Consider the following 67,436-nt stretch of genomic DNA (forward strand, 5'->3'; position numbering starts at 1 on the left):
CGCCAGCTCGCTCTTTCCAACTGCTCGACCATGTGAATCTGATGAGTAATCTGAAAAGAAATAATCTCGTTACGTTGTTCAGTGGCACGTTACAGTAGCTTTTACGAAATTCCTGCGAGCACCTCGCAGGAGGAGAGAGGATCCCTCACGTGGTCTGAACGCGGTTTTATTAGAAATCTTGGAATCTTGAAACTCTGCGCCTTCTTGTCGCCCTTTTTCTCCTTCGTCTTCTTCCTCTTCATTTTCTTCTACGATGCTGACTGGCGCTGAGAAGTTCGAAAGAGCCATCGACCCCAGTCATCCCATAAAAGTTTGCCCATAAAAGTGTGCGGAACAATGAAATCGTTGCCTCGGCGGTCACTCGGCGTCGACTTCGGAAAGAGTGTGTGCCTCAAACGCCAGCCTCGATCGCGATGGCAAAAATTTGCCTGCCCACGAGCGTGCGTGTGTACGCAAGCAGATATCTCGTCCCGTCGTGGAATCGTGTAAAGAGGGAGGGGACGAGAGGGAAGGCAAAAAGGGTGAAATTGCGCAATATACAGCGCGGGAAAGTCCGCGGAAATCGTTGCGAGCGAGTCGATCAAATTTGCCATCCGCCATCGAGTGTTCCTACTCGCATATCGCGCAGCTCTTCGGAACGGTGTAACAACGTCTGTTACTGAACGCGCTGCGTCTCCTCGTCGAGCCAATAATAATGATGTTACACGCCAATTACTTTCACGCTAATAAAACATCGCTGCGTAACGCGTAGCGCTTCTCGACTCTCGCGCCGTAGGATAAAACTTTCGCACGATTCGTTGAGACTGCACGGATTACCGTCGCTGCTGCCGTTGCCTCGATTAATTTTCATAATTTTCATTATTAATCAAAGTCAAGTTGACTTTATTACTGTCTTATTAGTTCACCGGATAATTACGTTGGAAGGTCGAGGAGGAACGGGGGGGAAGATTCGACAACGCGCGCGCGAACGGATTCCCGATTCGAGGCTCACGAGTGTACGCGACTTTCCAAGCGGCAAATTCCCGTTAATCCTTCTCGGGTCGCAGGACGACCTTCCTCGAGAGGTATGTAATCCGTCGGCGACATTCGCGGCCGCTTTGACCGCGACGGTGTAATATGCGCAGCACGCCTTCGCATACACACGGCGTGTCTCTTTACGGCGGAGGTGGATGACGTCGGGCGGGAAGACTATAGAGGATAGTCGATGTTGTCTTGTCCTACGAAAGAACGCGGTATGCCTTTACGGTAACGAGGAACGTAGAGCCGGAGGTGGACCGGGAGCCGGGTCGGGGCTCCCCCAAGCTTATCGAGGAAACACCGAATGGAGCGCGTTATCACGTCGGACGAAAAATGAAAAGGAGCTTATTCGATTCTTACGACGACGGCCGAGGCCAATGGGGCAATCCTCCTCGAGAAGCCACGACGGAGAGAGAAGAGTGCTGAGAAAGAAAGAGAAAGAAACGGAGGGAAAAGAGTGTTTATTACCCAGTCTTGGGGCGTATCCCCTCGAGGCAAAAAATTTTAGCACACACTCGTACGAGAGAAGCTGGATAATTACGGCAAAATATCAAAGTAGATAATAAAAGAGGAAAAATCTGAAAGAAAGTAAAAATATATATAAAAAACAATAAAAAGATGAGAGAAACAGAGCAGGTGCGGAATAAGACAAGTTAAAGCGAAAGCGGGAAAACGACATTCCCGACACGGCGGAGATCACAAAATGACAGCGAATTGTAAAATAAAAATAATGTAAAAATATTGTAAAATAAAACTGAGAAGAGAAGAACTTCGTGCATTGCGAGAAAAAAGATATCGGAGATGTGTTTTTCCGTTTTCGGTTACTGGCGATTATCCTCGCGAGGTGCAGAGCAGGCGGCTTAAAGGCAATCATACAATCGCTTAGCGAAAGAATCGGGCGGAAAGAGATAAAAAGCCGAGAGAGATTTGTCCGTTCTGCCGGCTGCATTGCGCGCGAATAGCGATTTTCCGTGTCGCGCGGCGACCCGATGCGAGCAAATCCGAGCGCAATTGACAGCAATATTTATGCGCTCATATCCCACGGTCGAAAACACACACCGAACCTGCCCAACTGAATTCTGGATTAAAACTGATTCCGCATTAACAATTAAACGTCCAATGGCAGAGAGAGAGAGAGAGAGAGGGGGGCCCGAAATGTTTAACGCGATCGCTCTCTGTATGTGCATTTCAAATACGCCTGTAATTAAATGCATTAAAATTGATCGGGGAATTAATCGGCAAAGCGCCCGCTCGTGGTCGGGCTGCGCGACTTTGCGCGAAAGGAAATTGCGCAATCACCCGCCGGTGTCTCTCCGTTGCTCTTAGCGTTATCAAAGAAAGAAAAACTTTATTCGTACACGCCGCGTGTGGTACACAGCACGAGTCGAGCGCGCCGCGTTGCAGCGTCGCCGCACACAAAAGAGACATCACGACAATGATGTATACGATACAATGAAGATTTGTACATCGAGGCGACAGCCGGATACACATCAGTTTGTGTAAACAATACACGTGCGCACGTCGCGTTCGCCTACGCGTCTGGCGTTTTTGCGGTTTACGATATGAATAAAATGTCGTAGAAAAATGTGTGTGTCGCGCGGCCAACCGTGGCACCGCCACGTGTCGATATCGAGGTACATCATCGGTGCAGCTCTAAGTTTGCCTTACGTCCTAAGCTCCTACGTATTCTCCGGATTCCCACGGGCCGATCTCCGCCGGGAGGCTCCGCGCGATTTCCGTATATCTTCCGTCTCTCGTATTTTCCGCGCGCTCATCGGAAATGGATGCCGTCCGTTTGCGCGGTGAAGAAGGTCCCGGTTACTTTCGCGTTTCCGTCGTCCGGGACTTACGGCGGCGAGATAGATACAGAGAAAGAGTGAAGAGAGAGAGAGAGAAAGAGAGAGAGAGAGAGAGAGAGAGAGAAGGAGAGGGAGAGGGCGCGAGATTATCTGTGTCCGAACGTTCGTCTCTCGCCGAGTTCGTGTGTCGATACTTTATGTTGTATAAAAAATTGAGGTAGTCGTGGTCTCGGAAACGAAGAGTGAGGGGAAGAGAGAAAGGGAGAGGTCGTATTTATAGCAGCAAATTTCGATCGCTCACCGGCCGGAGCCGCGAAGATCGTCAATTATCCCCGTGAGAAGCGCGAGTGGAAAGTGTCGAGCGTGCGACACTATTGATAGAGTTAATTACTCGTACCGTGCAAAATTTGCTCATTTACTTAGGAACCATGTGCCGTTAGCGCGCACGAAGATAAACGGCTTGCTTCCGGGAGGGCGAGCTCCGAAGGGGATCGAGCACTAGGGATGCTTCTTATCTGACGATGATTTCTCCGATTCCGCGTTCTCGTCGAGCTGCCGTCCGAACTTTCGCTACAAAAATTACCCCTCATGTCGCGACGCAGAGATCGTGGAGAGCAAATATTTACTATCAAAATTCATCCGCCGAAGGCGCGCGCACACACACACACACACACACACACACACACACATACATTCCGATCACACACTGAAAGATTTCTCGTCGTGATGAGAGCGCGGAAAAATGTTACGGTAATCTTTCTCTCGTGTCTTGACGTGATTCGACAGAGAATGAAAGAGAGAAAGAGAGAAAGAGCCGGCGATCTATCCGGTGAGACGCTGCTCGTTGACGAAAGGGAGAAGAGAAAACAGAAATCCCGTGCGCGGAGCTCTCTCGAGTCGCAGGATGTCGTTCGCAAACACGAAGCGGCTACGGTACGGCGATTATCATTCCCCGATTGGAAAATCATCGCTCTTCGCTCCGAGAAACGTCCTTGCTGCGCGCGCGCGCGCGCGCTCACCATCCTATGGTCCCATTGCAGAGATCCTTGTAGACCGACGCGGCTATGACGCCGTGCCTCTGGCTACGGCTGTCCAGGAACCTCGACTTGTCGCACGTGGACGACTTCCGCTGGACGACGCAGCCGACGTCGACGCTGCGCCTCTGCTGCAACCCGCTGCCTCCTTGACCGCGTACGGCACGACGACCGCCGATCGTGTCAACGACGTCCGTGACGGGGCACGAGGTGCGGTCGAGGTTGCCTCTGCTATCGGTGACTTGGCAGCCGGCTCGGTCCCGCAGCCGTGAGTGCCGCTGCGCCGGCAACGGCATCGTCTGGTTCAGGTAATCGCGGATAGCCTGCTGGTGTTGGCTGACGTACGGCGACTCCGGGTTGCTGAGGTAGCCGCCGTTCATGGTCCTGACGAAGTGTCGTGTGACGTTGTTGGCCAACGTCGAGCCCGACGCGGCCATTGCTGACCGCTGCTTGAGGCTCTTGGGCTCGTCACCGACCTTGGCCGGCTTGCTCGGCATCGTCCTAGGCCGCTCGTCGCCGCGGCAATTCGCGGACGTCGAAACGAACGGCCGCGACGGCTGAACGAGAAATTGCTGCTGATGATGATGGTAATGCTGTTGCTGCTGGCAAGCTTTTCGGAGCTTGACGCGAGGTGCCGGTGCCGCTAATTGGTTCGATCTGCCTCCGGCGCCGTGCTGAAATTGAAACATCCAGCGGAGACATAAAGCGCGGTGAAATCATGATCGTGACACGTATATGGGGAGAGAGAAAGAGAGAGAGAGAGAGAGAGAGAGAGAGAGAGAGAGAGAGAGAGAAGGAGAGAAAGGTGTGTGCGTCGATTACGATCTTGACGTATGGCAATTAGCGGGTTTACTTGTGACAAGAATGTAAAAGCGGACGAGCGGATAATACAGGTTCTATGCGAAATAATAACGCCAATTCAGCGGGAAATTTGAGCTCACGCTCGCGAGCGTCATCAGTGACATTCATCGGACGGCCGCTCATCTTTCCACCAAAAACGCGCCACGGCCGCTTACTTAGACTACTTGCGTGCTTCGATATTTCCAGGGACGCGTGCGCAATTAAGAACGATTAAGCGGGATAACAATTGTGAAGCGGAATACGATATTTCGTCGTGATGAAAATATTCGCGCGCCGAGAGAAAAGAGGTCCATAAAGTAAGAATGATTTATGTGGCGAGTGATGTTCAATCATATCGATACACGTTTTTTCTGACAGGAAGAATATCTTTTCTCTCGATGCATCGAAAAGTTCGCACGACTTGCGGGTAAGTGTCCGCTACCTGCAGCTACAATTGCACGGTGAAGCAATTATACTTGGAGAAAATTCAGCTCCAACAATATAAGTGCCATTACGGTACAGGCTGACGATAAGTCTTTATACATCGCTGCAACTATTTTTCATCAGGAAACAACAAAGAGGCATAGCTCGCGTCGAAAGAGTCACCGTGATTCAGGGATCAATCTTTCCTTTTCCTCAATATAGGGCACGTCCAGGAATCATGAGGAATCAATCGAGCGAAATTTTTATCAATTTCAACGGCATGTATCCGTCGATGTCGCGTATCTACCCGCTTGGATAATGCGAATGTGATTTTTTACGTAAACGCACTCGCTCGCGCGCGCGCGCGAGGAAAAGTGTTGGCGTCGGATATGAAACGCGTCTACTAAGAGTCAGTCCGAGAGTAAGCCATAAGTATAACAAACTGGCACCCTCCCCCCCCCATCTATGCGTGCAAAAGCCGAGATATTTGCGTTTGATCCCGCGGTGATATCCGCGACCTCCGCGGAAGGGGCTGCGGTGTTTTCGCGTCGTCATTGAGGATTAACTCGACGACGGTAAAACCGCGAACGCTCGTCCATTCATCCGCGCGCGTTAAAAACCGCGAGTCACCCGTCGGGAAGAGCACTGCTGGCGCAGGAGGTGCGGACTAATAGTTTCCTCATGAGCGAGTGGTCAAGCGCGCTGTGAAACGACGTGCATAAATCGGGGATGCGTGCGCGTACACTACGCTCAGGTGTGCGTGTTTGTGTGTGTGCATGTGTGAGAGAGAGAGAGAGAGAGAGCGAGAGAGAGAGAGAGAGAGAGAATTGCACGGATGAGTGGTTACAGTACCTAAACGCAAATCCCACGCGACACGTAGCCTGCAATAACAGAATCCACCGTTTACCTTCCTACATAATGCGAGCCGCGACAAGGAAAGCGGCCGGCAAACTGGCCGCCGGCACACCGGCCGAAGAGGGAGAGAATTAAAGCGGAAAACAGCGTTACGCTCACCATTGCCATCTGATCCGATTGTATGGACCGTTGAGACCTCGACATCTGAAGTTGATGCTGCTGCTGCTGCTGCTGCTGCTGCTGCTGCTGTTGCTGTTGCTGGTTAAGGTAGTAACAGCTTTTTACCACCGCTGTGGGAGGCAAACTCCCCAGACTGCCGTTCGTCAAATTGCAGGCGTACTGCGTCGCTGCGTTTTTCACTATTGATCGGTATTTCACAAATGCGAGTATTGCTAATTATTAGGATCGACGACGGTGGAGTGTGGTTTTTTCTTTTTTTTTTTTTCGATAATGCAGGTGCGTCGGAAAATACGTAGAACTTGCTCTTAATTAATAGATCGCCGTGTTAAATCGCGCTAAGAAGGCACGGGAAGTAAATTAAAACAGATTGTTTGGCGGATTGATTTGGCGTGTCGCTTTCAATTAAACGGCTACTGATGCGCCGGAGAACTTCGTTAAGCGTAAATTGCCGCGACGCTGGCACGAATAATATGCTGCTCGGAGAGGAGACGATGAAGATTCGAGTTATATTAAAAGGAGAGCGCGCGCGCGTCACCCAAGAACTTCGCATACCGACTACACTCGCGTATGACGCGACCGTGTATTGCGCGAAATTACACGGGAGTAGGCGTTCGTTCCCCGAGATCGGTCCTGAGAATCGGGGCGACCCGTGTTTTTAGATTCCTAGCCGGAGAACGCTGTTTGCTTTAGCGGGGGCTTTCGAATCGCGTGGGCACTTGGAATAAGAAAACACATTACCGCCGTGAGCGGACTTTATTCGAGGTTCAATCGGGAGAGCGCCCCGAGCCGGCCGGGAGCTAAATAGTTGGTTGATTCGAGCGAGAACTCACGAGTGAAAAAGACATTGTTGTTGCGAAGTCCTTACCGTTCTGGGGTTTCGTTAGGATTTCTTGCGCCGGCGCCTCCGCCGAAGCGTTAATCACTCGCGCTTTCGTTACGCGCACGGTACCGTCGCCCTGAGGCAGCTTGATCGTCTTCTTATTTGACAATGAGGGGCACACTGTGAACAAAAGAAGAATAGCAGGGAAGGAACAATCGATTCGGATCAACAATCTGACGTGTGTTAAGAGAAAAGAATATCTAAAAAATAAGAAATTTATTTAACGAGTACCGATGGCATGTTTGCTCATACTGATATATATTTAGATCTTCACCCTGGGAGATTTTTCTCCACGTAAAAGCGATTCTTTATTTGATTAAAAAGAAAATAAAGTTCAGATCTGATTAGATATAGGAATTTAAAGAATTCTACAATTTCATCGGCATCAAAAGAGCAGCGAGACTGGAAAATATACGTATAATATAATTTATAGCAGGCGTATGATATATTTTTTCACCTACTCATCTAACTGCATTATACAAGTGATTCCGGTAATCCGAATAATTAAGCAAATCGTCTAACAAATATAATTGATAATGCCTTGGATTAACGCCCCTCGGTGGAGGGGAATCGAAAGAAGGTGAAATTTTGCCGAGGAAACTCGAGCAATTGATTCGCCATATACAACCCTGAAATTACGTTTAACTCGGTTCGGATTACTTTGACATGATCCTGTTTCGTAGCGAATTTATCGAGTAGAGTTAATGGCGAACGGCTACTTCGCTACTATCCGGCTTGATTGACTCGCATCACGCAGGCGAATAATTCGCATTCGTCCAACAGGCGTATATCTTACCGGCGGTCGCGTCACCTTGGCCGATCACCAGATTACCCTTACCGCCGGCGGTCTCCTTCCTGATGCTCTCGGACAGTCGTCGCAGCCTGGACCTTGACCTGCGAGACAATCGTTGACTCGACAAGAATTGTTATCGCACATTATACACGCGTCCGGACCCCGATAATTATCCTCCTGAATATTTCCGTCGTGTTTGAAAGTAACGCCCGAAAAGCCCGAGCAGAAACCCCTTGGGTGAATTATAATAATGCACACGCGCGTGCTCGCCGTGTATTACTCGCTACCGGGGAATGCGAAATGAAATCCTCTACGAGTTTGAAATTTGAATATAAAGTTGCTGTCGCCGACACTCGGTTGTCTCATATTACGGAAATGCATGAAACGCGCGTTTTGCCGGCGCACACGCGGCCCTTATTATGTGATATGAAATAATAATCGCGTGCGCGCGAATAAATATGCTCACATGTTTTTGTGCTTGCGATGCTTATCGTCCATCATCGCGTAAAGCTTATTTCTGTATTCGTCGACCGAGAGTTGCACGTCATCGCTCAGCAACGGCACAACGCTGGAGCCTCTCTCCGGCTCGTTTCCCCGCCGGTGAAATCTGTCGAAACGAGAATTCTTCTAATTAAATATCTACCCGCCGCTCCCGGCCATTAAAGCGCCGCGTAAGCTTGTCCCTCCGTCCTGTTAAACGGACAGGCGAACACTCCGAACGTAGAATTCCCAGCGGGAAAAGTCCTCTCCGGCGAATACAGGTTCAAAAGATACGGCTGTGAATATCCAAAGAGTCAAACGCAACACCTCGGCCGACTGCCGAGATTTGCTCCGCGATCCTGCGCGGGTTGACCTCAATCGGCTCCGTATAAGGACAATATCAATTTTCGGCTCCTAACGAACCGTATGACGCAACGCGTCGTGTAATCAAGGTTTCTCAAGGTCCTCGTAAAAGCGAAATTTTACCCCGCTTATTAGAAATAAGCCAATCAAGCTGTTAAATGAATAAAAACAAAAAGCGCTTGACAATTCACAGAAGTCTGACCTGTAATTTCCCATCCGAAAAATATCCACCCGTTCGTGGAAGGCGTCGCTAGGCCACCGTGTTAAGATTATCTTCAGGTTACACTTTTCCAGTTCCTCGCGCGGCGCGACATATCCGATATATACTCGAACGAAATTTCCAGTCGGCTTGTGCCGAGCCGCCGCGCCACGTCGCGCGGCGCGCTATCGGAAATCGATAGATTCCGCGTGCGACTGTCACACGCAAATGATCGGCCAATAAAGGATAATAAAAAGTCGGCGAATTTTTAACCCCGAGTCTGCCGCGACTCCGCCGTCGGCTCGTAACAAATGCAAATGCAAACGAAGCGCGATCGCACAGGTGCGGTGCGCGCGCGCGCGCGCAATGTGCGACGTGATGAGGATAACGAATACGGGATAGCGGTTTTTCACGGCGCGAAATCAAGAATAAAGAAGGCATCGACATTTCACATTTTTGGAAAAACGACGATTGGTCGAGCGCTCGGCGGACGATAAATCGCGAACATCCGCGTCGCGTCGCGTCGGCGCGACCGCAATTCCGCGAGGAGCGATATCGGGTCGCGAGGAGTTCGCGGACGACGAAACCCGGGCGATTCCTCGTCGCCGATGGCACTCAAGCGTCACGAAAGGAATTTCCGAGCGCATCGTCCTCGTTATGGCTAATTATGATAAATGCGACTCACTCGGCGACGTAGGAGTGCCGCAGCGCCTCGACGGCGGTGAGCCGCTGCGTTGGGTTGAAGACTATTAAATTGCTGATAAGATCCAAGGCTTTCTCCGACACTTCCGGCAACAAATCCTTCAGCGCCCGTCTCGGTCCGTTGGGCGTCTTCTCCAGCAGATTGGTTCCGTAGCCGGCGCTAACCGATATTAGATCTGAAAGAGCAAACGTTCGGGAAGAGCATTTTCTCGCTCGCCCGATCGCGTCCTTTCTCTTCCCGCGCGCTTTCCTTCTTCTGTTCTCCCTCCTCTCTACTACTCGGAACGTACTCGGCATAAGTGACGTTACCTTCGTCTGTCGGCGCAGGTAGAGTCGCCATTATCCTCTCGACTTGGTTTATCGTCGATGAACCGGGGAAGAGTGGCTTCCCGAGCAGCATTTCGCCGAGAATACAGCCTAAGGACCACATATCTATCCCCTTTGTGTACCTGAGAACATTCGCATTGTCGCGGGTAGAATACGACTCCGGCGATTGCCCGAGCTCCATCGCGAATGAAAAGTAATCGATTCAGGAGACTAGTCCCCCAAGTGGCTATGTCGCAATTGGCGCGCTTGAGGAGCACACAAAGACACACACACACACACACACACACACACACACACACACGGAGAATCGAGATATCAAACGGGCACACCGAGGCACGTGTCTCATTCTTGTTACAGTTGCGCGTTATCGAGCGGTAATTTAATCGCGCCGTACTAATTAACGATAATTAGCAACCAGGACGGCATCTACAAAAATCGGTTCGATCTGTGAGCAGATTGGCAATCGAGATTATGAAACGTGTTATACTTATTAACAACTGCAAAACTGATTGACAAATGATGAAAGTGATTACAGAGTGAGTCCACGCGTAAAGCTTGACGACCAGACTGCCTGAGAGATTCTAAGAGAATTTTGCACTAGGATATTTTTTTACACGGACAAATTCCCTTGTATCTTGTAGTGATCATGTGAATGTTTTTAATAACGCATAAAACATCGAAGTTAAATCCCTCTGACATCTGCGAGACTGTCAGGAGGATCAAAATTGATCACGATTTTCCGGATATAAAATTGTTGAGCCTTACGTGAATGGTCCTGTATGAGCCGCGTCGTACTAATTAATAACTACGATAATACCTACCATAACGCATAAAGTGATTGTTGGACCGCACCGCACTAATTAATTATCGAGATAAAGTCGATAAATATGAATTTATTTTACGAGCGGACCGGCGAGATTGTAATCGCGCACGCTGCGAATCGTCGCGATTATGAAACTGTGATTTTCACCCCGGTGATTATTCGAGGTGAATTCAAACTGTAATGTTTTCCCGCGGCTTACAAACCCAGAGCATTTTTGTCGATATTGGTGCCGTTAAGTGAAGCAGATTCCCCTCCCTCCCTCTCTCTCTCTCTCTCTCTCTCTCTCTCTCTCTCTCTATCTCTCTCCCTCCTCTTTCTCTGCCACCAGACCACTTTGGACCTAACTCAGTTATGCGTCATCTTATTATCCTCGACAGCCTTGTAAATTACATAGCAAGATTAGCAACTTCTTAGTTGAGAAGTTCCGGCAACTCCGAGGGTTTACGCTGCTGTGCCCACGTTTGGCTTAAACTGCGTTAAGATTGCGAGCAACAAACTGAAAGCTGAGAGCTCATGTACCACTAAGCCGCGGTTGTCCACATGTCTGTCAAATAGTTCAGCTGTGCAATCCCTTCAAACTCGGAATTATTGAATTTCAATTAACTCTCCCAACGTGCCGCGCGAGTCGACACCCCGCGACTCACTGATTTCGACCGGTTAAATGATGACAAAAAAATTAACAAACTCCTCGAGTTGTTTCAAAAGTCGTCGTTCACTCTGGAGAAGATGAACTTTGTTTCGTTTTTTTTCTTTCCATTCCGCAGAACAGAGATAACGCGATTACTTAAAGTGAGAATTTCACGATGGTGTTTGCTCTTTCTCCCTCTCTCTCTCTCTCTCTCTCTCTCTCTCTTTTCTTCTTTTACTCGAGGGGAGAGATCCGAGCGCGAGAGATCATGAAAGTGCTGGGGAAAACAAATAAACAGGCCCGGCTCCGGCGCGCGGCGAGAGCACGCGCGAGGGAACGCGCAAGCCAAATAAACTTGTACCTCTTTGAAGCTATGAGAATCTCCGGCGCGCGGTACCAGCGAGTGGCGACATAGTCCGTCAGGGTCGGATCGCTCCCAGTCTCGCCGTCACCCTCGCCGATCTGCGTTACCGAACGTGCCAGGCCGAAGTCCGCGATTTTGCAGTGGCATTGCGCATTCAGGAGCACATTGGACGGCTGCAATCACGAGATAACGCGAATAGATCTCCACGCAATACATAAACGATACACGATGCACGTGTCACCGCCCCGCGACGACAACACGAGGCACGACGTCGAACGTGCGGAACCTCGTGCGAGCGAGTATGAAAATTAAAGACAGTCATTTCTCTCATCCGCGAGAACGAGAAACGAGAGGCGCCTTTGGCGGTTACGCGTCGGAGAACGCACGTGGAGTTCTCTCCAAGGACGATTTCTCTCCGCACCAGCCGGGAAAATCATTCATTTCTCAACTCGCCACAAATTTCACTCACATTCTCGGCGCCAACCGTATCCTCGTGTCGCTCTGATGAGAGAAACAGAGAGAGAGAGAGAGAGAGAGAGAGAGAGAGAGAGAGAGAGAGAGAGAGAGAGAGGGAGGGAGAGAGAGAGAGAGGGAGAGGGAGGGAGAGGGAGGGGGGAGAGAGAGAGGGAGAGAGAGAGAGAGAGGGAGAGAGGGAGAGAGAGAGAGAGAGGGAGAGAGGGAGAGAGAGAGAGAGAGGGAGAGAGAGAGGGGGAGGGAGAGAGGGAGAGAGGAAGAGAGAGAGAAAGAGAGGGGGAGAGTGAGAGAGAGGGAGGGGGAGAGAGAGGGAGAGAGGGAGGGGGAGAGAGAGGGAGAGAGAGAGGGGGAGAGAGGAAGAGGGAGATAGAGGGGTGAGGGGAGAGGGAGGGAGAGAGAGGGGGAGAGGGAGGGGGAGAGAGAGAGAGAGAGAGAGAAAGAGAGAGAGAGAGAGAGAGCGATTATCATTGCGAGCCAAGGACGCTCCGCTCGGAGGAAGCGGAACTTCGGATTCTCGAAATCAAATTTGATTTGTAAGGAGCGGAAATTCGGAGAAAATGCATTCGCTTCGTCCTTCATCGTCGTTCATCGTCGCTAACTCAACCAGACTCTCTCCTGCGCGCGCCGAGAGAGCGCTTACTACTTTTGTAGTAACGGCTTTCTCAGTCATTTTCCATACTTATTATTCCAATAATTTCCAATAATTGTTCACTAATTAGTATTGCTCTACGATACGCTTCGTATCGTTATTTCACCGTGCCGCTGTATTTCGATTCCAAACGCCAGTTTCCGTTTCCTCGCAGCGCGGGGCTTCCGAAACTCGCGGAGCGGGAAAGGGACTTTTTTTTCGTCGCGGTCTTCGCGCGGAACTTACCTTGAGGTCCCGGTGAATAACATTGCCCGAGTGTATGTACTTGATCGCTTTAAAAAGTTGGTACATGATGAAGACCTTGTGGATGTCCTTGAGGATGTTGCCGCGCTTGATGACGTTGTGCAGGTCGGTTTCTGCGGAAAACACGAGTCGAGGGCGGTTTTTCAGGAGCGACGCAGTGAGAATCGATGGCCTCGCGTGCGCGAGTCGTTCCTCCCGGAAATCGGAGCGAAACTCACCCATGTACTCAAAGACCAGATAAATGTCCCGGTCGTTGTTCGCCTTGTGCAGCCCGATCAGCCGGATGATGTTCTCGTGATTGGCGAACGACAGCAGGAACATGATCTCGCGAAACGTGCGCTGCGCGTCCGTCTGATTCCGGAACGCGTCGAAGATCTTCTTCACCGCCACCGTGTCCTGCCGTTTCTTCTCGATCGCCTTCCATACTATACCGTAAGCCTGACGTATACGGATCGAATTTGAGCTCTCATCGAAAGATTTGGTGAGTCAAAGCAGCAAATAATATGTCAAGTAACATTGCGCAGCCGAAAGTGCGATGAGTCGGCTTTACGATCGTCCGGATGAGCGAAGTTCCAATCGAGTTTATTCGAACGAAATCTTGACGGATTCAAATCTCGCTCCGCGCGGACAAGACATTCGCGAAACACCAATTTCGGCGATAAAATGTCAGGAGGCAATCTACTCGTCGGGATAAACACTAAGCAGAAATTGAGTCCGTTTAAATTTACTCGACTCGATTTGTCTCGACGGATTTTTCTCTCCCTTTCACGGATGAGAGATCTCACGCAGAAGAAGAGTGACGAAAAAGTATATACATATGCAAATCTTGTCTCATCAGATTTCACAATCGCGACTCGCGACTCCTCGATCCTCGGATGTCGTCGTCGACGTCTCCAAGTAGAACAAGTCCGTCAGCGCACGCCACGTGCGTCGCCCACAATATCGGCTAAGTGCTCTTACATAAATCCCCTCTGTGCATGCTCGTTGCACGTGATGTCGCGACATTAGCCCCACGAGTCGCGAGTCTCACCGTGCTGCACAGGAGAGGAGGGGGGGTGGATATCGACGGAGGGTAGGGCGCTTTTTATCCGCACGATCGAAATCGTCTCGGCCGAGCATTGATCACGCCAGAAAGTACAAGCGCGAGCGATGCGCACGATGAATATTGCATTATCTCAATTTACATCGCACGCTCGTTACAATGTAGATGAGAGACAGAGAGAGAGAGAGGGAGAGGGAGAGGGAGAGAGACCGTCTCGCAAAGACGCCTATTATTAGATCGCCCGTGCCAATAGAAGACTGAGCCAAAAATCGGCTCGTGACGATGCGACGCGTCGATCCATTCGTCATTGTTGCGATAGCGACGGCTTTTCACCGTATCGTTATTGATTGTCCCCGGCAACTTAAGCTCTCCTAACAAGATAGATTAGTCATGACGATTATTGATATATCGCGCGAGTTCGGAAACTTCGGACAGAAACCACGTTAGAACGCGCGGTACAACGCGCGAAGCCCTTTATCGCCAAATTTTAATATCACCAGATTTTTTAGTCGCGTTATGCGCGACTCTCGATAATTCTTTTAGCAAAACGCGGGAACGTCTTCGCAAATGCGAGGATTTCAATGTTTATTTCTGGAAATCTTTAAGGATCTCGACTCGAATCCTGATGATCTTCCAAGATGGAAATTCTTATCCTCTATCGCCCCCCATTGTCTACGTGTGTCTTCAGAAAAGCATGAAAACATTTTCAAAGACGTAAAGACTTAAAGATTAGAAGATTAAAACTTTTATTTCTAGAGATCTTGAAAGATCGAAACTTTTATCTTTAAAAAGTCGAAGAATCGAAGATTTCAAAGATTGCCGATGCATTGGCTACACGTATTTCAACGTTTCTTTCTCGAGACAACAACGGTCACGTCTTTAAAAAAGAAAGTGAAAACAAAGCTCTCATTTTTAGAGAACTTCAAGGAAGAGAGAGCCGGAAATTTTACGCTGAAGGATCTTTAAGGTCTGCGAAATAAAATGCAGAAATAAAATGAAATAATAAGAGACTCAAGAGATATTGACCGCAAAGAGACCGCAAGCGATAAGATAAGATTTTTCATAACATTTTCGGAAAGCAGAAAAAAAGCTTCTCAACAAGAACGCGAGGGCCGGAAGACGCGGTGGCACGAAATCACATGTTGCTGCTTTCAATTCATGAAAAATCCAGACCCGGGTCTGAAATATTCATACGTCACGCGGCCGCGTGTGTCGCCCCGTAATTGCATATTTAAAACGTAACGTGTCCGCGCGAGGAACCCCTTAAAAGCCCTGGGAAAGCCTCGCGCTGTATCGACATGCGCGAACCTTCCTTCCTTCTCTCACACCTAGCCCGACCACCACCTCTCACTGCCACCGATACAAAAGAAAGACGCGCAGATCCGATTTATTATCATCACGCAGGACCCGCGAATTTCCTCGGGCGAGTCGCAGGGAGACCGCAAGGGGTGAGCGGCGAACGAGCGGATGAACGAACGGAGGGCGAGTTACCCCTTTGCCGAGACGTCGCACGATGTCGTACTGTTTGCTGATGTGCTGGTCAATCTCGGAGACCTTCTCGGCGGCCTTCTTCTCCGACATCGTCGCGACAGCGGCGGCGGCGGCGGCGGCGGCGGCGGCGGCGGAGACGGCCGGAACTCGGGAGATCCGCCGAGGATCCGGTGCCGGCAACACCAAGGAGAGCGGCTCTCAGACGGGCACGGAAGGTGCGAGTCGTCGCGGCGCAATCACATCCTCGCTCATCTCCGCCAAGCGAGCCGCGACGCGAGCAGCTTTTTTTCATGCGGCCTTTCACACGAATGCGCACTTGTGTGTTTACGGAATTGACGGCAGTTGCCGAGGCGACCGTGTCCACATCGCCGCCGCCACCGCCGCCGCCGCGTCGGCGACGGCGGCGGCCACGGCTACCAACGACGACGTCGCGCGACATCGCGGAGCGGCGGAGGCGAAGCGTACGCCCCGGTCACCCGGTAGAAGCGCGAAGCACCTGCGCGTCCCGCGCGCTCGCAGCGAAACGCGTCGCGCGAATAATGCGTCTCGCAAAAGTTTTGCAGTAGCCGAGGATATTTGTTTTACTTGGAGCGTTTTACTTCTCTCCCCTTCTTCCCTCTTTCTCTCTCTCTCTCTCTCTCTCTCTCTCTCTCTCTCTCTCTCTCTCTCTCTCTCTGTCTCTCTCTCTCTCTCTCTCTTCCACACGGTTCCTAGACGGCGGAGCAGCGTGTAATGATATTGACGTTTCGTTTCGACGCTTGTAACCGCATGAATAATTGCCATTTTGTCATTATTGTTCGAACGTGCATTTTACCCTGCCGCGAAAGTATAACGTAACGCTCGGTAAATAAAGAAACTCGCGCGAGTGAATAACAATGAGCTCCACTCTGTACATTTATGGAAATAAAGCGCACTTAATTGTTTTATTCTCCGTACGTGTGTTACTTTATTTCAGCGTTATTGTCGGCCGGTCCGTTGATACCGCATATTGCCGAAATTGATCTCTCCCTTCACTCCCTTCGTCTGATCAATTCCGTGTATGATTAGACTTGTTCTTTTCAACTGCGTTTCGAGCGGAGGAGAGACGCGCGAAGGTACCGCAAGTTTTTGCAGTAATAAGTTTAAATACAAGAATACAAAGAAGAACGAGAGCACGCGGAAAAGAGTGCTAAGCAATAAGGTACTATAATTTTCGTGAACGAAAAATGAAAAGAAAAGAAATGGAAAATAAAAAGTCGTTTATTTTCAATTTTATGCGTAGAAAGATTTCAACAATATCCAGTTAACAATAGTTTGAACAAAAATAATGCTAGTAAAATGGTTCAGAAAATATTTTGCAGCTTAAAATCTCTAGTTTTTAAATATATCACTGAATATGTCATTTACTCAATTTTACGCCATCGCATAAATATAATTTCGGAACTTGTCAGAAGCGAAATATTTTCATAAAGTTTATCGCATTAAATAGCACAAATGAGAGATCCTACGACGTTTATATTGTTTAAAAGCATAAAGCCTTTTAATATACGAACTCGCAGATTACAGTATGATTTTTACCGAGTTATTTAACGTTGGAGCAAAAACTAACCTTTCGCGTTCAACCGCTTGTAAAAAGTAAACAGATCGATGTGTGACGCTTCTGGAAAAATGAATAGGAAGCTTAAGGTTTTCTCTTTCAAATTTATCCGTCATATTTTCATACAAATAAATTTGCAATGCAAAAACTAAATCGAAAAATAATACCTGAAAAGAGAACTATCGTTACTTCTCATGATTTGATTGAATATATCTTAGTGAAAAATAACAATATAATTATTTCTGTAACATAGCTGAAAATTAGAGACTTTAGACTGTTAAGTACTTTTCGATCCATCTCATTATTATTATTTTTGTCCAAGTTATAGCCAGTTGAATTTTGCCTATTTTACAAGATCGATTCGATTTCGAGAATGATTCTTTAATTTTCATGTGTTACTCAAAAGTATTTTTGATTCGCTCTTAAATTATACTATTTGAAACTGAAAAGGCTCTTAACCCATTTTTAAGTCACACTAATTGAAGATAAAGAGATCTCCTAAATTTTGAATGCTGTTGTTGTACAGTAAAACTGACTAATAATAATAACAAAAATTATAATAATAAAAATGAATATTTGTCCAAAATTTCATTGAGTTACATTACAAGCTCGATTTCTCCTTAAAGATAGTGGCGGCTCGTAGCGGAGACTTTGGAACTAGTAAAAGTAAAAAGTCCACTAAAGGATCTAAAACAGCATCACCGACGGTTAACCGAAGATTAACGGTCTTTATTAAGACTCAAACCCTGTTTAGCTAGGACTCAAACCTTCCGCATAAAGTTCTTCGTGCAATAACTAGATGGCGCCAGGTACACTGTTTGCCAAACTTTTTACGAAACTAGAGCGGAAAGAATATTATTTTACAAATGTAGTTCAAAAGTTTCCGCTACGAGGCGCCACCGTTTTTAATGAAAAATCGACGAAGTAGTATGAAAGGACAAGCGTCAGACGCACTTTCATTTTGAACTTTATCTTTAAGTCTTACGACACAGCTGCAGGTTATAAGACCTTATTTTCAAATAGTACGATCTCTACGCTCTAATCTCTTGCGTGATTCATTATGTCGTATGATTTGAATGCGCATAATTAAATATCGGGAGCGCGTTAAAAATAAAGTCGTCCGCTTAGCTCATATTCTAATTTTACGTATTTATTACGTATACAATTTAATTCCGATTTAATTTAAAGTCAACACGACTAGTTTGATAGCTCCTATCAAACTGTTAATACGTTGTATTGACGAAGAATGTTTGCATAAGATATTAATATTTACCTCTTGTGCAAGAATAACATCGCGATATCGAGGGACGACTTACACGTAATTCGAAAATCGACGATCTCTCGCGTCGAAAAGAAAGTTCTCATTGCAAACGCGCAGATCAATTAAGACAAAGGTAAAGATAACTGTCACAGGTAACGATAGCTCAATCGATGCCTAATTCCCAGGTCTACGAACATACGCCAGTTTCGCGCTCGTCGGAGGCTCCTGGTCCCCTTAATGAAGGAAGGGTCGTTCCTATTCGACAAACATTCTTACGCATAATTGCCCCGGTCGGCAGACATAACACGACTTTTCGTTTCTTGCAAGTACGAAGTCTGATGTTGTCTTAAGGACGGACAACGCGATCCGCACATAATCATCAGTCAAGAGTTCCGAAAGCGGTGCGAAAAAGTATCGTTCTCGATTGCGGACGCGGTAACGCCGATTCTCCACCCTCACAAGGACTCCCGCTGTTTCATCCCAGCTCTTCTCGATGCTGTTACGTGATTCCGTAAAAAGTCACCATAATACTCGTTACGTGATTCGGTAAGGATAAAAGTATTTTCGGCGTGACAGGCAACGTCCCGGTGTTCGATCCTTCAATTTTCCCGAAACCCCTCGAGTTGTGCGAGTTCAACGCTATACGCGAGACTCGCAACGCGAGCTGGTATATACGTTTACGTTTACAAATGTAACGCGAATGTAGCGCAGGTGTAAACGCGTACAATATGAAGTGTAAAGCGTGGGAAACTAAAGTAATTCGGATTTCCTCGTGGTCGTCGCTCTGCAAAGCGGGCTGACTGAGACGATCCGGCCGGAGACGCGTCGAGTGAGCTTTCGCGCAATCCAGCGGTTATTTATAAGAAAGATGTTTGCCGGCGCGGGATCGGCGAACGATTTAATTCGTCTCTGATGCGCAAATTAGCGCAAATATTGTCCGACCGATCACGCGGATTTTTACGCCTGATAGATTCCGTCTTCTCCTCGGCTGGAAGGCAAACCTGGGTAACGAGTTGATCAAACAAATCCATCGTCCGTTGCGGCCCACCATGGCTGTTTTCGGCAAGCGGAATGACGATTACGCACCGGTGTGTGTCTGTCGGTAACAATTGCGTCTCCATGTAATTTCGACCGAACGCGTGAACACATGTGTGTTATTTCGAGGCACATGATCGCCGATTCAATGACGCGCGTACAGGCAAGAGAAATTCGAAGAAACGACACGACGGGTCAGGTTGGAAAAATCACGACTTCGCCTTGAGACTTTTCACAGATCTTTCTGTCCCTTCTTTCTCCGTTGACATCCTCATCCGATGGCAAGATCGGAAAATCCAGAAGTAATTAAAATGAGAAAATACACAGATAGTCTCCGGGGTAAATAAGGATATTAACGAAGCATCGAGAGAGCCGTATAAAATAGGTATAAAATAGGAATGAGAAAGCAATAATTAGGGAACGCAGATAACAAAAGAATGTTATCTAAACTGTGATTGCCTAAGGCCTTCTCGAAATAGAAGTCTCCGTTGCGCTCCGTTTAACTCAATTAATCCAACTAATATTGACTAAATTGATATTGAATTAATGTGATATGTGTTGACTCTCTCTCTCTCTCTCTCTCTCTCTCTCTCTCTCTCTCTCTGTATTTATTGTCCCTTACATTTTAAATTATATAAAAGATAGGACGATCGAAGAGATCCCATTCGATTTACTGAAAGCAAACAGATCTTCCGTCGCGGTCAGTTCTGAGACGGAAGCAAAATAATGGCGCAATTAATGAATTCAGCATCTAGCGACGGCGATGCAAACACAGAGTAAGCACAGTTTATTTCAACGACACTGCGTGCGAGTTGCGACACAATATTGGATCAAATCTTTTTACAAATGCGACGCGCACGCTGCCCTCCCCCCCACCCTCACGACGCCAGCGAATGGCAATTAACGAGGGATCCGTGGAACTTCGTCATGAGCCTTATAATAGCTGATAATTATGCCATCGACGTGTTTCCCGCGTGATTCTCGCGAAACGCGCTAATCGATCGTAATCGAGATCGAGCGGAGGAGGGAGGAGGGTACGATCGACACGAGGGGGAAAGATGAAAAAAAGTGGGGACTCGCTTAGGTTTTTCGATTCGCGCACTCGCGATCGCGCCCGGGCGCATGATTTAATATTTAAAGCGTCGTGGCTGCCGTCGATGCGTGGATTTCGCCACGAGCGAACGAACGAACGACCGAGGGCTCAAACGTTCAACTGCCGCAATCGGCAGTCGGGGCTTCCTGCGGCCGTACGCGAAGAAGACAGACCGAGACACACGAAGTTCGTCGTTAGCGCCGAAGCCTGGAGAGAAGAACTCGAGCAAGATGGACGGCAGAATTTCCATCATCTCCATCGCGACAGGTCAGTCCTCTCGCACTTCTTGTGTCCTCTCTGCGTCTAGATTAGGCGGAAGATCGCGTTTTTGAGCACGCCTACTTTTCCTTACGTCGCTCGTGCGCAATATATAAGTTTGTTAATTTTTTTGTCCTCTTCTGGCCTTCTCAGCCATCCTTCCGGTAGAATGCTCATTAAATTCGATGTAGAGTTAATTGGCCGGGAGAGCACGTCTTTGCGCATTTCTCCTTTGTGTGTTACCTGCATGTAATACTTTGTTAATTTTTCTAGTTCCTTGCTTCGCCGCTTTTGAGCCATTTTTCGACGGGATCCTCGTTAATTCGAAGTTTTATTTTATTCGTCAACTTTCGAGAGTATCTTCCGGAAATCAGAAATTCCATAAAAATCCCTACAGGCAAAAAAGAGTATTCCACTTGTAAAATGACTTTTCCCATAGTCTTATATTCTAAGCGAAGTCTCTTGCAACAAGAGGATTCTCCTCTTTCGATAAAGCGATTAAAGTAAACCATTCATCTAAAATTTATTATTAGATATTATTAGATATCAGATATTATTATATTTTCCTCTTATTTCAAGAAGATTTCCTCTTGTATCAATGAATTTCCTCATAGAGGAACTTGAACTTGTCGCCGTTTTTCCTCTTCCACTAATCGGAATGAAATCTACTCACACCGAGATTTTCTGTGTATATGACGATCGTCGCCGTTATCCTTTGTTTTATGGAGAACGTCGAGAAACATAGAGCAAAATAAAAAAGAAGAGAAATCATTATTCAGTGTATGTGGTTTCGTCATGAACGAAGTGCAAAAATTTTTAGAGAAAATCGACTGAAAAACATACTGGCCTGTATTTCAGCGTAAATACTATATCCATTTATGGATAATATATCCATTTATCGTATCGCGTTGCACACTCCATTAAATGCCATTTAGAATATTTAAAATTACAAATTTATATTTTTCCCTTCTTTTTCAGCAGAAATGAAAAAAAAGCTTAACTAGAATTTTTTCTACAGTTTTATAATAATTTTCTCTTTTTTCCCTATAAAGGAACGTATACGTAACTAATAAGAATAAGTACAGTAATAATGAATAATAACCCTCTTAAAAAAATATTAAATAATCTATGTATAAAAGGAAACATATATTAAAATCAATAAGATTTGCATCATACATATAACATATAATTGCTCTAACTTTAAGAATAATATGTTTGTAATATTTCCCCCTTAATTTTAGAAAAATTCTCTCGAGGCCATATATAAGAGTAAAATCCTCTAAAATTTAGATGATTCCGCTTGTTCTGAAATTACTTTTTTTGGATGTATAGATCTCTACAGGAAGGATTCATAAATTAAAAAGGATAGATAAAGGATAATAATTGCAAAAACTAAAGATGAACAGCGGAGAAATATTGTATTGTGCATGAAAATACCACGAAGGGTAATTATATAAATTACAGTTAAATTTATAGAATCCGATGCGTCGCAATTGTTCTTCGTTAAACTTCGAAACCGTAAAAACTCTCGCAATTGAAATTAATTTCGAAGCGCGTGGATGGGAGGGGGGAGGGAGGGAGGGAAGGAGGGAGAAAGGGCCGAAGTTAAGTCCGGTTTTCATTTATTTCCCCGTCTGGCATGAATTCGCGAGGCGTGTTTGAGTATTCCCAACTGATTTAAATCTGGCTCGTCGAAATTGCTCCGATAATTTCGTTTGCTTTCGTCGTCTTCTTATCGGCGTAGCTTCGTGCCAAGATCTAGGCTCTTTCATCTGAACAGAGAACGGCAATCATCGCGCGAACAACCTCTTTTTCTCTACTCGCCATTAGCTATGCAACTTATTATCTCAAAGCTATGCGTCATTGAGCCCGCTAAAGTGACACAGCGCGATCATATCTGTCTAACTATCCTTTAATTGGCCACTTTGCAGACCTTCTCTCACGCATGTTGCGCGCAACTCGAAGAATGGTCGATTCGTTACCGTTTATCCGCGAGACCTACGATGAGCCTCGTCTTACGACTTGTTTTTCACATCAACGTCAATTGTTTAGACGTTTTACCGCAACGTTTGAGGCAAACAGTTGGCAAATAGCCTCCCATCAACCGATGCAACGTGAAGCACTTGATTTCGCTTTGGCCGGCAGAATGAGGTTGATGAAACGCAAACGACCACCGAGTGAGGCTCTTCGAGACTTGAACCCGAAAGAACGCTCTCATATTCGCGATGCAGGGTTCGTACATCGAGAACTAATCGAGGAGCGAGATAAAGGATCGAGAATGTCGAAACGATGTGTTCCGATCAATTCGCATGGCTGTTGCCGCTGGCTAATTATCGATGAAAAATTCGCACACAAAAATTCCATCGTCGGCACACGCGAGACTCTGCCGAGCAAACTTAAAATATTTAAGTAACCACACGCGGCACAGCCTCCTACCACGATTCATACGACTCGCTAATGTTTCACTGAGCGCGTTTATTGCCGCGTTTATTCAACTCGTCGATCGGCGATATCGCTGCATCGATTATCAAGACTGGCTGCGCGCTGCAAGAGCGACACACTGCGACGATCTCGCCGATAAGCAAATAATACAGCGAAAAGAAAAGATGGGCAGCCATCTCCGCCAACTGCATCTTGTTCTAACGAGAGAAAATATTCTCAATTGGGGGGCACGTTCTTATTGAGCAAGAAATATTATTGATCAGGAGAAATTTTTATCAAGATGTTTCACTAGAAGTTATATTAATACTTACATGGAGATACCTGCGAAGGTGCGATATAATTACGTGTTTCGCTTCTTGGCCGCAATCAGCTTGAACCAAGCTTCAATCTTCTCCGAGGACTCCTTGAAAATGATTCGGGAAAACAGTCGATACCCTCGTTAAGATTTCGATAAAATCTCGTTCAACTCATTAAATTATCATTATACTAAACTTCCCGCTACAATGCGATTACGCCAAATGTGACATATCGATAATTAGCGTGACGATCGAAGAGTAGGAATATAAAGCGGGAGAGGCTTTAACTCAAAACGATAAAACGGCTAGAAATTCGGGTTGATAACGAGCTTGGTAACATCAAGCTCGTGTGCAACGTTGCGGCAGAACGAGAGCTATTTTCGGCGCGAAAATGTCCTGGAGCAAAACCACCAGGCTAATGACGCGCGCGGTAAAAATCCTTATCGACGGACACTGGCTTCGATTAATGAACGGTGCAATAAGTGCATTCGCCTCTATAATCTGGCGGTTTTCTGTCGACGTCTATTTGCTTAATTACGGATCGCATCAGGAAGAAAAGGACGAAGATTCACCGTGTCACTAATATATTTCTCGGAAAGTCGACTCGCGAATACGACTTTATTATCTTTTTTTTTTCGGTTTCCGGACGAGTTGTCAAATGGGCCAAAAATAAGTAGGTCACAGAACATTGCGAAACAAGAGCGACACGTACACACGTATCATTCCGCGGTGCAAATTTACTTAAAAAAAGAGAAAAAAAAGCTTCCACGTGAAAAATCGTCAACGCTTAATCGACACGAACTCGCGAAGTTATGAAAGAGACGACGGCTCGAACGGATATCCTACACGCTTAGTTAAAAAATAGAGCGTTTCTCCTATTTATATAATTTATTCGTTTATACCGTTTATATAAGGCAGTCTGAAAACTATCGACATCTCGAATATCTCGTGAATTACGGCAGCTGGGAAGAATTTCATCCCCGCAGAGACGAGGAAGAAAAATCGTAGGACGATCTTTTGCCTACTGCACTGGTTTCGTCTCAGAATTTTCCCTTTAATTTATATGATTCTTTCCAAATACCCAAAATATCGATTGTTAGTGGTCCACCTTGTATAAATTTTACACGCATGTGATATAACCGACTACCCAATGTGACGCAAATGACAGATATCTCAGGTTTTAAGCGGACTAAATTGCAAATGACTTTTTGCAATCACTCTTCATAAGTCACGGTGTTGTTAGAGCGATCATTATTACCAGAAGCCGCATTTTCCCCCTTTTAGTGGAGCTCGAAGGGAAATTTGTCGTCACATTCCTCTCTGTCCTTTTTTAGATATTCCTAAAGACCGAAACAAAGACTCCAAAGAGGAAACCGACATCGAAACAGCCTTGGAGATATGCGGTGAGTCCTCGTTGCGTTATTCACTCTTAAATGTCAGCACATAAGGCGGAATTCCGTCTATTGGATTAATCATCTAATTAGATAATTACATGAAAAATCACGAGTTAATGTAATTGGAGCGTTTTTTTCTTCTTCTCCACTTTGTCTCGATCTACAGGCTGCAAAAATTATGCATTGAATTTGGAAGATAACATACGATTATACAGTACGACAGTAATTAATTACGAGTAGATCGTTAATCGCGACCCGTGCAACAATATGGTACAAACGAGAACGATCTCGACGAGTTACCGTAGCTCATGATTGGCCGCAGGAACCGGGAGATATCAGTACGTGTTTCTGCTGGTGTGCGGCTTACTGTTCATTTGCGTCGGCATGCAATACGCGGTGAATGCGTACATCCTGCCGTCGGCCGAGTGCGACTTCAACATGGGTTCTGAGCAGAAGGGGTTCCTGAACGTCGCGTTTCTCGGAGGTGAGACCCATGCGAGCTTCCGCGCGTCATCGCAGACACTCGTCCGATCCCTCTTGTAATATAATTTCATTGAATTTAATTTCATTGAAATTTGATTCTCACCAATTTTGCTGCAAAACATTCCCCTTTCAAGATCTAGAGTAAGGTAGATCCGTCTTTCCTCTCTCGGAATATAGACATGGCGAACGAGTCCACGTGTAACTAACGTGTTATGTTTGCGTTCTTCCGCAGGCTGCACGTTCAGCGCTCTTTTCTGGGGAATCTTCGCGGGCGTTTACGGGCGAAAGAACATTATCCTGCTGACTCTCTTCACCGACAGCGTGCTAACGATAATCACGAGTTTCTCGCAGAGTTACAACCTATTCCTCATGTTCCGGGTGATAAGCGGATTCATGTAGGCGGCGGTCGACAACAACGAGCACGTCACTGGCCCGATCTTAGATCTTGACTGGAATCGTTGCCTTTTCTATTCCAGGATGGGCGCACCTGGTTCGCTGATATACACGTATCTCGGCGAGTTCTACGAGTACAAGTACCAAACAAAGGGCATCTGCTTCCTGGGTTTCTTCTGGCCTCTTTCTTGGCTGATATTACCAGGCAAGTATTTCCGCCCGGTCCTTTGGTCACTTTCAGAAATTGTGTCCTTTGAACGTTTTAAAAGCGTGTCGTTTAATCGTATCGGTTGAATTACCGAAATGGACGCGAGGAGTCATGAATTAACCCACGATCGTTGACCAATTCAGGTCTAGCGTGGATCTTCATACCGCTGCCGATAAACTACGAGTTCTACGGCATTCACTACAACTCCTGGAGGATGCTCCTCGGCTTCATCGGAGTGCCGACTTTCATCATAGCCGTAATAATCCTCGTCAAGTATCCCGAGAGTCCGAAGTTCCTGGTGTCGCAGGGCAGGACCGACGAAGCTCTTGCGGTCCTCCAGAAGATCTACGCGGTCAACACCGGCCGCGACGAGAGCGAGTACCCGGTGAGTGACTCTATCCTTGCTTACTTACGAGTCGCGCTCGCGAGGGCCCGAGGAAAGTAGCGAGAACGACGTAACACGGATTTCTCTCGACGTGACTTCTCTCTTGTTCGTCCGCTTATTATCACGTGCGATTTCCCTCGTTGCGATTGACAAGGGACACGTATATTCGCCAGGTGAAGCAATTACTCTCCGACGTCACATTGGAAGTGAAGAAAGACGAGACGTCGTCGTCTTCGATGCACACTTTGACGAGCCTGCTGAAGAATATCTGGTGGCAACTGCGCACCATTGTGTCACCGCCGCACTTGAAGTACGCCATCATCCTGTGGACGATCTACGCCTCGAATATGTTCGGGTGAGTCCTTCTCGGGCTTCATGAAAAGAAGACTTTCTTGGACAATTTAGCGTCTCTCGAAAGTCCTCAGGTGACAGGTGTCTTGTTCCTAAATCGTAAATCATCTTTTATAAACAGTGTAAACATGGAAGTCGACTTTTAGGACAACGAATGAGAACACGATCGTCGGTGAGAGGGACGCTACTTTGTATTCTCAACGTTATACACGAGGGTAACCGAATCTGTTTCCTCCGTCAGGTCCTACGGTTTCGGTCTTTGGATGCCAGAACTGTTCAATCGCTTCGAAAACTACCAACAGTCGCATCCAAATGCATCAGTGTCCGTCTGCGAGTTGACTCGCAACATGCAGCAGTCGTTGAATGTCACCGTTGTGGATGAGCCATTCCTCTCGTTGGACGGAGTTGTCTCAGAGTGCAAGCGGAATATAAACGAACGAGTCTTCATCAACTCATTGACTATCAACGCCGTTTCCTTACCGGCGAACATTATCTCCGGGTGCCTGACGAACCGAGTCAACCACAGAACGATACCGAGTAAGTGCCGTTGCCGATTTACGGTAATGCGCTTCTTGCCGCAGTATTCGCAAAATGGTATAGTTTAAACCGTTGATTTTAATCATCAATGACTTATCTTGTGAGTTATTCGGGTCCGTTTGCTTTTATGTATTTATGAATTTTTTTGCGCGTGCTATGCACGTGTTATTTGCTTGATATTATTTCCAATTGGCTTTGAGTTGGACATCAGAGTGATAGAAAAACAGTACAATAGCATTTATGACGATATTTTCTCTATACTCTCTCTTTCTTTTTCTATTTACTTGTTGATTCATCTTATTAACAAGAGTGTTAATAGAACGACGATTTAATCCTCACAGCAATCAGCATGTTGCTGGCCGGCGCAGCCAGCTTCGGCGTCTACTTCGTGAAGTCCTCGCAACAAGTCCTCATGGTGGCGTGCGTCTTCTCACTGATGTTGACCATGTCGAACTTCATGATGGCCGGTGTGGCGGTCAACATCTTCCCTACACATATAAGCGCCGCCGCGGTATCCATAATGGTATGCTTAGGAAGGGCTGGCGCGATAATGAGCAATCTGATGCTCGGCATGCTGCTGGATCTCACCTGCGAGGTGCCGATATTCATGTTGGCTAGTGTCATCACTTGTAAGTACGGGAATCCCAGGCGCCAGGTCTGGGACAAGACTGATTGTGCAGTCGCGCACGTCTCTAATCTTGTCACTTTCTGGGAAATTTCTTCCTGGAGGTTTTAAATTCTTAAATACGCGACAGGAGCTTTCCGAGCGTGCAATCTGACATTTAAGTAAAATTTGAATCTCACATGCAGAGACGTGATGATAAATAATCACTTTCTTTCAGTTGGCGGACTATTGTCCCTCCTGATACCGAGCAAGAAAAGGAAGTGAGGGCCGACATGCCGAGACAGAGACTTCAAGAGACTCGAAGTGTCAGCCGAAACACTTCGTATCATTCTTTCACATGCGATTTATGCGAAAATATTTCTCGATCTGTAAATAATAGCTGTAAACATCGACCAACCGGTTTTTTATTTCACGAAGCTTCGACGATGCAGTCGAGCGACTCATATCGACGTTTAAATCACTGATAGGAATTTGGCTAGCCAAAGTTCGCTCCACAAATCCATCAGGTTTCTCTTTGCGAACGAAACTCTCTAGTTTTGCTACCAGCCGCCGTCGCTCAGCCCGGTCGCCGGCGCCGCTGCCCCGCGGCCTCACTAGCTTTGGTACTCTGGTCGCTCCTAAATGTTCAAAATTTCATTGAACTACATTACAAACTCGATTTCTCGTTAAAGGTGATGGCGGCTTGTAGCGGAGACTTTGGAACTAATAAAAGTAAAGTCTATTAAAGGGTCTAAAGCAGCATCACCGACGATTAATCTAAGATTAACGGTCTTTATTAAGACTCAAACCCTGTTTTGCTAGGACTCAAATCTTCCGCTTAAAGTTCTTCGTGCAATGGCTAGATGGTGCCAGGTATACTGTTTGCCAATCTTTTTACGAGACTAGAGCGGAAAGGATATTATTTTACAAATGTAGTTCAAAAGTTTCCGCTACGAGGCGCCACCGTTTTTAATGAAAAATCGACGAAGTAGTATGAAAGGTCAAGTCAGACGCACTTTTATTTTCAACTTTATTTTTAAATTTTACGACATAATTGCAGGTTATAAGACATTTTCAAATAGTACGAGAGAGAGAGTACGAAATCTACGCTCTGATCTCTTGCGTGATTCAATATGCTACATGATTTGAATGCGCTTAATTAAATATCGGGAAAGCATTAAAAAAAAAAAGTCCGCTTAGCTCATATTCTAATTTTACCGATTCAATTCCGATTTAATTTAAAGTCAACACGACTAGTTTGATAGCTCCTATCAAACTGTTAATACGTTGTATTGACGAAGAATGTTTGCATGAAATATTAACATTTCCCTCTTGCACAAGAATAACATCGCGATATCGAGGGACGACTTACACGAAATTCGAAAATCGACGATCTCTCGCGTCGAAAAGAAAATTCTCATTGCAAACGTGCAGATCAATTAAGACAAAGGTAAAGATAACTGTCAGAAGTAACGATAGCTCAATCGATGCCTAATTCCCAGGTCTACGAACATACACCAGTTTCGCGCTCGTCGGAGGCTCCTGGTCCCCTTAATCAAGGAAGGATCGTTCCTATTCGACAAACATTCTTACGCATAATTGCCCCGGTCGGCAGACATAACACGACTTTTCGTTTCTTGCAAGTACGAAGTCTGATGTTGTCTTAAGGACGGACAACGCGATCCGCACATAATCATCAGTCAAGAGTTCCGAAAGCGGTGCGAAAAAGTATCGTTCTCGATTGCGGACGCGGTAACGCCGATTCTCCACCCTCACAAGGACTCCCGCTGTTTCATCCCAGCTCTTCTCGATGCTGTTACGTGATTCCGTAAAAAGTCACCATAATACTCATTACGTGATTCGGTAAGGATAAAAGTATTTTCGGCGTGACAGGCAACGTCCCGGTGTTCGATCCTTCAATTTTCCCGAAACCCCTCGAGTTGTACGAGTTCAACGCTATATGGTGACGTGAGACTCGCAACGCGAGCTGGTATATACGTTTACGTTTACAAATGTAACGCGAATTTAGCGCGGGTGTAAACGCGTACAATATGAAGTGTAAAGCGTGGGAAACTAAAGTAATTCGGATTTCCTCGTGGTCGTCGCTCTGCAAAGCGGGCTGACTGAGACGATCCGGCCGGAGTCGAGTGAGCTTTCGCGCAATCCAGCGGTTATTTATAAGAAAGACGTTTGCCGGCGCGGGATCGGCGGAAGCTTTAATTCGTCTCTGATGCACAAATTAGCGCAAATATTGTCCGACCGATCACGCGGATTTTTACGCCTGATACATTCCGTCTTCTCCTCGGCTGGAAGACAAACCTGGGTAACGAGTTGATCAAACAAATCCATCGTCCGTTGCGGCCCACCATGGCTGTTTTCGGCAAGTGGAATTACGATTCCGCACCGGTGTGTGTCTGTCGTTAACAATTGCGTCTCCGTGTAATTTCGACCGAACGCGTGAACACATGTGTGTTATTTCGAGGCACATGATCGCCGATTCAATGACGCGCGTACAGGCAAGAGAAATTCGAAGAAACGACACGACGGGTCAGGTTGGAAAAATCACGACTTCGCCTTGAGACTTTTCACAGATCTTTCTGTCCCTTCTTTCTCCGTTGACATCCTCATCCGATGGCAAGATCGGAAAATCCAGAAGTAATTAAAATGAGAAAATACACAGATAGTCTCCGGGGTAAATAAGGATATTAACGAAGCATCGAGAGAGCCGTATAAAATAGGAATGAGAAAGCAATAATTAGGGAACGCAGATAACAAAAGAATGTTATCTAAACTGTGATTGCCTAAGGCCTTCTCGAAATAGAAGTCTCCGTTGCGTTCCGTTTAACTCAATTAATCGAACTAATATTGACTAAATTGATATTGAATTAATGTGATATGTGTTTGACTCTCCCTCTCTCTCTCTCTATATTTTTTGCCGCCTACATTTTAAATTATATAAAAGATAGGACGATCGAAGAGAACCCATTCGATTTACTGAAAGCAAACAGATCTTCCGTCGCGGTCAGTTCAGAGACGGAAGCAAAATAATGACGCAATTAATGAATTGAGTATGTAGCGACGGCGATACAAATACAGAGTAAGCGCAGCTTACTTCGACGACACTGTGTGCGAGTTGCGACACAATATTGAATCAAATCCTTTTACAAATGCGGTGCGCACGGCTGCCCTCCCCCCCTTTTTTTTTTGGTCACGCAGGGGAAATCCATCATGGATACCCCCACCCCCTTGGGGGGGGGGCGGGGGTTATGTCGGATTCTTACCGACTAAAACCCCTGCGGGATGTGTACCTGTCGGACCGTGAGGAGAGGAGTTAGGGGAACTGCTCCCGCATTCCCTCCCCAACCCCCTCCCCCCTTGCCGCCATAGAATGACAATTAACGAGGGATCCGTGAAACTTCGTCGTAAACCTTATAATAGCCGATAATTATACCATCGATGTGTTTCCCGCGTGATGCTCGCGAAACCCGCTAACCGATCGTAATCGAGATCGAGCGGAGGAGGGAGGAGGGTACGATCGACACGAGGGGGAAAGATGGAAAAAAGTGGGGACTCGCTTAGTTTTTTCGATTCGCGCATTCGTGATCGCGCCCAGGCGCATGATTTAATATGTAAAACGTCGTGGCCGCCTTCAATGCTTGGATTCCGCCACGAGCGAACGAACGAACGATCGAGGGCTCAAACATTCGACTGCCGCAGTCGGCACTCGGGGCTTTCTGCGGCCGTATGCGAAGAAGAGAGACCGGGACACTTGAGGTTCGTCAGCGCCGAAACCTGGAAAGAAGAACTCGGGCAAGATGGACGGCAGAACTTCCATCATCTCCATCGCGACAGGTCAGCCCTCTTGCGCTTCTTGTGTCCTCTCCGCGTCTAGATTAGGCGGAAGATCACGTATTTGAGCACGTCTACTTTTCCTTATGTCGTTCGTGCGCAAAATATAAGTTTGTTAATTTTTTTGTCTTCTTCTGGCCTTCTCAGCCATCCTTCCGGTAGAATGCTCGCTAAATTCAATGTAGAGTTAATTGGTCGGGAGAGTCCTTGCGCATTTCTACTTTTTGTGTTACCTGTATATAATACTTTGTTAATTTTTGCAGTTCCTTGCTTCGCCGATTTCTAGCCATTTTTCGATGTGATCCTCGCTAAATTCGAAGTTTTATTTTATTCGTCAACTTTCGAGAGAATCTTCCGGAAATCCCTACACGCAAAAAAGAGTATTCTACTTGTAAAATGACTTTTCTCATTGTCTTATATTTTAAGCGAAGTCTCTTGCAACAAGAGGATTCTCCTCTTTCGAAAAAACGATTAAAGTAAACCATTCATCTAAAATTTATTATTAGATATTATTAGATGTCAGATATTATTATATTTTCCTCTTATTTCAAGAGGATTTCCTCTTGTATCAATCAATTTCCTCATAGAGGAACTTGAACTTGTCGCCGTTTTCCCTCTTCCATTACTCGGAATGAAATCCACACAGACCAAGATTTTCTGTGCATATGACGATCGTCGCCGTTGTCTTTTGTTTTATGGAGAACGTTGAGAAACATAGAGCAAAAGGAAAAACAAGAGAAATCATTATTCAGTATATTTTGTTTCGTCATGAACGAAGTGCAAGAATTTTTACAGAAAATCGATTGAAAAACATACTGGCCTGTATTTCAGTGTAAATACATAATATATCCATTTATCGTATCGCGTTGCACACTACATTAAATGCCATTTAGAATACTTAAAATTACAAATTTATACTTTTTCCTACTTTTTCAGCAGAAATGAAAAAAAAACTTAAATAGAATTTTTTCTGGACAATTTTAAAATAATTTTCTCTTCTTTCCCTATAAAGGAACGTATACGTAACTAATAAGAATAAGTACAATAAGAATAAATAATAACACTCTTAAAAAAATATTAAATAATCTATGTATAAAAGGAAACATATATTAAAATCAATAAGATTTGCATCATACATATAACATATAATTGCTCTATCTTTAAGAATAATGTGTTTGTAATATTTTCCTCTTAATTTTAGAAGAATTTTCTCGAGGCCATATACAAGAGTAAAATTCTCTAAAATTTAGATGGTTCAGCTTGTTCTGAAATTACTTTTTTTTATGTATAGATCTCTACAGGAAGGATTCATATTTTAAAAAGGATAGATAAAGAATAATAATTGCAAAAGCTAAAGATGATCAGCGAAGAAATATTGTATTGTGCATGAAAGGACCACGAAAGGAAATTATATAAATTACAGTAAAATTTATAGAATCCCGTACGTCGCAATTGTTCTTCGTTAAATCTGGAAATCATAAAAATTAATCTCGTAATTGAAATTAATTTCGAAGCGCGGGGATGGAAGGGAGGGAGGGAGAAAGGGCCGAGGTAAAGTCCGGTTTTCATTTAATTCCCCGTCTGGCACGAATTCACGAGGCATATTTGAGTATACCCAACTGATTTAAATCTGGCTCGCCGAAATTGCTCCGATAATTCCATTTGCTTTCGTCGCCTTCTTATCGGCGTAGCTTCGTGCCAAGATCTAGGCTCTTTCATCTGAACAGAGAACGGCAATCATCGCGCGAACAACCTCTTTTTCTCTACCATTAGCTATGCAACTTATTATCGCAAAGCTATGCGTCATTGAGCCCGCTAAAGTGACACAGCGCGATCATATCTGTCTAACTATCCTTTAATTGGCCACTTTGCAGACCTTCTCTCACGCATGTTGCGCGCAACTCGAAGAATGGTCGATTCGTTACCGTTTATCCGCGAGACCTACGATGAGCCTCGTCTTACGACTTGTTTTTCACATCAACGACAATTGTTTGGACGTTTTGCCGCAACGTTTGAGGCAAACAGTCGGCAAATAGCCTCCCTTCAACCGATGCAACGTGAAGCACTTGATTTCGCTTTGGCCGGCAGAATGAGGTTAATGAAACGCAAACGACCCCCGAGTGAGACTCTTCGAGACTTGAACCCGAAAGAACGCTCTCATATTCGCGATGCAGGGTTCGTACATCGAGAACTAATCGAGGAGCGAGATAAAGGATCGAGAATGTCGAAACGATGTGTTCCGATCAATTCGCATGGCTGTTGCCGCTGGCTAATTATCGATGAAAAATTCGCACACAAAAATTCCATCGTCGGCACACGCGAGACTCTGCCGAGCAAACTTAAAATATTTAAGTAACCACACGCGGCACAGCCTCCTACCACGATTCATACGACTCGTTAATGTTTCACTGAGCGCGTTTATTGCCGCGTTTATTCAACTCGTCGATCGGCGATATCGCTGCATCGATTATCAAGACTGGCTGCGCGCTGCAAGAGCGACACGCTGCGACGATCTCGCCGATAAGCAAATAATACAGCGAAAAGAAAAGATGGGCAGCCATCTCCGCCAACTGCATCTTGTTGTTCTAACGAGAGAAAATATTCTCAATTGGGGGCACGTTCTTATTGAGCAAGAAATATTATTGATTAGGAGAAATATTTATCAAGATGTTTCGCTAGAAGTTACATTAATACTTACATGGAGATACCTGCGAAGGTGCGATATAATTACGTGTTTCGCTTCTTGGCCGCAATCAGCTCGAACCAAGCTTCAATCTTCTCCGAGGACTCCTTGAAAATGATTCGGGAAAACAGTCGATACCCTCGTTAAGATTTCGATAAAATCTCGTTCAACTCATTAAATTATCATTATACTAAACTTCCCGCTACAATGCGATTACGCTAAATGTGACATGCCGATAATTAGCGTGACGATCGAAGAGTAGGAATATAAAGTGGGGGAGGTTTTAACTCAAAACGATAAAACGGCTAGAAGTTCGGCTTGATGTAACATCAAGCTCGTGTGCAACGTTGCGGCAAAACGAGATCTAGTTTCGGCGCGTAAACGTCCTGGAGCAAAATCACCAGGCTAATGACGCGCGCGGTAAAAATCCTTATCGACGGACACTGGCTTCGATTAATGAACGGTGCAATAAGTGCATTCGCCTCTGTAATCTGGCGGTTCTCTGTCGACGTCTATTTGCTTAATTACGGCTCGCATCAAGAAGAAAAAGATGAAGATTCACCGAGTCACTGATATATTTCTCGGGAAGTCGACTCGCGAATACGACTTTATTATCTTTTTTTTTTCGGTTTTCGGACGAGTTGTCAGATGGACCAAAATTAAGTAGGTCACAGAACATTGCGAAACAAGAGCGACACGTACACACGTATCATTCCGCGGTGCAAATTTACTTAAAAAAAAAGAAAAAAAGAAACTTCCACGTGAACAATCGTCAACGCTTAATCGACACGAACTCGCGAAGTTATGAAAGAGACGACGGCTCGAACGGATATCCTACGCGCTTACTTAAAAAATCGAGCATTTCTTCCATTTATATAATTTATTCGTTTATACCGTTTATATAAGACAGTCTGAAAACTATCGACATCTCGAATATCTCGGGAATTACGGCAGCTGAGAAGAATTTCACCTACGCAGAGATGAGGAGGAAAAATCGTAGGACGATCTTTTACCTACCGCACTGGTTTCGTCTCAGAATTTTTCTTTTAATTTATATGATTTTTTCCAAATACCCAAAATATCGATTGTTAGTGGTCCACCTTGTATAAATTTTACACGCGCGTGATATAACCGACTATCCAATGTGACGCAAATGACAGATATCTCAGGTTTTAAGCGGACTGAATTGCAAATGACATTTTGCGATCATTCTTCGTAAGTCACGGTGTTGTTAGAGCGAACATTATTACCAGAAGCCGTTTATTCCCCCTTTTAGTGGAGCTCGAAGGAAAATTTGTCGTTACTTTCCTCTCTATCCTTTTTTAGATACTCCCAAAGACCGAAGCAAAGAAGGAACCGACATCGAAACAGCCTTGGAGATATGCGGTGAGTTCTCGTTGCGCTATTCATTCTTAGATGTCAGCACATAAGGCGGAATTCCGTCTCTTGGATTAATCGTCTAATTAGATAATTACATGAAAAATCACGAGTTCATGTAATTGAAGCGTTTTGTTTCTTCTTCTCCACTTTGTCTCGATTTACAGGCTGCAAAAATTATGCCTTAAATTTGGAAGATAACATACGATTATACAGTACGACAGTAATTAATTACGAGTAGATCGTTAATCGCGACCCGTGCAACAATATGGTACAAACGAGAACGATCTCGACGAGTTACCGTAGCTCATGATTGGCCGCAGGAACCGGGAGATATCAGTACGTGTTTCTGCTGGTGTGCGGCTTACTGTTCATTTGCGTCGGCATGCAATACGCGGTGAATGCGTACATCCTGCCGTCGGCCGAGTGCGACTTCAACATCGGTTCTGAGCAGAAGGGGTTCCTGAACGTCGCGTTTCTCGGAGGTGAGACCCATGCGAGCTTCCGCGCGTCATCGCAGACACTCGTCCGATCCCTCTTGTAATATAATTTCATTGAATTTAATTTCATTGAAATTTGATTCTCACCAATTTTGCTGCAAAACATTCCCCTTTCAAGATCTAGAGTAAGGTAGATCCGTCTTTCCTCTCTCGGAATATAGACATGGCGAACGAGTCCACGTGTAACTAACGTGTTATGTTCGCGTTCTTCCGCAGGATGCACGTTCAGCGCTCTTTTCTGGGGAATCTTCGCAGGCGTTTACGGGCGAAAGAACATTATCCTGCTGACTCTCTTCACCGACAGTGTGCTAACGATAATCACGAGCTTCTTGCCGAGTTACAACCTATTCCTCATATTCCGGGTGATATGCGGATTCATGTAAGCGGCAGTCGACAACAACGAGCACGTCACTGACCCGATCTTAGATCTTGACTGGAATCGTTGCCCTTTCTATTCCAGGATAGGAGCGCCTGGTTCGCTGATATACACGTATCACGGCGAGTTCTACGAGTACAAGAACCAAACAAAGAGCATCTGCTTCCTGGGCTTCTTCTTTCTGATCTCATGGCTGATATTACCAGGCAAGTGTTTCCGCCTTTGGTCACTTTCAGAAATTGGAACCTCTGAACGTTTTAAAAGCGTGTCGTTTAATCGTATCGGTTGAATTACCGAACATAATTACCGGACGCGAGGAGACATGAATGAACCCACGACCGTTGATCAATCCAGGTCTAGCGTGGACCTTCATACCGCTGCCGATAAACTACGAGTTCCACGGCATTCACTACAACTCCTGGAGAATGCTCCTCGGCTTCATCGGAGTGCCGACTTTCATCATAGCTGTAACAGTCCTCGTCAAGTATCCTGAAACTCCGAAGTTCCTGGTGTCGCAGGGCAGGACCGACGAGGCTCTGGCGATCCTCCGGAAGATCTACGCGGTCAACACCGGCCGTGACGAGAGCGAGTATCCGGTGAGTGACTCTATCCTTGCTTCCTTACGAGTCGCGCTCGCGAGGGCCCGAGAAAAGTAGCGCGAACGACGTAACGCGGATTTCTCTCGACGTGACTTCTCTCTTGTTCGTCCGGTTATTATCACGTGCGATTTCCCTCGTTGCGATTGACACGGGACACGTGTATTCGCCAGATAAAGCAATTACTCTCCTGCGTCACGTTGGAAGTGAAGAAAGACGAGACGTCGTCGTCCTCGATGCACATTTTGACGAGCCTGCTGAAGAATATCTGGTGGCAACTGCGCACCATTGTGTCACCGCCGCACTTGAAGTACGCCATCATCCTGTGGACGATCTACGCCTCGAATATGTTCGGGTGAGTCCTTCTCGGGCTTCATGAAAAGAATACTTTCTTGGACAATTTAGCGTCTCTCGAAAGTCCTCAGGTGACAGGTGTCTTGTTCCTAAATCGTAAATCATCTTTTATAAACAGTGTAAACATGGAAGTCGACTTTTAGGACAACGAATGAGAACACGATCGTCGGTGAGAGGGACGCTACTTTGTATTCTCAACGTTATACACGAGGGTAACCGAATCTGTTTCCTCCGTCAGGTCCTACGGTTTCGGTCTTTGGATGCCAGAACTGTTCAATCGCTTCGAAAACTACCAACAGTCGCATCCAAATGCATCAGTGTCCGTCTGCGAGTTGACTCGCAACATGCAGCAGTCGTTGAATGTCACCGTTGTGGATGAGCCATTCCTCTCGTTGGACGGAGTCGTCTCGGAGTGCAAACGGAATATAAACGAACGAGTCTTCATCAACTCATTGACTATCAATGCCGTTTCCTTACCGGCGAACATTATCTCCGGGTGCCTGACGAACCGAGTCAACCACAGAACGATACCGAGTAAGTGCCGTTGCCGATTTACGGTAATGCGCTTCTTGCCGCAGTATTCGCAAAATGGTATAGTTTAAACCGTTGATTTTAATCATCAATGACTTATCTTGTGAGTTATTCGGGTCCGTTTGCTTTTATGTATTTATGAATTTTTTTGCGCGTGCTATGCACGTGTTATTTGCTTTATATTATTTCCAATTGGCTTTGAGTTGGACATCAGAGTGATAGAAAAACAGTACAATAGCATTTATGACGATATTTTCTCTATACTCTCTCTTTCTTTTTCTATTTACTTGTTGATTCATCTTATTAACAAGAGTGTTAATAGAACGACGATTTAATCTCCGCAGCAATCAGCATGTTGCTGGCCGGCGCAGCCAGCTTCGGCGTCTACTTCGTGAAGTCCTCGCAACAAGTCCTCATGATGGCGTGCGTCTTCTCACTGATGTTGACCATGTCGAACTTCATGATGGCCGGTGTGGCGGTCAACATCTTCCCTACACATATACGCGCCGCCACGGTATCCATAATGATATGCTTAGGGAGGGCCAGCGGGATAATGAGCAACCTCATGATCGGCATGCTGCTGGATCTCATCTGCGAGGTGCCGATATTCATGTTGGCTAGTGTCATCACTTGTAAGTACGGGAATCCCAGTCGTCGGGTCTGGGACGAGACTGATGGTGCAGTCGCGCACGTCTCTAATCTTGTCACTTTCTGGGAAATTTCTTCCTGGAGGATCTAAATTCTTAAATACGCGACAAGAGCTTTCCGAGCGTGCAATCTGACATTTAAGTAAAATTTGAATCTCACATGCAGAGACGTGATGATAAATAATCACTTTCTTTCAGTTGGCGGACTATTGTCCCTCCTGATACCGAGCAAGAAAAGGAAGTGAGGGCCGACATGCCGAGACAGAGACTTCAAGAGACTCGAAGTGTCAGCCGAAACACTTCGTATCATTCTTTCACATGCGATTTTTGCGACAATATTTCTCGATCTGTAAATAATAGCTGTAAACATCGACCAACCGGTTTTTTATTTCACGAAGCTCCGACGATGCAGTCGAGCGACTCGTCGTATCGACGTTTAAATCACTGATAGGAATTTGGCCAGTCAAAGTTCGCTCCACAAATCCATCAGGTTTCGCTTTGCGAGCGAAACGTGCGTATTCGTCGATACGATGTCCGCAACCGGCGAATCGATCATTAAGAGCGACCTTCGTCGGCGACACGGCGATTTCACTGAACGAGTGATACGCTTCGCACCGTCTTCTTTTTTAGGCCGAGCATACGAACGACAGCTCGCTTTTATCGATCGAATCGCACTCGCCCTTGTAAATACGACTCACTCGAGTGGATATTTATTAATTTGTAACGCGTTACCGCGCACGGAGGACCGTTTGGTCGCACGCGACGACGAAAGACGGGAGACACGCGACCCGTCTCCGGTCTCTTCGCCGTCCTCACGCAGGTGTTACAAATAAAACGTATGACAATACGGAGTAGACGCGTTGATTGTTACGCTCTCTCGCAGTAAAACGCAGAAGGAAGGGATGCATGCGATAACGATCCGGGAAAACGCTGCCGCGAAACGGCGGCCGATGCGTAGTGAGCCGCGTCGCCGTTAATCATCTCGGCGAGCGGAAAACATTCGCGCTGCCGTCTCCTAAGCGAGACGCACTAACCGTCGTGCGTCCTGATGAGAGCACGCTCTCCGCAGGAGTCTTCAGGATTTAATCGCCCGACGTTTACCGCGTATCTCTACCGCGTAAAGCGTGCGTTGAAACGGCATGTGTTCTCCGTCCTTCTCTCTCTCTCTCTCTCTCTCTCTCTCTCTCTCTCTCTCTCTCTCTCTCGCGCTTTCATCTCTCGCCGGTATCCTCGCCCTCCTCGCAAAAATCACACACGCCACATCCAGAAAGCGAGAATCAAGTATTATCGCGTCGTCGGCGGATCTTGTCAGATAACTTGTTAAAAAAGCACGCTCGCCTTGATTGTTTCTCTCAGAAATATATACTCGACTGAGATAAATGCTCTTTGTTCTGCAGTTCTGTGTCGCATTCATCGAGCTGTTTACCGAGACACGTCTGGAGTAATTATGTATACGGGGTGAAGTATGGTATTCTTTCTCTTACGAGGATGCGTATTAAAGGAGAAAGCAGAGTGCGAAGCGAGGCACGAGGGTCGATCATTGACAACGCCACGGGGTACAAATTTGCAATTTCATATATTTGTTTTTTTCTTCTCGTAAAAATGAGTGGAGAGGATTTCATTGATCTTCGATACACGGTCGTCACTTAAAGCGCCTGTTACTTCGTTCGGAATTGAATACAATGATATTGAAAATAATATGAGTTCTCGGGAGGTACCTAATAATATCGTTATTTCTCGTTACGCTATCGCACTTATATCTCGATATCTGCTTTTTATTATCATTATTATTATTATTATTAATATTAATATTATTATTATTATTAGTTACTATCATTCGTTATTATTATTATTATTATTATCATCATCATCATCATCGCCGACGACGACGTAAAATATGTAATATATATAATATATATATATATATATATATATATATTTATATACATAGTTATATGTATAATATATATGCGTATGCGCGCACGCGCACGTATACACCTTATTTTATATACAATATACATATAGCCGTAGTCGTTTTTCGTTTCTCCTCGGTTCTTCGTCTAGTGTCGTTGCTTTCCCTTCGCACCTCGACACTCTCTCTCCACGCGTCTCATATATACATACATACACACATATATATATATATTTATAAGACGCGTGCACACATGTATCGTACATGCATGAATGTGCTTAGTCCGCGTATTTTATTGCGCGTGATTCGAAAATGAGGGAAATCGCGGCGGCCGATCGTAGGCTGCTCGATCCATGTGAGCATCGGTGAGCATGTGAAAAAGCTGAGACTACGTCTCCGAGCCGCTCTCGTTGTCGCTCCGCGCGCGAGTCGGAAATCATGCAGACGACCGTCCCCCAGCGACAATACGCATCGTCGTTTCACCACGTCGACGAATTTCGAAACCGCCGTTACAGTAGAAAACAAAAAAAAAAAAAAGGAAAGGAGGAAGAAGAAAAGCGCGAAACGCCTCATCGTCCGACGCTCCTATTTAAATTCATGTTCAGCATTCAAATCTGCATTTTTCGGCGATATTGTTATCATCACTCCGTGCACCAGCGGACACTATCGCGAAGTATCGGCCGCGAGACGAGCGGCGCAAAGCGTGCCATCAGTGATTATCGCGGAGCGTCTTCGTAATCCGGTGCAAGTGACTAGAAAAGGATACAAGACTGCAAGGACGTTGCTTCTCGGACGGCTTCTCGAAATTCGTCCACGAGATCGCGACAATGACTTCCGGCGGCACGATCGCGACGTTGGACGATGTGCTAGAGGAAATCGTCGTCGTCGTCATCATCGACAAGTCCTCTCCGACCGCCAAGAACAACGTTTTTTCTTCTGCTTCTTTTCTTTATCAATCCCGCGCGATCACGACTTGGGAGTGCGCGCGTTTGCGATCGGCATAAGAGAAACCGCCCGCATATAGTCATCTGAACCGTGTTAGAGCGCATCTCTCTCTCTCTCTCTCTCTCTCTCTCTCTCTCTCTCTCTCTCTCTCTCTCTCTCTCTCTCTCTCTCTCTCTTCCTTCCTTCTCTATTATCTCAGACTATTTGAACATCCAAAAAGCGAAATATCTGTGGTGTGTAAGGCACTAGTTGTTTATTCATTACATCCTAAACGAGCGTAAAGTGTGCCCGCGACGGAAGGACGCAGGACACGGCAGGAATCGCGGGAATTTACGACTATGTATATATCGTCTAAATACGTCTCGAAAGTGTTATTTTTTTCTTCCCTTATTCTTTTCTTTTTTACTTTTTTCTTTGTTCTTTATCAAAGTTCAGTCTATCCGGTGTGTAGATCAGCGATTTTCCAAATCGCACGACAAAAGTGAAAAAGAAGAGAAAGAAAAAGAGAGGATATCAAACACACGAGTCCGATGTCGGGAAAGAGGAAAGACACGTACGAGCGGAGGGGTTTCGAGGTTTTCTTCTTTCTTCTCTCCCCCTCCTCTCTCTCTCTCTCTCTCTCTCTCTCTCTCTCTCTCTCGTTTCAAGGGCGAGCAATAATGCGTACTCGTTGGGGATGCCGATGTGAAGCGCTTAGAGGTTACTTATCAACAACAATAGTTTACCGACATGCGTGATAACACCGCTAGTCGTATCTCGCTCTCTAAAAACACTAGTCTAATGTAACAGTGAACGGCTATAAAGGCACTATGTTTCACAGACGCGTAGGGTCCTTATAGGGAAATTAGCTGCCTTCATTCGTTCCTTTGCGCGTTTCTTGCCCGTCAATTTGGCAGAGAAAAAGAAAAGGAAAAGAAAACGCACGCTCCTGAATGTTTCCAAACTGACGAAAACTTCTCTCTCTCTCTCTCTCTCTCTCTTTCATCCATCGCGTGTTTCTGTTTTTCTTTTCTCTCTCTCTCTCTCTCCCCCTTCCCTCTCGAGTTGAACCAGATTCGACCCGAGCGCTACAGAGAATTCAAGCGAAACAATTTGTCATTTGTGCGATGACTCTACATCTATACAAGATGTCCGTCGGACACGGCTTTCGATTATTTATATGAATTGAGATTCGACTCGAAGGCACCTAATCTCGCTAACGAGGAACTTTCGTATTGCATGTCTATGGTTTAAAGATTAAACCTAGCCCACAAACACGTGGAGTGGTCGGTCGATCCTCAAAGAGTGACGTTAGAAAACGGCTCTAATTGTCGTTCGGTCGTTAACGTTAGCGTTATTACGGCCGATTATTACTTACTGGGTAATGGCACGTCGCGTCGCGTCGCGTCGCCCGAGAGAAACGGCAACTCGTCGAACGAGTTGCCGGCTTGCTTTATTGGCGAAAGTAATCGTCACGCGCTCGCGGGACAGATCCCCGAAACGGCCGGGAGGACGTGAGGAAATGAAATTATACTTCGTGTCGGGAAAGAGGCTCACAGTCTTGCTTGGCTTGCGCGTCGTACAGACAGTCGTCGTCACATATATTTTGCCGGCGTGATAAATGTGTTCTTTATTGTGAGATAACCGAGGGGCGCGCGGAACGTTAATTCGAAGCGCGCAACTTCGGATCTGGATTTTTTGCGTTGAGATGTTTATCGCGGGCAAGTGTGACCCGAGAGTTGAAAAATGAACGGCGAAATAGAAAAGATTATCAGCTCGTCCCGCGACTCCGTTGGTTAACGCGAGCGCGATCGACGCGTAAAACTCGAGAATGAATGAAAAGACGGAATGAAAGGCGGATCGCTGAGACGAGAAAGAAAAGAGGACGAGTCGGAAGAAGAGGGCGCTCTCTCTCTCGTCTTCGTTTCCGTCGAAATTCAGCAAAAAGAAAAAGACCGTTCGTATTTTATCCTTTCTCGTTCGGAGGAATCTTTCGTCGAGCTTGCTCGTCAAAATTAACTCGTGGGACTTTGAACATTTACGACGGAATTGCGCGACGCTTCGGAACTTCGACGTCTTCTGTTCCGTGCATTTGACGCGTCACGTATGTCATTACAAGTAATATTTTACATTCTCGATCAGCTCGAGAGAAACGAAAAGCGGAGCAATATGTAGACTGCCGGCCCTTAATTGGGGCGGATGGATCTCTTTTTCTCTTTATCTCTCTCTCTTTCTCTCCCCCTCGACCTCCACAACAACGTGTACGGGGGCACGGTGAAAAAGGGACTACGAGCAAAAGCAAAAACGGAGTCGTTCAGAGTGAAGAATCTGTCGGCGGAATTCCTCACTGTCGTTATCATTATTTTCGCCGATGATCTAATCCGACTCTCGTTTTCTCTCTCTCTCTCTCTCTCGCTCTCTCTCTCTCTTCCGCACGCTCTTTCATACTTTCTCTCTCGCTCTTGCTTTCTTTCACTCACAGTAGATACAACTAGCTACCTATGAACATTTTGTATACGTCTCATTTTGTATACATATTAATATATGACATTCTCAAAGCGGCGTATACGCATCACAATATATATTGTTCGCGACCTTCTCGTAAAATCGTAGCGCAATCATCCGTTCCATCGTTATTACAAAGTAACCGCCACTTTTACCACGATAAAAGCGGTTGTACGGGAGTAAACTAATGGTTGAAAAACCTACGGGTCAATCAGTCGATTGTATATACTGCAGGGTATCCCACGGGAAGTTGCTGAAACTAAACGATTTTCTGGTTCTCTATGACTTTAGAACGGGCCTCTTAACGACCGACTCCTGAGGGTCCGCAGTTTTATCCGCAGTTGTGGTAGAAGCAGGTCTATGCGCGTCAAAATGAGTAACCTGACGGCGAAAAGAAAAGGTCTATCTTATCGAGCGTTTCTTTTCTAAAGGAAAAATGCTTATAGAGGATTCCGTACTAAATACGAAATACATAAAATTACGAGCGAAAATCAACTGAAAGGCCAGGATTCATTAGTTATTTAAATTCAGGCGTTACGTCACTCCATTTCTTGACGATAAATTTGCATTAAAATAATTTTTTATGTTGTATTGATCAGAATTATCGATAATTTTATGCATGTATCTATAATGTGTTTTCGCTCGCTAATTTTATGCACTACTATATATTTGTCCTCTCAGAAAAGAAGCACTCGATGAGATATTTTCTTCCGTCGACAGATTACTCATTTTGACGCGCACAGACTTGCTTCTATCATAACCAGAATAAAACTGCGGACCCTCAGGCGGCGACCATTAACTTTAAGAGCCGCTTTAAAGTCATGGAAGGCAGAACCAATTGTTTAGTATCAGCAACTACCCGTGGGACACCCTGTATGTATATGTATGCGTGAATGAATACGTATGACTGGTACATATTACATCGTATGTACTTAAAATGTTCTGAACACTGTGTACGCTCCTTCCGTATCTTTCAAGTCAAATCTATACCTACAGAGTATGTAAAAAAAGAAAAAAAAAAAGGATGAGGAGGAGACGACATTCGCACGTGTACGTGTGTGTGATTCGTGTACAATCGTACACGCGGCAAATTTCCGCGCGTCCAAAAAATCCAAAAGCGTAAATACATGTGGAACATACACATAGCGCGACATTCCAAGGAGAAGAAAAGCAAGAGAAACAAGAACAATTTTTTTTTCTTCACTTTTCACCACACTTTCCGACTAATGAGCGATCTCTCTGCGAGATAAAGGGACACGTTTCGCCTTTGGCATTTCCAGCGCACGGAATTTTTACACCGTCGAATATCATGCGCTTTCCTTTCTCCGAATTCTACGTACACGCGCGAACATATCTCATGTTGTTTCTTTCTTCTTTCTTCTTTCTTCTCTCTCTCTCTCTCTCTCTCTCTCTCTCTCTCTCTCTCTCTCTCTCTCTCTCTGTCGTCTTGCTTGCTTCGCAACGCGTTTTCCGTAAAAAAAAAGGAAGAAAAAAAGACCTGCGTCAGACTCTTATCACAGTATCGTATATTACTGTAGTACAAAGCTCCGGAGGCATTTTTTCGTGCGAAACGAGCTTGGCACGTGGCGCACGTTTACCCGAGTACGTTGCACCACGGAGGGAAGCTGGGAAGGCACAGTGTATGTACATATATCCTACGTATGTACAGCACCGAACGACGAGCGGAGATAACAACCCCAGGACTCGTGGCACATTTCGCTTCTGCGGCGCTGATCAAAATCGTGAGACTACTACGATTCAGTACTGTCGCGTCTCGTGACGTAAGACCGAGATAGAACTTATGCTACTGGAGCGGCTCCTAATGCAAAAATTTTTTTTCTATATAGCTGATCTTACGCGGGCGTAGTAAATCAAAATGCGTCTTCCATCGCTCATCATCGTATTCCTTAAAAGAAAAGAAAAAAAAAAAGAATATTCCTCTTGCTCCGTCGATACTTTCTTTTTCTTTTTTTTTTTTGCACTTTTACATCGATATAATGATGACCGAATTTTCCAGTCTGTAAAAGTCCGTCGCACAAGAAAGACTTCGCGGCACTGGATTATAGAAAGCCGAGAATTCACGACCACCCTTGCGAGTTTTACTTCTTCAATTAATGTGAACTCTGTAAAAATAATCGCTCTTTCTCTCTCTCTCTCTCTCTCTCTCTCTTTCTCACCAGTAATACAAGTTCTACGGAAATGAGTACGCGAAAAAAACTCGGGATAATTTTAGGGCGAGCCTCGTCCAAAATTACCTCGAAAACAGATGTCTCGTAAAAGAGTTCATGATAATGTTCACGTTACGCAATTATAATCGTCAATTACCTGTGAGCAATCCTCCGAATTTCCGACTACTAAATGCCGATGTGACTCGTCCACTGTTCCTCTGAACCTTCCCGTATGACTGACGGAACGATAGGAGGCTGCGCCTCGCTCGTTCGTTCTCTTCGATCATCCGAAAATTCTTCCCGAGGAACGATCGGTGAGATGCACAATCCGCTTATCTTTCTCTCTTTGCTTCGTCGACGTTACTCTTTGTTTCATGCTTCGATAAGACTAAGAATTTTCCCTGCCATGCTGTGTGGATTCAGGCTCCACCGCGCGAATTCGCGAGCTGGCGCAAGACTAAACGCAAATGACTAGACCTACCGGAAGCCCGACACTCTCTCCGCTTCCTCGCTGTCGGAAATTCTTTGTACGAATCCCGAGAGTAGCATCGACAACACGACATCTTGGCGATCGACGACCGATCGCGCATAGCGAACAAAAGGAAAAAAAATGAAAAAAAAAAATAAAAAGAAAAAACGAATTAAAAAATAAAAAGAAGAGAACAGCGTCAATGCGTGCGCGTATTAGCGCGCGTTGTTAGCTTCCTGAAAATCCCAGAAGGTACCACTCGTCAATGTGAGCCCCTCTCCGTTCGTATGCGCTCGATGAACACGCTCGCGAACGATCTCCGTTTCTATCTTTTTATCTTTCTTTCTCTCTCCTCTCTCTCGCTCTCTGTCTATGTCCCTATCTACCTCTCGTTTCCGACGAAACGGAACGCGACGTTGTTCCTAGACGTATAAGACGGCGTGTACTTTGGTAAGACTGCTGGGTTCGGGGGGAAAGGGGAGGCACCGATCTTACTCTTCGAGATCCGTGCCCCCAGCACGCGTTTAAACACCGCTCTTGCTAGGACGGAGCTAAAGGCCACGGTCGCCGCCGCATCATTATATCACCGTTCAAGTCCTCCTCAAGAACGACCACGACAACGTCGCCGCCGCCGACGACGACGACGACGACAACGATGACGATGACGATGACGACGATGACAATGATGATGATGACGAGGAGGAGGAAGAGACGCGACTGGACGAGACTCGATATCCTTGCGGCCGGTCGCAATGGGGACGATCACCTGCACGGCGCCAGGTGCACCTCGAGCCAGCACGGGCAGGAGGTGACCTCCTGCCGCGAGTACTTGGGTCCCCAGCCCTTGGCGAAGCTGATGCGGACGGAGTTAATGTCGACGGGGCCGGAGGCGAAGCCGCCCGCCCCCGCGCCGCCGCCACCACCGCCGCTGCCGTATGGAAGCTGCAGGATCTTGGCGCGGTCGAAGATGTTGAGGCAGAAACCTGGCGGCACTCGGTAGACCAGCAGCGTCCTGGACTCCGGGTCGTCCAGGGTGGGCGAGTTGACGAAGATCGGGCTCTCCGACCTGTTGTACGCCCATACACCGTCCGCCTCCTGGCTGAGCGTTAGCCCTGCGACGAAAGCGACGTAAGGGTGATTACTCAATATCCGGAGAGGCTGCGAAGGTGAGTGTACGCGCGCGCTCGTCTGACGCAACATTCCTTCGCGAACCGCGTATAATATCGCGTCGCTCTTGTTACGCTCTCTTCAGGATTGGGGAGCAACGTTGGCCGTTGCAAGTTCGTTTCCTTCGGTGACGGAGGAAATTAGGTTCAAATTTATAAATAAAAAGATATATATATATATATATAAAATATGGAACAACGTGAAAGATGTAAGATTAAAAATTAAATATAATAAAGCAAAGTCTGAAAATTCAGCGGACCGAGAAATTCCCCGATAAATAACGACTCAACGCAACGAGCGAATCGAAGCGGAGCGGCCCGCCGCTCGGGCCGGCTTCTCCAGCGACGAGATCTTACCGAGACCGATTTTGCTACGCGTACGTTGGACCGCGGGCGGTGCAATGTGGTTCTCGGCTAGTGTCGCCAGGCAGAGGCCGTCGCCGTCGTGGAGAGAGTCGAAGACGTTCACCGTCGAAGGCTCCACGGGATACAGACGACCCACTCGGCCGCCCAGCTCCCAGTACGCCAAGGTGCACCATTCTCTCTGCCCCGTCTCACCTGCAGGAAACACACAAGGGAAACATTCATTAGAGCGTGTAAACGGCGTGTAAGTCACAGCGTTTTCGGTGTGTCGCGCGCCGCGCCGCGCCGCGTCGAAGAGACAAGTCCGTTGGTGCGACTGAATTTTCTGTCGCCTGGAGACCAGACGAAAATTCGGTCGGTCAGGACGGAAGGATTTCAGCAGGAGCTTTTCACTGAGCTTGAACCGAACTAACGCTCCGTCGGAATTTTGTTCGAACCAAGCCGGCCAAAAATGCGACCTGATTCAGCCGCGACTGCTCAGAGTTACCTCAAGTGAATGTTAATTTTAACAGCAGAATTTTAACAGCCGACTGTTCGGCCGAACTTTTTCAGCAACAGAGCCACCGTTTCTCGTCACCACGACTTTCCTCTTGCCGCGCGGTTATTCACCAATGACGAATTGCGCTGGTGAGAGTCGCGCGAAATGTTACGATCACGTTACGACGTTCGCCTCCCTCTCTCTCTCTCTCTCTCTCTCTCTCTCTCTGTGTCATCGGCGCTCCCAGCGAACCGCGGATTCTCGCGGGTCATCGTGAGCATCCTGATCGCTCGCGCGATCTCTTTGTTACCGCGAGCGCGAACACTCGCGACTGAACTAAGGTCCGGCGACACTAAGATTCGATTGGTAGAAAGAACCGGAAACAATCGGGATGACTGAACGACGGAAACCTCTCGCAGAAGTCTCTCTCGGTTCTCACGCCCGAATGTCCGCCTGGTCGGCTCGGAGAAGGGAAAGCACGCAAACTGAGCTGTTCTTCACGCGTACAAGTGTCTCCGAGTCCTTGTGCCAAATTGAGAAATCACGTGGTGCGAAGTATCGCGTCAGAATGTGGTAGGAAGAAAAAGATTCCCTCCCAAAATATAGATACGCGAAATACATGTCGGATGGAGAGATAAAGACGAGATTACGGAAGCAAAAAATACGCCCGAGCTCTGTTGAACGTTCCTGTTATCTTCATTTCGGAGCGCGTAACTCAAACGATAACCGAAGTAGTGAGTAAACTGGAGTGAAGTAGTGTGCGAGAACAGCAGGGAAACGCTCGCTGAGACGCGTCAGCGGGAAACTGCAATCTGCGTCTCCACGGTTCCTCATGCACGTTACGTGAAAAATTGCTCGGAAAAGGGAATATATAATCATTGTCTTGCAGAGATCCTCGGTCCCATGTCAGGTCTTTTCGACGGAAAACGACGGAGATCTTTTGTTAACGATAGGTCTTTCCCGGTAAAGACGTCCATGCGCGAGGGGCGGCGCACACAAAGGACTGCTGTCCCAGCGCGAAGTCCTACGCTTTTCGCCGTCCGGCCGTCACGCTGGCGCCAGGGATTTCAAACAGGACGAGTTGACCGTGCAAATGGAGGAGGAGGGAGGAGGGGAGGAGGGAGCGGGGGATGTGTGGGAACGAGATAAGTCGCGAAAGGTGCACACGAGCGCGCGAGGCAGCGTTCCATCTGAAGAACGCCGAGACGCAAAATGAATGCGAATTAATATTAATGTTAACTTATCACGATCGCGCCGCAGCGCTTAGCGCGATAAACGTAGCGCCAGGCGCTTTGCATATATATTTATTGCCGTTTTGCAAATCGTCGTGCGATCTAAGCCAACCAAGACATGGATATTATTCAAAGATCGCTTACGTAAATGTCCGAATCAATTAAGCGCCCCGTTCATAAACCCCGCTCCCCGCGCGCGCGCGGTTCTGCTCTCTCATATCGCATCCGATCTCTCCAGTCGCAAAAACGACAAATGCTCTCCCGAGAGTAAACTGCTTCGCGCGTCACCTGCTCTCGTGCGCGCTCGTCGAAGAAGACGCGCGCGCCTCCACGTCGCCGCTCTCTCTCTCTCTCTCTCTCTCTCTCTCCCTCTCTTTCTCTCTTTTGCCGATGAACGGTAAAACTCGAGCGATAAGCGGTCGCCGGGCTTATCAGACGGCGAGAGAGCTCGTTCGACCGGACCGGAAATTTCATCGTAGGCGGCTTCGAAAAGCACGACGCGAAAGCACGTTCTTATCGCGTCGGCCGTCGCCGCCGTCGCCGTCGCCGTCGCCATCGCAATAACGTCGTTCGGTTTTCGAGGCTCTCGGACATTCGCGGGGCTTGGCTTTCGTTTGGCTTGCCTTTCTGTGTGGCTCGATACGCATGTGGACGAGCTGGCGCGTGTGTGGTAGAACGACGCGACGTGAGAAAGAGAGAAAGAGAGAGAGAGAGAGAGAAAGAGCGAGACGGGACGCAGTCGACGGCGGAGGGGAGGGGAAACTGGGGGGCCCCTTGCTTCCACCACACAGATAAAAATAGATATTACGAGTTTACCGCGGCGCCAAGATTGCGGGGTATCGCGACGATTACGTCATCGGTAGTAGCGCGAGTGGTTGGAGCAAGGACGCCTGTCGCGTCGCTCGCCGCCGCCGCCGCCGCCGCCACCGTCGTCGTCGTCGTCGTCGTCGTCGTCGTCGCCGTCGCCGTCGTCGTCGTCATCGTCGTCAACACCGTAGTCGTCGTCGAAATTTTCATGTTTATCTGCGATCGTCTGCAATCTCTCTTAGCGGCTCCCGACGACTGCCTCTTGCACGTCGCGGCGCGGCTGCGTTTTATTCCCATTGAATTATGGAATCCCGGATCAGAGGAGCGCGAAAACGACGCCGGCAGAGCAGAGCGAGCAGCGGACAGCGAAGCAGACAGACACCAGCAGTGCGCCAGTAGCGTTGTCATTATATTATCGTTACCGTGGAGATTCCGCGAGATAAGTTTCAGGTATCTCGAGGTAGAGATAAACCGTTAGTTCGCGACTCGACGGCGACACGAATTTAGCGCGACCGTAGCACAGCTAGAAACAGGGAAGCGCTCTCTTTCTTCCTCGTTTCTTCGTGAAAATTCTTATTCACCTGCCAAGACGCCCAAGAGCCACCTCTTCCTCGAACAGAGCAACGCGTCGCGTGCTTCATCCGCCGCGCGCCAGAGACGAGTCAACCGTGTTGAGAGAAGCGAATGTGCGAGAAGGACCGAGGAGAGAGCAAGAGAGAGAGAGAGAGAGAGAGAGAGAGAGAGAGAGAGAGAGAAAGCGCGATCGGTCTCTCTCTCTCTCTCTCTCTCTCTCTCTCTCTCTCTCTCTCTCTCTCGCGAGGTGCATCCTGCGCGACGTCCGCGGTCCGCACGCGCGATACAATAAACGCAGTCACTAAATGTGGGCCACGCACGCAGCGACGAGCGAGCGACGCGTGTTCGGAAAATTGGAAGCAGACTGAAAGCCCTGTAATAAAGCAATTCTGTCGGTTCTCTGAAGATCATGATAAAGAAGCAATTACGGAATTGACTGCAGCTTGCCGCTTTAAGTGTCCTCGTTTCTCCTCGACTCTCCTCGCCGAAAGAGAGAGAGAGAGAGAGAGAGAGAGAGAGAGAGAGAGAGAGAGAGAGGGAGGGAGGGAGAGACGTATTATTTCACGTCTGCTTCTTAGAGACGTCCGCGACGGCCTTTTATTTTCATAACCGCTCTCGTTACCGAGGATTTCAGCTCGGATAAGAAAAACTTCAATGAATCGGTGCCGGCGACCGCGCGCGCCGAGAATTGTCGGTTATCGCGCGTCTCCTCCGCGCCGCGGAGCAATTTTGCCGGCGGTGATTTCAAGTCGCGAAATTCTACGAACGTGGACCTTTGCATGCTGCGCAATATGTATGTGATCTCTCTCTCTCTCTCTCTCTCTCTCTCTCTCTCTCTCTCTCTCTCTCTCTCTCTCTCTCTCTCTCTCTCTCTCTCTCTCTCTCTGTCGTCCTAAGAAATGTACATTAATATACATCTGAGGTTAGAGCATGCGTGGTTTTCAGTATAAGAGTGAAAACAACCGTCGATTGCCGCGCTAATGAGCCTGATTCCGACAATGAGGAGGAATCCGCGATGAAGATGAAATTACTTCCATTCCATTTCCACGGACATCCAGATCTGACCAACTGTCCGGCTAACGCTGTAAACGTCTGTAAAATTGTTAAGTATGCCTCATTCATCGATATATTCTTGGGGAGGGAGAGAAAGAAAAAGTTACAGGCTACGCTTCGAGTTCTTTTCAAATCTGCCGGCCGTGCTATTTCTCCTTCGATGGAACCACGTGGAGAACAGTATTTCTGCGCACAAGAGTGCGACATTGAAAAAGTCAGGAGGTAAAAACGAGAGACTTTTGTTTCTCGCGAGCCGCTATCGTCGTCGATCGGAAGAGATTCGCGCGCAGTTGTCTCTCTAATGGCTAACGCGGAGTCGCGGATATTTATCGTTTGCAGCGTACGCAGATCTCGAGTGTCGACCTTCCCAAGCCGCATACCAATCGCCGCGCAGCGATACGGCAAGGTGTTTGCACGGGAGCGTATGTAAACACGGATGAGAGAAAAATAACGCGTCCCGAGACACGCGACAGTGCCGGTTGAAGTGTCTGGAGTCTCGTTTGGAATGCGATACCGCGTCGTGTTGTTGCCGCCGCCGCCGCCGCCGCCGCCGCCGCCGCGAACGATGGCGCTGACGAGACGCGTATCCTATGAGATACATAACGCCATGGAATATTATCCGCAAAGTGAGGATAAAAAAGCGCCGAAACGCGCGATCGGCGAGAGTGACCGCAGACGCGCTTAAGAAGACGCCGTTTGGCGTCTTCTGCTTTGGAAAAACAAAATCGACCGATCGATGATCGCTCGACCACGAGGGCCGACCAAGTCGCGAAGTCGCGTGGGCTTTATTCTGCCGGCAGCTGTCGCGTTGTTGAAGACGCACTTGCCGATAATGAGAGACCAATTTGCTGCAAAAAGACGAACCTTCACGTCACGATGGACTATGCGAGAGAAGGTGGTTTTACACGCGACTCATTTCAAAGAATGTGCACATGAATCATAATTATGTATGTGAGTCCAATCGTATCTAAAGATTATGAACTTGAATATTTCAGATGTCTAAACGAGACCTTCCAAATTCACCCCCCCTCCCCCCGGTGGCGAACTCGCCGCGGCAAACGCCGCCGTCAGAGTCGCGAATGCTCACGCAGCTGGCAGCTTCGAGCGTCGATCCGGGCCGCGAGTTTTCCACCGTCGGATGATCCATCGCGATGTCATTGTACACTGTAAACACGACCACGCGCGCGGTCCGATCTTTATTAGACGTAGAAACGAACCGGCAGAGCATCGGCCACGGCTGAAAGGAATTTTCCGGTGTTTCGAGGGCGCGCGGGGACAAATGTTCGGCGCTAGAAAGAGGACGAGTGTTGTTCGCCGAGGCGGCTGTTCGTAAATCACTCGGTCGAGGCGACTCGCGGGGGCTGAATAACGGTGGATAATAAATTTGAGGGAGCGAGCGAGCGAGCGAGCGAGCGAGCGAGCGAACAAGCCAGAGAGGGAGAGGGAGAGGGAGAGAGAAGAGGAGCAGACGAACGGGAAAAGAAAGGAGCGGGAGAAAGAGACGCCCGGCCCAAAAGCGAATTCCACAGAAATTGGATGCAATTACTTATCGACGCGCGAGCCGCCGCCGCCGCCGCCGCCGCCGTCGACGATCCGCAAGAATAACGCCGCCCCGGCTTTTCGACTTCGCTCGTACGCGTGTCGTGCGTTCGTGACGCCCGAGCGACGGAGTTGTTTTGATCGGCACGATATTTCACGTTCGTAAATTAATCCGACGCGACCCGCGTCGCGAATTTCGCCACGGCGGTGTGCGCGAATTCGATTCTCTCGCGGAGGAGAGGCAGGGCAAGTTAGAGAAAGAGAGAAGGCCGTCCAAAGGCCGCCGTCTCTCCTCGATGGAAACGTTGTTGACTCGAATATGAGCTGCAGCGGAGCCGGCACGTGGCGCAACGCGCGCACGGTGCGCACTTTGTAAAATTAGAATACCAACACGGAGAAAAATTGCGAACGAATCGCGTGCCTCGCGGAGACGTTGAGAAAGCGAGAGGGTAATGATGAAATATATTCTATCAGTTGAAATCCAGCCGTGTCACACTCGAACGCGAAGTCGTCTGGCGACGAAGGGACGGCGATAAAGCGATAAACCTCTAAGTTCCCTGAGACTGACTGGGTTGTCCACTAGATTGAAAATGAGACTCGACACTCGAGTCGAAGAGAAGACAAGGCGATGAAATGTAATTATTTCGAGCGAGATTTCCTCCATCCGAGATTGCGCGATAAGCGGGGAGCGGGCCCCGCTCCGCTCGATTGTTCTTCTTGATAATAGAAAGCCTTTCATATCGACCCTCCGTCCCCCGCGCGCGCTTACGCTCCCCGGTGGCGATGTGACAAAGGCCAATTGTGAACGGTGCTTAAAGCGGGTCGGCCGCCGGCGCAGCGGTGCGAAGCACCGAGTGCCAATGTGTTTTCCCAGTTGGGTCAAACACCCTGAGCTTAGATAAGGTTCCCAACCTTGGCATGGCCGAGCCAAGTAACCGCGTAACGTGGAGGTGCACCTCTCTGCGCGACACACGCACGCACACGGTGCGTTCCGCGCGTGTACCGCCGCCGCGCCGCCGGCTGTCTGTATTAACGATCTCGCACGCGAAAAGATCAAAAGGCTGTGCACGCGCGCCGCCTTCCGCGCGACGGCCGCGTGTCGTATCTCGCCATTTTTTCATTCATCGCTTATTGAAATATACGAGTAATAAATTGCGCGCGATCTGTCGCGTGAGAGGACGCGCTTGTGCACGTCAGCCCGCAGAAGCGACGCTCTCCGAGCGGAGGAATCACGGCGCGTAGAAGCACGTGTTGCGTCTCGAAATAATAATATGTGCTTTCGGAGAATAGTTAATCGAGCATTCCTCATACAATTCCAACAGCGACAATATTTCTATCGTCCCTCTCCCAGGGGGGCCGAACTTTCCACTGGATGAAATTTCGAGACTCGTCCATTCGGAAGAGCGTCACCACGTCGCTCATAGATCTGCGCCGACTCGTCCCCCCAGATTCCCAAGGCGATTCCTACGAAGCACACGTCGCCGCGTATATCCTTCTGTTCCAAAAAGGAGGAAAGAATTCCGCGATCCGTGCGCGCTCGAGAGGGCATACACACTCACACTCACGCACGTACGCACTCGCGAGATCACGCGCGGAGCGAGCGCGCCGGGGTCGACGGCTATACGGTAAAGGTAGTAAAGGCAGTGGCCGTGTCGCGTATATATATCGGCGTCGAAGACGTGACCCTTGTCCTTCAAACGGCCTTTCTACGACCGCGCGCGGCTCCGTATAGGTGCGCCGTGCGCGTTGCATACCTAAACGAACGACACGCGCGTAGCTCGCAACAAGAAAGCCGGCCACCGACGACGACGACTCCATTGCGATCGCGTCTCGCGCGCGCGCGCGCGCGTGTGTGTGTGTGCGTTCCATGCCGAGAAGCTGTAGTATAACCAGTACACCACGCACCACACCACGTGACACGTGCGTACGCGGTACGCGGTGCCGCTTTGTGCGTGCGTGCGTGCGTGCGTGCGTGTGTGCAGGCACGCACACGTGCACGCATGTATGCGCGCACACGACCGGGCGTTCTCACTTCACGCATAACCCACAATTCGCCGCTAGCAGAGACGTACTTGCCAAATTCCTCACCTCCCGCGGCCCGCGCGATTATCAAGTTCGTTAAACCTTTCGCGACTAATGGGACGCATTCTGCTACGACGAAAACGCCGGCCTCTCTCTCTCTCTCTCTCTCTCTCTCTCTCTCTCTCTCTCTCTCTCTCTCTCTCTCTCTCTCTCGTCCTCTCGTGTTCTCGTCTCTGGCACACGCTAATGTCGCCTCGCAAGAATTTCTAGCGGCGATGATGTAATTTTAATAAATGTTATCGCCAGGCGACAAGTAAAAACTGTATGACCGATGTCGCGCTGTCCTAAATGAAATGCAGACCGAACGTCGCGCAGACGCGTTTTTATGCGCGTCTCGGCCTCCCTTTTTCTACCTTTTTATCTCGCTCTCTCTCTCTCTCTCTCTCTCTCTCTCTCGCTCTCTCTCTCTCTGTCTCCGTCCCGACAGTCATCGATATTATTTATGGAGCGTCGTCCGCGACGTTGAATTAATCCCCGTCAAGAGCGCGCGCGCGATGCGCTCTCTCCTCCTCGCGTAATGGAAGCGAGGTTCGCTATTTTCTCGTGCCGCAGCGAGAACACGCACTTTTTGCCAGGAATAGCTTCCGCTTGCTTCCGTGTCGGATACCGCCGCGGGTGAAATAAATCAGACTCGCACGAGGAACACACCCCGCACATTACGCAGGCATACGCACTATCGCCGCGTTATATTTGCATATGTCGTACACGCGCACGTGTACATGTGCGCGTATATGTATTTTTTCTTTTATATATATATATGTGTGTATATATATATATATATATATATATATATAGTTTGATAGATGAAAGAGAAAGAGAGAGCGAGAGCGATATAGGACGAGTTTAGCCGAGCGGTGTTTGCCCGCGATAAGACGCGTGTCCCCAATGGCGGCCGTATCGCAGCCGGAATTTCAAAACCTTTTGAAGATTGCACGGGGGAGTTTTGGGACCGTAATCAACGCCGGATTGCGAAAAGATCCCACGGGAATTACGCGACCACGCATTTCTACTTCTCTGTTTCTTTCTTCTTCTTCTCTCTCTCTCTCTTTCTCTCTCTTTCTCTCTCTTTCTCTTTCTCCCGACACATCTATCATTTATTTATACATCACAGCTTTATCTTCCCTGGAGACACCAAGGATCCTTCCTGGGCCTCCTTCTGCTCGTCGAAAAATAGCCCGTGTGTATCGAGTTTCACAAAAATCGGCGGCGTTACGACAAGTTTTTTACGGAGGCTTATCCTCGTATTTTCCTTTCGATATTTTCGACATCGAGGATTCTCTCCCTCTCTCTCTCTCTCTTATTTTTCGGAAAGTCGTGTGTGTACGAGCGATTCAGTTCTCATCGCGCGATAACGTTCCGCCTCCTGAGCGTCGCTGCCTGCAAATATTTGCATAACCAGTGGCGCTAAACTAAATACGTTTATATCGTATGAATCGTGCAGAGTGTTCGCGCCAAGTATGGATGATCACGCACGGAGACCGATACAGCCGCATGGCTCGTTGCGACGGAAAGCGCGTCCGGACGAACGGACGTGAAAATAACGAGCGTCGCGAGTATACCGCGAGACCGGAAGTAACAAGCCGCTAACGCTTCCTGGGGATTTAATCCCCGGGGGTTGATGAAATCGATCGGATCGTGCGTGTGTGTGAACTGGACGCGCAGGTGTGACGCGCACGGAGTCGTTTTCAATCGGGATCTCGCGCGTGTAATCGGAAACTCGGGGGGAAACTAGACGACGAGTGTGAAATAAAACGGGGAGCGCTACCGGATTACCTTGAGCGAGAGAGAAAGACGGGAGAAAGAGGGGAGGAAAGGTGCGATTTCAAAAGATCAATGAGGATACAATCGTGGTAAGGTAAACTTCGTCAACAACGGCTGCCGGCCGAGTCGAAATTTCAACCTCGATGTTCCATTTCGCGTCAATTCAGCGACATCCAGGACTCTTCCCCTCGTTCGAATATAAGAAATTAAGTTTCTCTCTCGGTCCACCGGAATTTACGAAAGCTAAGACGACTGAGGTGGAAAATGTCGAGCCGAAACTCGGGCTGTTTCCCGCCGTCCGCCGCCGCGGCGATCGAAAAACCGGCTGCAGTGATTTCGCGGAACCCGCGAATCTCGCGGCGCGGCTTTTTCAGGTGCGCGCGCGAGAGTCGGACTTCGAGTGTCCGAATAGCTGTTGAACTCGAGTCGCGTTTCTTACGTAATCGCGTAATACACGCTGATATTACGGTTGCGTAAAGTACGCGGCGAGCGAGGGGGGGGGGGACCCGGCAAAGCGCGACGCGATGCCATTCATCGCGCGCCGGGCTTTCGAAATCGATTACGATCGCGCGCGTCGGCGCGTTTCCGTCGAATTTCAACGGAAATGGAGGATTTTACGCGCCAGCTCCGATCGATCGATCGATCGATCGAGCGAACGAACGAGATCGGACACGGCGATCGCGCGAGATCGTTTATTTATCGTCGGGGCGTCGTAATATTTCGACGTGCGCGCTCGGCATAAAGACGGGAGCGGGCAGCAGCGAGGTCTACGAGAAGCGGATGCATCTTGTTTCCTTCTTCTCCCTCCCCCCCCTCTCATTCTCTCTCTCTCTCTCTCTCTCTCTCTCTCTGTTTCTCTTCCACTCTCGACGTTTTTTTTCTTTTCTTTGACGAAGTTATTTTCTCGCCGCTATTTTCGGACGTTTAGCGGCGGGGCGCGGACGATGGATTCGCCCCCGTGGGGTCGAGCGCGCCTCTTCACTCACTCTCTCTCTCTCTCTCTTTCTCTCTCTCTCTCTCTCTCTCTCTCTCTCTCTCTCCCTCTTGAACGGAGTCGATAAAAAAGTCACGTATAAGGGGCGCACAGGTATACAGGATTACACGGCGAATAGCTCTTTCTGTCAATCGAGACACGAGGCGACGTCGGCGCGACGCGGCGGCATCGGGTGCGAGGAGGCGACGGATGACCGCGTCAGCGAGTCGCCAAGTCGAGGACAGACGCCTTTTAAACGAGACTCAGTGGGGCGGAAGGATCGCCGCACGCCGCGAGCCGACTTTCACGTGGATCCTCTGTCCGCATAGCGGACGATCGCGGATCACCCGCGGCGCCGGAAAAAATCGCGCGAGGCGAGGGGGACGACACAAAGCCATAAACCGCTCGCTTCCTGCGCCGCTCGTCCGGTCCTCTGAATGCATTACTCCACCACCACCACCACCACCACCATCACCACCACCGTCGTCGGCGTCGTTGTCGCGAGCTCCATTCGCGCACGCAAGCTTGACACGCGCGGCATAAATATCGAAGGGATAATATCGCGCCGCGCATTCCGAGAAAGCGCTCTTTCCGACACGAGAGTCGCAATAGTTGAGTCGCATTGAGAAAAAAAAATTAATGAAGCGATTGTATCGAGTCGAACTTGTTGATAACAGTGTCCCGGGTTAGGCTGGCTTTGTATTATCCGTCTAGACAGACGGCGGATAGGCAGGGTGATCCGTCGTCAGGTCTGTTTCAAAGAAGAATGGCCGAGACACGACACGATGACGGACGCCGCGTGCTTTGTGCTTCAAAGTGAGAACTCAATGAGAACGTTGGAGGATATCTCGCGACGGCGGACCGTGACGGAAGCCTGCCCGGTGGCGTCTACATGGCGGATAATGCGAATCTAGCCTTGATCGATTTCTACGATTGTCCGCGCACGACAATCACCGCCCGGTAAAACGTAAAGTTGTCGCGGGCTTGGATTTCGCGCGTGTCGCCGTTAATCGCGCCGCGGCCGCCCGGATGATATAATGATATAACAATGCGCGATGCGAGAGAGTTACGCGCGCGCGCGCGGGCGTGGTAAATAGATTTCACGTTGCCGTAAATTGTTTAATGGGGAGAGAACGGCGGGGCTAAGAATAGCCGGTCGTAAATAGGCGTGCATTTATCGAGGCTTCAGGTGACTCCGATCGCGCGCGCGTCAGAGCGTCGCCGCGGCGTGCTCAGCGGCAAGCGGACAGATAGATCCGCCGATAGATGAAGCTCATTTAAGAATTGCTTCTCTCTATTTCTCCCCTCCCCTCTTCACCAAAATCCCGATGACGGGCTCATGCGGGTTTGCAAAATTACAACCCACTTGGCGACACTGACCCACCGATGACTACTGGACCAATTCGACCACATCGTCGAACATGGAAGTCGAGTCGCTCTCTTTGCCATTATTATTCCAATCACAATTAAAATTAAAGACTCCGTCGCTCTTGATCGACGGCGTCAGAAGCGAGAAAACGCGCGCAAGCTGAAAATTCGTGCAAGTCGAAATGAAGAAACCTCTAAAATGACGCAGAGTCGATCGAGCGGAGCTGCAAAATAGGCCGAACATGTTCTCCTCTTGCTCAGACAACGTCGGAGCAATCGATCAAATGCAAGTCTCGTTTTATGAACGTATCTTTTCACTCCCATGAGATTTCAGCGTGTATCCTCTCGCTTCTGGCGTCACAACTCAAGACGGCCGCGTTGAGGAAAGAGGAGAGAGCCTTAGAGCGCTACTTATCCGGGCAAGTCCGCTTCCAGCGGACAGACCACGCGTGCGTGAAACTACGAGGTCGCAAATTGCGAATCTAAAGACACCGCGAGCGACATGTCGGTCGGACTGAAAATCGAGCGAGAAGAGCCTCGACGAGAGCCGAGGTGGAAGCGGGACACCCAGTGTATACACGGGAACGCATGCTCGCGAAATGCGTGCGCGCGTATAGTAAGCGGAGGCATAAAGTCATCGGGTGTTTGCTTAAGTGCGTGTCATATTAGAACGGTACTGCGAATATTATTGGCGCCTGGCACTGCGGGAATGCGACGGCGACGGCGGCGGCGGTGGCGACGGCGACGACGGTGGTGGTGGAGGAGGAAGAAGAGGTGGTGGTGGTGGTGGTGACGGCGGCGGCGGCGGCGCGTGTATACGGACGGAATCTGAATAAAACGAACGGCAGAGATATATCGGGGCAGCGGGCATTGTGAAACAAGTAGGCGGCGCGCTGCGAATAGTATCGCAATAAAATCGTTCAATTTATTTCGGTTCTTCTGCGAGAGGAGTGTCGGCCGGCGCACACGGCGTCTAAAAAAAGACCTTCGCCTCTATTACGCGCGCACGTAGAGAGCCGCCGCCGGCGGCGGCGGCGGCGGCGGCAATGCTCGATCAAAAGGACACTTGGCAAGAGCTGATATTTTCGTTGGCCCTTATCGACATCGCGCGAGCGCACCCTGATGCGCCGTCGCTGTGCACCTGAGTGGACTCTAATAGACACTTTCGAAGAATCGGTATTAATAGCCGTACGCGAGCGCCCTTTCTCGCCGTCACCGCATGGGAGGCGGGGGAGGGGAGAACCGCTTGTCTCGTGAATGACGTACGCGGGTACCCATGGCGTAGCTCTGTAGATTCGCACAGATTCGAGCGAGCGTTACTCCGATGAATGGGCTGCGGGTCGTTATGTAATTATACGGAAATAACGAAATTTCGAGCTGAAATAAAAGAGAAAGGAGGAAGAGAGGGAGTTCGGAGGGAGCTTTCTGTGCGCGCGCGCGCGCGCAAGAACGCCGCGTCGCACTCGCAATAAAAATGCGACCGAGCGTGAAGGAATCGGGACGTGGGAAGGCGGGGAAAAAGTGAGCGCAGGAGTCTGCGGCGACGCTCGTAAAAAGAACATCGTCCCGGTTCGCGCTCGCTCGAGGATCGTCATCGTCACGAGCCTCTTATGAGCGAGGCTCTCAAGAGCGACGTTCGTAACGCAGAGACACGTGGTGCGGGTACCTAGGGGCCGAGATATACAGAGGGTCTCTGCCTCCTTCCTTCTCTCTCTCTCTCTCTCTCTCTCTCTCTCTCTCTCTCTCTCTCTCTCTCTCTCTCTCTCTCTCTCTCTCTCTCTTAGACGATCCTAAAAAAGGAAACCGAGGAAAGGAACCTAACGATCGTCATCGTCGTCGTCATCTCGTCGGGCCTCGTCATTGTCCACAAACAATGCGCCGGTAAGGAGATACGCATAGAGCGACGCGCGCCGATACAGATACTTATGCGCGTACATACGGACGCGCCGACTGCACGCATGCACACATCCGTGCACGCGCGCACACACGTACACGGCAGAGATACGTGTTGACGCTTTGTAATGGCAGAATAAAAGATGGCCCGACGCCAGTGAAGGCGCCACATACCAGGCGCCGCCTAACCACTCTTTTCTCCTCTGTCCTTCTCGCACACGCGATCCGCTTCGTCGTCTGTCTTTCTTTCCCGTCCGATCGCTCGCTATATACATCCTTCTCCCACACGACGGGGAGCTGTCTCTCCCTCCTCCTATCTTCATCTTCCTCTCTCTTCGCTCTCTCTCTCTCTCTCTCTCTCTCTCTCTCTCTCTCTCTCTCTCTCTCTCTCTCTCTCTCTCTCTCTCTCTCTCTCTCTCTCTCTCTCTCTCTCTCTCTCTCTCGTCTCTGGTCATCTATCTAGCTCTGTCTTCGTCTGCGCACTCGCCAAGAAACGATAGCCCGCTCGGTCTCTCCCACAACTCCCCTCCCTCTCTCTCTCTCTCTCTCTCTCTCTCTCTCTCTCTCTCTCTGTCTTTCACTCTGCCGGTCAGTAAATACACACCCTCTCTCTCCCTACCTTCCCTCAGGCACACTTTCCCGTCCTTCTTGTGCTACCTTATCCCTCCCCGACTCTGACTCTCCCCTCTCCCCTTTGGACCGAGCCGTCCACAACGAAGTGTATTCCCGTCTTTCTCTCTTTCTCCTTACGATCCTCCGTCGCGCCCCGACGCGGCGACCACCACTCTTCTTTGACCCTATACAAACAGGGCCGCGCGCGTGTGTGCACGGTGGAATGTGTGGAGGCTCGTACGCGGATGCGACGCACACACGCATACGCTGCCTGTGCGTGCGTGCGTACGTGCGTGTGTATGCGTATGCGTACGTATGCACGTAACGACGTTGCATCTTTTTTTCGCAGGTCGCCGAACGTCACACCCGCGGCAGATCTCCTCTCCTTCTCGCGCCCTCCTTCTTCCTCCTCTTCCTTATCTCTCGTTCTCGCACACTCGTTCGAGATATACGCACATTGAAACTGCGTTCGATAATTTTGCAAGAGCGCTCCGCGGTGCACAGTGGCGTCGACAGCACGAGGAAGTCGGCGGACTTGGACTTGGACTTGGACGGCGGAATTGCCCGCGGCGAGATGCGCGAAAATCTCGCCGAATCCCAGGCCGAGGCAGCTGCGCGCGCGAGAAATTGGAGAGAATCGTCGACGAGCGGTCGACCGCGCCGCCGCGATGTACGTCGATTTTCTTAATCGACGTACTTACGCCGAGAGAGCTCGAGACTCGGCTTTTTTCCCTCTCCGATAAACGTCTTATCGCGAGGCGAGAGAGCTCCGAAGATTCCCTAGTAAATCGCGAAATTAGCCAGATCGCTCCGGTTCCGTAAGCGCGAGACGGCGGCGACACACCGGCCCCGCGGGGCCGGGTGTTTTACTCCGAAAAACAGATAACGGCGCGCAGAAAAAGCGCTCCGTAGATCAGCGAGTCGCGGCGCGCCCCTTCGGTGCCGAAGGAATGTTAACTCGTAACGACTTTCGAGAGACGGCGAAAGTATGCGCGCGCCGCACATGCGTGTCGGAAGAAGCGCGCGAGCGCGCGTCGCGGTTTCGCGGCGCGAATGATTTAGGTGTTGGCGCGCGCGCGCGACCGATTCGGCGCGATTTTCCTCGTGATTGGAGCAAATCTCCTCCCGACTCACCGCCAGCGATATTACCGAACCATCGTTGTTTGAACGAATATTAGTCTCGACGGTATCGCTGTCGTAGCTCAACATTCGCTCCAATTCCAACATTTCGCGCCTTTATTATTTAAAAAAGAATAACAGCGGACGAAATAAACAAAAAATATAAAAAAATCCCAGCCGCTCTCTCGCGCCCGAGCGCACCGCCCGTCGCAGCGTTCACGGCGTGTGAAACTTTTGCGACTCGCGAAATGAACTCGCGAGGCGATGCTATCGATCCCGGGCGGACAGGCCCCGCCGCACATCTGCGGACGCGCGCGAGAGAGTGTCGTTGCACTGACGGAATTCCTGCGAACGACCTTCATATTTTTTTCATTCCACGCGTATTCGCGTGCGACACGCGTATCGCGTGATGCACGGCATGCGCGTATCGCTCTCCGATCGGCGACAAGAGAGGGGTCTCCTCTCTCTCTCTCTCTCTCTCTCTCTCTCTCTCTCTCTCTCTCTCTCTCTCTCTCTCTCTCTCTCTCTCTCTCTCTCTCTGCGTGTTGGCGAATGTCGTCGTCGTCGTCATCGAGCGAGCCGTGCTGCATTTTCAATTTCCCCCTCGTTTTCTTTTTTCTCGCGACGCGTGTTCTCGAATCCGCGAAAGCCCCCAGTCGCTCTTCCCTCTTTTTGTTCGTCCTCGAGTCCTGAGGATTTTACGCGATCTCTCCTCCCTCTCGCGCGAGGATCCTCGAGGGAAATTCTTCAAGATTCTCGCGCAGCTGCCAAAGTCGAGAAGTGACTTTTCCCGCTACCTTCCGGAGACGATGGCGCAGAATTCGGTGGAAACTCGGCGGCTCTCCTCCGTAGCGCTTTTCACGTCGCAATTTCCGCGGAATGCAGCAGCGACGGTAGGCGCTTCGCCTCGCCTCGCCTCGCCTCGCCTCGCGCATGCACGCTGGCTACATGCGTAACGTGGAACACGTGTAGCCGATTATTGCCGTCGAAACGACTTCGATGAATCCGCGAAGCGCCACGCGAGAAATGTCGAGAGAGCCACTCGACGAGCGCGCGGCGTCGTCGTGTAATAATCATTGGACATCGCTCGGCGAGCTTCACGAGAATCGCTCATCCGAGTGAATTAACGTTCGCGATGGTCAACCGAGAGGTGTGTGCACGCGTACATTTGCATAGACGCGCGTCAGTGTGTGTGTGTGTGTGTGTGTGTGTGTGTGTGTGAGTGCGAAGGGGGACCAGCCGCGCGCATAATAAAATAATAAAACCGTACGGTCCGTTAATCGCTGTCTGCTGAATCGCCGAGACGCAGAAAGCGCGCCATAAATTCCTCCGAGCGCGTGCGCCTCGAGACTTTTTATCTACTATTAATAGTTACACAAAGCAAGTGGCGAGTGTGGCCGCGTGGTTCTTTAATCCTTTCGGCGCTGTGCGACTCGACGAGGCGTAACTTGTGATAACAGCGGCGCGTGCTCCTTGCGGGCGAGCGAGCGAGCGAGCGAGCGAGCTCGGGGGCGAAGCTCCGCGGTGATTTTTCTAATTCGATCGACACGCATGATACGTCTCGATACGTCGGCGATCGCTCGATACGAAAGGCGAGACAAAGAAGCATCGCGATACTTGAGTCGACGGGCTGCGTCGTTAACTGAGCGAACGAATAACTTTCCGCGCTCGCATCTCGCCTCTTGCCCATCCTCTTCAGCAGACAGACAGAGCAGCAGTTTTCCGTCCGCGATGCTTCTTCTTGCGAAATCACTTGCCGAGTATAATCGTATAAAGAATATACCGAAGATAAATAGGAAACGAGAAGATCCGCCGGCAACTTTCGTGCCGCAAGATGCCATTACTTATCTCTCCCGATTCCTCCCTCTCGATTTATCATTCCGCTCAAAAATGACAGATAGTGCTAAATGACTTAATCGTGACTCAGAACGTATCTATTAATCGGCGCAGGCAGTATCGAACGATCCTGACACTGTATGTTGGCGATTTATTTACTTAAACAAGACGAGCTAGAGGGAGAAAGAGAAAGAGACGAGAGACCGAGCGAAGATTTTAGAGAAATTCTCAGCGATGGATGTGTCGAAGAGGACACACGAAGCTGTTTCCTCTCTCTCTCTCTCTCTCTCTCTGTCTTTCACTCCCACCTTTCGCAGCATTGATCAATCTTCGAAGGAGAGGTAAAAACAGAAACAAGACCGAGAAACATCACTCGACTCGAGTCGATGCCACCTGACAAATAAATCGGCCGACGGATGAGATTTTTCTCACGCGCCGGGAGACGCTGAGAGCGTAGGAGCTGAGCGACGGAAAAACTGGTCGCTTCTTCGTCTCAAAACGAGCACTGCGAGCGAAAGGATTAATAAATACTATCGGATGCAACAGCGCTCGACCGCGTCGCCGAGTCTCGCTCGGCCGGCGTTTGACGGGTGTTTGAAATTACGACGGCAAAAAATCTGGAGCACGCAGCAAAATTGCCGGACGATAATTAGCGAGCGTAAGCGCGTACGTGCTCGCTGTTACGCGAGACTTAATTCCCGAGCAGCTCTCTCTCTCTCTCTCTCTCTCTCGCTTGCTCGCTCGCTCGCTCGCACGGCCGCTGCTCTCTATTTTCTCTCCCCCGTCTCGCGCGCGCGCGCGCGTGCCCCGATCGCTCTCTCCTAACACTCCTACTTGTTCTCTCTATCTCCCCGATGCTTGCCCGCGAGCACGCACCAGCAGAGCGCAAACACGATACGCAATGTCTGTCGCCCAAGTCCGAGCCCAAATACGCGCCGACGTTCGTCGCCCGCCCGCACGCACGCATACACACACACACACACACACACACATACACACAGGAGCGCGAGGAGCGACGAATTTCTCTTCGCCGAATCCTCAGAGTCTGCTAATCACCCCGCTAAACGGTCGAGAGTTTCTCGCAGAAGACGCGAGATTCATCTCAACCTTCTGCGCTGCAACTCGTCCTTGAACGTAGTCGCTCAAGAATGCAAAGAAATGGAGAGGGTAAAGATGGTGATTCGTATAATTATCCGTGTTGACATCGAAATTTCCTTCAATAAATATCCGCACAGGGTCGAATCGCTCTCTCTCTCTCTCTCTCTCTCTCTCTCTCTCTCTCTCTCTCTCTCTCTCTCTCTCTCTCTCTCTCTCTCTCTCTCTATACATTGCACCTTACAGAGAGCCGGCGCGCTTCAGGAACAGCGTCGAACGTCGCGCGCGATCGGCTGTGCGAGGGTGACGCGAGGAAACACGAAATGGCGAACGGCTGAGTTATTTCGCACGTCCCAGCCACTCGGAATGATTATCAACGTTACAGATTCCGTATATCCGAGTATCTACTGCACACCGAGGAAGCATCGCAGCTCCACGCGGATCGCGCGGATGCTCACGCGAGTTCCTGGAAGCGCGACGTCGCCGTCACCGTCGTTGAAACGAGCGTTTTTCCGGGCGCTTTCGTCGCTGACGCAAGCACGCGCGCTCGCACCGCGGATTTCGCTCGCGCGATCGCGCCTCGTAATATATCAGAAGGCTGCTGATTGAAACACTCGGCCGCGGCTCGATACGGAGGAGGCGTGAGAGCGGGCTTCTCGGAAGAGCATGCGAA

At 48.4% G+C, this 67,436-nt stretch overlaps 4 protein-coding genes across 4 annotated transcripts in view; 2 read left to right on the forward strand and 2 right to left on the reverse strand.

The window, feature by feature from the left end:
- Window positions 1–2,339: 2,339 nt before the first annotated feature.
- On the reverse strand, window positions 2,340–15,699 carry LOC105184697 (Extracellularly regulated kinase 7). The gene is made up of 11 exons (XM_019842116.2): window positions 15,607–15,699; window positions 13,292–13,511; window positions 13,056–13,186; window positions 11,705–11,880; window positions 9,875–10,014; window positions 9,549–9,741; window positions 8,288–8,428; window positions 7,825–7,922; window positions 7,014–7,148; window positions 6,128–6,327; window positions 2,340–4,524 (listed from the first exon to the last, which is right to left on the reverse strand). Exons 1-11 carry the CDS (start codon window positions 15,694–15,696, stop codon window positions 3,832–3,834), a joined length of 2,217 nt encoding a protein of 738 aa, XP_019697675.1. The 5' UTR covers window positions 15,697–15,699; the 3' UTR covers window positions 2,340–3,831.
- Window positions 15,700–20,630: 4,931 nt separating this feature from the next.
- Window positions 20,631–28,604, forward strand: LOC105184696 (synaptic vesicle glycoprotein 2B). Its single transcript, XM_025302469.1, has 10 exons — window positions 20,631–20,838; window positions 24,902–24,970; window positions 25,284–25,445; window positions 25,677–25,839; window positions 25,921–26,042; window positions 26,189–26,430; window positions 26,604–26,785; window positions 27,023–27,318; window positions 27,660–27,947; window positions 28,161–28,604. Exons 1-10 carry the CDS (start codon window positions 20,802–20,804, stop codon window positions 28,205–28,207), a joined length of 1,608 nt encoding a protein of 535 aa, XP_025158254.1. The 5' UTR covers window positions 20,631–20,801; the 3' UTR covers window positions 28,208–28,604.
- Window positions 28,605–31,737: 3,133 nt separating this feature from the next.
- On the forward strand, window positions 31,738–39,027 carry LOC105184695 (synaptic vesicle glycoprotein 2B). The gene is made up of 9 exons (XM_025302435.1): window positions 31,738–31,774; window positions 35,781–35,840; window positions 36,155–36,316; window positions 36,548–36,710; window positions 36,792–36,913; window positions 37,062–37,303; window positions 37,477–37,658; window positions 37,896–38,191; window positions 38,533–39,027. Exons 1-9 carry the CDS (start codon window positions 31,738–31,740, stop codon window positions 38,925–38,927), a joined length of 1,659 nt encoding a protein of 552 aa, XP_025158220.1. The 3' UTR covers window positions 38,928–39,027.
- A 6,555-nt stretch (window positions 39,028–45,582) lies between these two features.
- Window positions 45,583–67,436, reverse strand: part of LOC105184636 (Daughters against dpp) — a gene marked incomplete at its 5' end in the record, with an annotated part of 30,379 nt that continues 8,525 nt past the window's right edge. Inside the window, 2 exons of the mRNA XM_025302438.1 lie at window positions 45,583–47,925; window positions 48,337–48,537. Coding sequence (XP_025158223.1) covers window positions 47,576–47,925; window positions 48,337–48,537 — 551 coding nt within the window. The remainder of the gene's footprint in view (window positions 47,926–48,336; window positions 48,538–67,436) is intronic.

The sequence above is a fragment of the Harpegnathos saltator genome, unplaced genomic scaffold (genome assembly GCF_003227715.2).
Source record: "Harpegnathos saltator strain DR-91 unplaced genomic scaffold, Hsal_v8.6 scaffold491, whole genome shotgun sequence".
NCBI lineage: Eukaryota > Metazoa > Arthropoda > Insecta > Hymenoptera > Formicidae > Harpegnathos > Harpegnathos saltator.

What these genes read in the sequence shown, in the direction of transcription:
- LOC105184696 (XM_025302469.1), top strand. Translation starts at nt 20,802, where the DNA reads ATGGACGGCAGAATTTCCATCATCTCCATCGCGACAG. An exon ending in CATCATCTCCATCGCGACAG is followed by an intron (nt 20,839 to 24,901) that starts GTCAGTCCTCTC and finishes GTCCTTTTTTAG; the next exon opens with ATATTCCTAAAGACCGAAAC. An exon ending in AACAGCCTTGGAGATATGCG is followed by an intron (nt 24,971 to 25,283) that starts GTGAGTCCTCGT and finishes GATTGGCCGCAG; the next exon opens with GAACCGGGAGATATCAGTAC.
- LOC105184695 (XM_025302435.1), top strand. Translation starts at nt 31,738, where the DNA reads ATGGACGGCAGAACTTCCATCATCTCCATCGCGACAG. An exon ending in GTGACGAGAGCGAGTATCCG is followed by an intron (nt 37,304 to 37,476) that starts GTGAGTGACTCT and finishes TGTATTCGCCAG; the next exon opens with ATAAAGCAATTACTCTCCTG. An exon ending in CAACCACAGAACGATACCGA is followed by an intron (nt 38,192 to 38,532) that starts GTAAGTGCCGTT and finishes TAATCTCCGCAG; the next exon opens with CAATCAGCATGTTGCTGGCC.
- LOC105184697 (XM_019842116.2), bottom strand. Translation starts at nt 15,696, where the DNA reads ATGTCGGAGAAGAAGGCCGCCGAGAAGGTCTCCGAGATTGACCAGCAC. An exon ending in TTATTCACCGGGACCTCAAG is followed by an intron (nt 11,881 to 13,055) that starts GTAAGTTCCGCG and finishes TCGTGATTGCAG; the next exon opens with CCGTCCAATGTGCTCCTGAA. An exon ending in ACCTGCGCCGACAGACGAAG is followed by an intron (nt 9,742 to 9,874) that starts GTAACGTCACTT and finishes TTGCTCTTTCAG; the next exon opens with ATCTAATATCGGTTAGCGCC.